Source organism: Bidens hawaiensis, unplaced genomic scaffold (assembly GCF_021521415.1).
Source record: "Bidens hawaiensis isolate Kalapana, Puna unplaced genomic scaffold, B.hawaiensis_p1.1 tig00002125_1, whole genome shotgun sequence".
Classification (NCBI taxonomy): domain Eukaryota; kingdom Viridiplantae; phylum Streptophyta; class Magnoliopsida; order Asterales; family Asteraceae; genus Bidens; species Bidens hawaiensis.
Window position 1 is genome coordinate 3,419,180 of NW_027491113.1, and position 71,460 is coordinate 3,490,639.

General features: G+C 35.3%; 1 pseudogene; it reads left to right on the plus strand.

The window, feature by feature from the left end:
* Positions 1-54,425: 54,425 nt before the first annotated feature.
* On the plus strand, positions 54,426-60,634 carry LOC143607960 (NAC domain-containing protein 86-like; annotated as a pseudogene).
* The last annotated feature ends 10,826 nt before the right edge of the window (positions 60,635-71,460 follow it).

Genomic DNA, 71,460 nt, shown 5'->3' on the forward strand with positions numbered 1-71,460 from the left:
CAACTTCTTTCATACGCCTCATTCCGTAACTCCTCAACCCCATGAATTTGAAGAAAACGACTCTTTCCCGCAGCAGATAAATCAAGATTTACGGCTCTTAAAGCCTAATACGCACGATGTTCTAACTCAACAGGCAGATGACATTCCTTTCCATAAAATAGCCGAAAGGGAGTGGTCCCGATAGGCGTTTTGAACGCAGTACGAAAGGCCCAAAGTGTGTCATCTAGCTTTTCAGCCCAGTCTCCGCGACTGTTACCAATTGTCTTATCTAAGATCCTCTTAATGCACGATTGGTATTTCCACTTGACCGCTAGTATGAGGATGGTAGGCCGTAGAAAGTCGATGGGTGACCCCATAACGTTTCAGAACCTTATCCATCTGAGCATTACAAAAGTGGGTACCCCGATCACTGATCAGAGCCTTAGGAGTACCGAATCGAGCAAAGAGTTTTTGAAGGAATCCCACTACAACCCGCGCGTCATTTCTAGGTAAGGCTTGAGCCTCCACCCATTTAGACACGTAGTCGACAGCAACGAGTATGTATCTGTTCCCTCTAGACATAGGTAACGGACCCATAAAATCAATGCCCCATATATCGAAGATCTCAACCACCTAGATGGGGTTTTGGGGCATCTCATTTCGGGATGAGATGTTTCGAGTCCTCTGACACGCATCGCATGAACGAACAAACTCATGCGCATCAGGAAAAATAGTGGGCCAATAGAATCCCGCATCAAACACGCGTTTGGCGGCATAAGTCGCACCAAAATGGCCACCAGTCGGCCACTCATGACAATGTCGAAGAATACTACGAGCTTCATCACCAAAAACACATCTTCGAATCACTTGATCCGAGCCAATACGGAATAAGTACGGATCCTCCCAAATGTAGAACTTAATATCTACAAAGAACTTCTTCTTTTGCTGATATGTCAGTCCGGGTACTAACTCACCAGATGATAGATAATTAGCAAGATCAGCAAACCATGGAAAACCCTCATCACTCGCCTTCAAATACAATAAAGTCTCACCCGGGAAATCGTCACCAATCCCCTGTTCCCGGGTCTTGTCCATGTCAGAATTTTCTAGCTGCGATAAGTGGTCGGCGGCAACATTCTCAGCCCCTCTTTTATCTTTAATTTCTATATCAAACTCCTAAAGCAAAAGGATCCAACGAAGGAGTCGAGGCTTCGCATCTTTCTTAGAGAACAAGTACCGTAGAGCCGCATGATCAGAGAAAATGATAGTCTTAGAAAGCACGAGATAGGAACAGAATTTATCGCACGCGAAAACAACTGCAAGAAGTTCCTTCTCTGTCGTGGTGTAATTCTCCTGAGCATCGTTAAGGGTCTTGCTAGCATAATAGATGGGATGAAAATGTTTCTCTCGACACTTCCCTAACACGGCCCCAACAGCTAAATCGCTCGCATCACACATGATCTCAAACGGAAGATTCCAATCGGGAGCAACAAGAATATGAGCACTCACTAACCTCTCCTTAATCAACTCAAAGGCCCTCAAACAATCCTCATTAAAATCAAACGACCTATCTTTCTCTAGAAGCTGGGTCATCGGACAGGAGATTTTTGAGAAATCTTTAATAAATCGGCGGTAGAATCCCGCATGACCTAAAAACTACGAATAGACTTCACGGAAGCGGGCGGTGGAAGTTTTGAAATGGTGTCTACCTTAGCTCTATCTACCTCAATCCCCGCACTAGAAATCTTATGACCTAAAACAATACCCTCATGAACGATAAAGTGACATTTCTCTCAATTAAGCATAAGGTTCGTCTCTTCACATCTAGCGAGCACTCGATCTAAGTTACGCAGAAAATCATCTAAGGAATTCCCAAAGACAGAAAAATCATCCATAAATACTTTCATGGAATCCTCGATTAACTCATGAAAAATGGCCACCATGCACCGCTGAAATGTGGCTGGAGCGTTACATAATCCGAATGGCATGCGCCGGTACGCAAATGTGCCAAAGGGCCATGTAAATGTGGTCTTCTCCTGATCACCCGGGGCGATAGGGATCTGGAAATAACCGGAAAAGCCATCAAGAAAACAGTAGAACTGCTGTCCTGACAAACGCTCGAGCATCTAATCGATGAATGGAAGCGGGAAGTGGTCCTTTCGTGTGGCCTCGTTAAGTCTGCGGTAGTCGATGCAAACTCGCCACCCTGTTACAGTCCGTGCCGGTATGAGCTCATTCTTTTCATTCGTGATAACTGTCATACCGCCCTTTTTAGGGACCACCTGGACTGGGCTAACCCACGCGGAGTCGGAGATCAGAAAAATCAAACCAGCATCGAGCAACTTAATAACCTCCTTCTTGAAAACCTCCTGCATGTTCGGGTTAAGCCTCCTCTGCGGCTGAACCACAGGTTTAAACTCATCCTCCATAAAGATTTTATGTGTGCAAAATGACGGGTTTATACCTTTTATATCCATAAGCTTCCATGCGATGACATGCTTATGAGATTTCAGAACAACCATCAACTTCTCCTTCTCCCCCGTCTCCAAACTCGAAGAAATGATGACAGGAAGTTGAGACCCCTCCCCTAAAAACGCATACTCGAGGTGTGATGGTAAATCTTTTAGCTCTAAAGATGGGGGGTTCTCAACAAATGGTTTTTCGATTGGAAACTCTCGCTCTTCAACCGCAAGGACATTAGAAAAGATTTGGGAACCCATGATCAGCTCGTGTCCTCCTGCCTCGAGTAATTGCAACTCCTCCTTCTCCTGCAACTCAAAATCAAATTCTGTCATTTCGAATGACTGATTCTCCACATCGATGATCTGATTGTCAGACGTGTCTCTATGGCAGACCTTCGTAAGATAGTCGCCTACATGCATCATGAAAGTGTCGATGAAGTAGAGAGTGTCATCCTGCTGCTGAGTATGCCTCATGGATTTCTGCACGTCGAATGTGACTGTGTCATTATGAACTCGAAGAGTTAATTTGCCATCGGCAACATCAATGAGAGCGCGTGCGGTGGCTAAGAATGGACGACCGAGGATGAGCGGGACGTTCGAGTCCTCATCCATATCGAGAATGACAAAGTCGACTGGAAAGATGAATTTGTCCACCTGCACCAACATGTTCTCCACAATGCCCCTTGGAAACTTCACAGATCGGTCTGCGAGCTGGATACTCATTCGGGTGGGAAGCAGCTCTCCCACGTTAAGTTTGGCAAACACATATTAGGGCATGAGATTAATGCTTGCACCGAGGTCGGCCAAAGCATTGCTAACATGAAGATTACCAATCAAGCAAGGAATGGTAAAGATTCCCGGATCTGTCATCTTCCTAGGATGCTTGTTCTGTACGGCGGCAGAACACTCCTCACTAAGAGTAACAGTCGAAAGCTCCTCAAGTTTCTTTTTATTAGTGAGCAAATCTTTAAGAAACTTGGCGTGTTTTGGCATGTTCGCGAGAGCTTCAATAAATGGAATGTTCACATGGAGCTTCTTAAGCATGTCGAGAAACCTAGAGTACTGCTCCGAATCGTTCTTCTTCACCAATCGACCGGGATATGGCGGTTTAAGCTTATAAACGCGCACCGGTTCCTATTCAACATGCTTCTCCTTCTCAACTGACACTCCGCCTGACCGTGAGGTACTTGCTGGGCTTCGCCTCTGGTTCACCGTATCAGGCGGTGTCTCTAACTCCAGCTCCTCATCAACTTCCTCCTCCTCTCTTGGTGTATCTCTAACGACCCCTCTCCCACTTCGGGTAGTCACTGCCTTGGCCTGAGAATTTTGAAATGTTTAGAATAGGTGGGACCGGGATTAGGGATGGTGTTACTTGGAAGACTCCCCGAGGGTCGTTGATCAATCTTTGCGGACAACTCACCAAACTTAGCCTTGAGATTCTAAAATACGACCTGTTGTCCCTTCATAAACGTCTCATGCTGCATAAGAGTGGATTTGGTGTTGGCATCATTTTGTAAGAGCTGATTTAACAATTGAGATTGGTTAGCTAACATCTCCTCCATCTTAGAAGTACTATTTGGTACAGGACCAGGTTCGGGGACGGGTTCTTAGAACAGATTCTGGCGTTGCTGATAACCGGTGTTACCTCAATTAGAGTTAGAATTATTGTTTCGCCACCCAGAATTGAAGGTACGGTTTTGATTAGCAAGAGATCTACCTCCTCCTGAGAATCAACGGGACAATCGGCTGTCTCGTGATTTCCACGACATATCTCACACCTACGAGCTTGCAACCTAAGCTCTCTGACTCCCTCTTCAGTGCCTCCACATCTGCCGACACACTCGTTTCCTGATCAACATGATGCGCTCCACGTGATGCTGAGATGGCTGCGGCCTTGGCATCCGAGACGGACCTTCTACTCGGTGTATGTTGATCCCCTAATGCAATGCTCTCGAACATTTCTTCATCCTCCTCTATGGTGAGTTTATCGAGCATATTTCCTCCGGTGGCGGTATTGAACCGCTGTTGGGTTTTGGGAGTAAGACCGTTATAGAATTTTTCAACCACCGCCCAATCGTTTAGGCCATGCTGAGGACAACGGCTTATAAGAGTTTGGAAACGCTCCCACGGGGAATAGTAGGACTCATCGGGGTCCATATGAAAAGAACGGATTTTCTCGCGTAGACGCCCAGCCTTCGATGGAGGAAAATACTTCCTAAGAAACTTGGATTGCAAGTCGGCCCATGTGGCGATTGAGGCGTTCGGAAGAGAGTCAAACCATGTAGCAGCACGACCAGAAAGTGAGAATGGGAATAACTTAAGATGAATGACGTCGGACAAGATATTATTAATGATAAAAGTTTCACAGATCCGCACGAATCGAGATAGGTATCCCGGAGCATCTTCGTCATCCAAGCCGTGGAACTGAGCAGAATTGGTGATTCAATTCATGACGTGAGAGGGAATTTGACAGTTTTGGGTATTAGTCGCAGCAGGTCGGACAATTGCTGATCGGGCTCCCACGATACCATCGTTGGCTCTAGCATGAACGGTTTGTCTCGGTGGTGGAATGGCGTCGCCCATATCTATTCTAGGAGTAGAGAAGCTAACATGGATGTCGGGTGAATTGCTCTCGCTATCTGTAGTCTCCTTAAGTCGCTCCTGAAACTCTCTTTCAGGCTCTTTTGATGCAGTGAATAAAGGTGGGCCTTGAGAACGAGTATTATGCATGAACTAAAACAAAATTTATTTAATTTAATTAAACTTTTTTTTAGAAAACCTAAAGGCACAAATAGCAAGTAAAGGCACCTAAAGGAAAATAACAACTAAAAAGCAAATAAACAAATAAACAGATTAGATAATCAACTTGGTTTAAAAAAAGAATTTGCCAGTGTCCCCGGCAACGGCTCCAAAAACTTAATGTGTGAAAAACGTATATAATATTAAAATCAAATTTTAGCGAATTTACCTAAAAAAAACCACACACAATCGGCAAGTGTACCGGACGCAATGTAGCTAGCAAGTAAGAACGGATATCGAACATTGGACAATATGGGTAAACTCTAATTATTAAACTTAAATGATTACTAACCTAGACTTTCTTTTGATTTTTAGAATTCTTTATATTAATTAAACTAATAAAACGTAACTAATTAAAATTAACTAAAAATAAAACTTTATAAAAATTGATTTTTAAAACAAATATGAGAAACGACTACCTAGGTAATGGAATCCCACTAGTTAAAATTAATAGTTAACGAACTTGACTTGGTTGAAAAACAATATCTTAAAAATATGACATTAAAGACCACTAAAATACGCTAGATCGCCTCCCGGCCTCACCAACGACACTTTAGAACTCTAATGACATGTGAAGCTCAATTGTTAAAGGTTTGGATCACCTCCCGGTCTCACCTCGCCTAATAATATTATGGTACCCCAAAACCCGAATCACCTCCCGGTCTCTTCGAATACAATATATATTAATATAAAGAGAGTATTTTTAATTAACTTGAACACAACTTGTATCACAATAATCTTAGGGACCTAGGATAACTCACTCCCGTGCAATTATTACCTAAACCCGCAAAAGAAAAAGATGACACAACACTAAATCACCTCCCGGTCTCTCTAGTGAAAGAACAATAAAAATCTAATAAACTTTTATAAATTACTCCTATGGTTATTTCGACCATAAACCGCAAACAAGTTGAAAACACAAAGTAGACAACCTAATCATGCGTCTAACAATCACCAAAAAACTATTAAACACAAGTGGAATAAATATTAAAATAATAAACTAGATTTAATTACTCAACAATACCATGAACAAACCAATTAAAAACTTTACCATAATACCAAATCAACCAAAAATCAATAGTAGTTCGTCAAACCATTAATCTAACATAGTATTCAACCAAAACCTAGGTAGTATAAAGGTTTTAGCTACTCATAAAAATATACGAAACAAAAGTAGTATAGAGTTCACAAAGATGATTCATAATAAAAATTAATAAAACAAACCAATTATTCTTCTTACTATGTGGCCGCCCAAATATGTATCAACTGTTAAACTTTTGGCTCTTACTGTCTCCTATTATGAGACAACAAAGTAATTGATGTCTCAAAAAGAAAACTCTTCTTCGTTGACTTCTGTTTCCACGTAGCCGGCCCCTCACGTAGCCTTCTTTCAAAGACAAAAATAATATTAGGGTTTTTTTTTATTTCCACCCCCAACTCCCTTTTATCTTCACAAAATAAATTACATTTATATATATAGTGAAAAAACTTTTTTTCCAAGCTATCGTGATGCCCCCTCCAATCAGTTGCCATACGGTAACAAACAAAACACACGATTCATACATGGCTACTAATTCCTTCCGTCACCACAGCCCAACTCTCAGTCTTTTAATTCCATATTGAGGCCCATTTGGATTTTTATTATTTCCTGTCATTATGCCATCAACGAGAATATTATTTGTGAACTTCACAATTCGAATTACTAAACTTATGAGCATTTTAATTTAAAATCCAACGTAAACAAGAAATTTAACTTAGTTTATATAATAGCATTATGGTGTTAATTAATATGTAGACGGCATCATATAAAATAAACCAATCAATGGTTATTATTTTTTGTGTTGGTTTATTGTTTTTTCCCTCAGTGTCTCTTAAAACCTTTAAACTTTAAATATGAGCCAAATAGAAATATATTCAATAAAAACCTGGCTCAAAATACTTGAAAGTGTAGGAAATATTTATATAATAACATGTTTCTTTTAGACCATATCAATTTTCCACACAGGCTCTTCAACGAATCGAAGCTTATCATCAACTCGAATATCCTCAACATGGACGATCAATGATTCATCGGATATGCACTTCTTTAGATTAGTTACGTGGAGCACATTGTGTATTCCACTTAGCTCTGAAGGTAATTCAATTCGTATGCCTCTAGACCAACTCGATCGGTGATTTTGAATGGTCTAACATATCAGGCACTCAATTTTCCTATTTTTCCGAATCTGGTCACTCCTTTTCATGGTGAGACTTTTAACAGTACGTGGTAACCTAGTTGGAATTCCAATGGTCTCCTACGATTTTCGGCATAACTCTTCTGCCGGTCTGCTTCAGCCTTTAACCCGTCTTTAATCTGGAAGACCTTGTCGGTGGTCTCCTGAACAATTTCAGGTCCTGTCTGTTTTTTTCTCCAATTTCGGCCTAACAAAGAGGGGATCGACATTTCCTCCCGTATAAAGCTTCAAACGGTGCAACTTAAATACTAGAGCGGTAGCTGTTATTATAGGAAAATTTAGCTAACGGTGAATGGGTATCCCAACTCTTGCCGAAATCAGGGACATAGGCTTCTAACATATCTTCTAACGTTTGGATGGTTCTTTCGCTTTGACCATCGGTTTGAGAGTGATAAGCGGTGCTCATGTCCAAGCGTGTGCCTTAGGATTCGTGCAGGGATAGCCAAAATCGAGAAACGTAACGACTCTCTCTGTCAGAGTTAAATGAAACAGGTACACCATGTTTGGCTACAATCTCTTTCAGATAAAGTCTAGTTAATTTCTCAAAGCTATCCTTCTCACGGATGGGGATGAAATGAGTGGATTTTGTTAATCGATCCACAATAACCCTAATGGAATCGTGGTTAATGGGGGTGGTAGGTTGTTTGGTCACAAAATCCATTGTAATATTTTCCCATTTTCATTGCAGAATCTCAGGCTGCTGTAACAATTCAGATGATTTCTGGTGTCAACTTTCACTTTTGAACATGTCAGACACTTGCAGACATAAACTGCTATATCTTCTTTCATATTTGGCCACCAATAGAATCCTTGGAGATCCTTATACATCTCGGTTGATCCTGGGTGAATCGAGTATTTGGATTTATGCGCTTTATCCAATACTAAGTTTTGCGAATTCCCATATCATGGTACCCAAACTCGGTCGATCAAGTATAGTGTACCATCAGACTTTGCTATGAATTCACACTCAAGACCTCGTAATTTCTTGGGTTTTATGTTCTGAGGTTTCAAAGCTTCTCGTTGTGCATCGCAGATTCAAGTGGTAAGACTTGTCTGAATTTTCAGTCCCAACGCACGGACACAAAGTGATTTTTCTCTTTCTTTTCTACTCAAGCCATCGGCTACAAAATTTGCTTTACTGGGGTGGTAGCGAATGTCACAATCGTAGTCATTGAGTAGCTCTACCCACCTTCGCTGTCTTGTATTAAGATCTTTTTGATCAATATATGCTGGAGACTTTTGTGGTCAGTGAAGATCGTGCATTTAGTGTCATGGTTGTAATGTCACCAGATTTTGAGAGCAAACACCATAGCTCCTAATTCCAGATCGTGGGTTGTGTAATTCTTTTCATGCACCTTGAGTTGTCGTCATGCATAGGCTATCACTTTATCTCGTTGTATAAGCACACATTCAAGCCCTAATTGTGAAGCATCACAATAAACTACTAATCCATATGTTCTTTTTGGAAGTGATAGGATTGGTGCACTGTACAACTTTTGTTTAAGTAGTTGGAAAGCTTCTTCCTGTTTCTTAGTACAATAGCATTTCTTGTCTATCTGGGTTAATTGGGTTTAAAGGTTGAGCTATGGAAGAAAAGTTTTCGATGAATCTACGGTAATAACCAGCCAATCCCAAAAATTGTCGCACTTCAGTACCTTGGTGTCTCCCAATTCTTAATTGCTTCAATCTTTGTGGGATCAACAAGGATACCGTTTTCGTTAATTACATGCCCTAGAAAAAGGAGTTCTCGAAGCCAGAAATCATATTTAGAGAATTTGGCATACAATTCTTCTTTCTTTAGCAACTCTAGGATTAGTTTCAAATGTTGCTCATGCTCTTCCCTGGTTCGTGAATAAATGAGTATATCTTCGATGTATACTATCATGAATTTATCCAAGTATGGCTTACAAGCTCTATTCATAAGGTCCATAAATACAGCAGGTGCATTCATTAGACCAAATGGCATGACCAGAAATTCATAATGGCCATATCGAGTTCTGAAAGCAGTTTTATGAACATCTTGTTAGTGCACGGTTTTGCGTCTAGAGTCTTTGTATTTATCATTAATGTTTATTTGATATTTAAATATAATATTTAATTTTTATTTTAGACTAATTCGTTATGTTTAAGTCTAGTTCGCTAGGAATGTTAGCGAACTAGGACATTATAATGTATTCCCTTCTGATTCGTTAGGGGATGTTAACGAATCAGGGGGTGGTTCGTTAAGATAACTTATTTAACGAAGGGATGCTGGTTCGCTAGGGGATGTTAGCGAACCAGATCGTCTTCTATATATAGTGAACAATGTTCACTTGTAAAGGGTAGAAGTTTTGAGAGAAATAATATTATTAAGAAAAGTTTAAAGTATTTACTCTCCCTCAAGCTTCATGTTAAATTTATTGATAATATATACACATACGTAGAACACTGAATCAAGGTTGATTATGAGATAGATCTATAATATTATAACTGACAGATCTGAGATCTGTGTTAATCGTTATTGACTGTTGGTTATTGTTCAAGTACGGGATCAAACAAGTGGTATCAGAGCTTTCGGTGCTCTTTACGCTTGATTTGGTGTACGAATTGTTATTATTATTGAGTTTTCTGTTTTTGTTTGAATTTGAATCAATTCATTGTTGATTTGATTAAATTATGAATGAATTAGATTGAGTTTGTGATGGTTAAGGTATTGATAATGTTCAATTGAGTGGAATTGGATTGAGGATTGGATTTGGTAAGGTTTATTGTGTTTTCGGTTTGAGTCCGTAAACAGGGGATTGGTTTTGGTTGAAATTGATTAGCGTATTAGGGTAATTGATTACGAGATGTGTTCGGCTAAATTCGCTCTGCGATTACGAGCATTTTGGTATATTACTTGTTAAGTTTGGTTAAGAATTGAAGGAGTATTACGAATCTGGAATCGATAAGTTTCTGGGTTTGATTTGGGTTGATCTTCATATATCTGGAAAATTGTTTTTGAATGTTTGAAGATTTGAAGATGAATGCGATTCGTTATAAGGTTTCAGACGATTCGCTATGTCATTTAATTTGATTCGCTATCAGTTCTTACCATTTGTTAATCAGGTCGCTAGCTGATTCGTGTGAGTTAATCAATTCGTGTTAAACTATATTAACCGATTCGTGTGACACGTATTTGTCTAGGAATTTGTGTTATAACAACCTTTGCCACGTGGCATAATGTGTCAGAGTTTATTACAAACGGTTGTAACAACCTAATTCGCTATAGTGTTGATTTTGTTAAGCTTAATTCGCTAAGTTTATCTAATTCGTTGAACTGATTCGTTATAATTCGTTCGATCAATTCGTTAAGTAGATTTGATCAATTCGTCCACTTGGCTTGGTCAATTCACTTGGTCAATTCGTTGCTTTGATTGGTGATTCGTTACTTGTGATACACTAATATACTTACCTTATTCGTTAAGACTTGATTCGTTAAGACTCGATTCGCTACACTATTCACAGTTCGCTCAACCTTGTTCATTGATTCGTTAAACACAGTGTGTAGTTCGCTATAACTGTACACTTGTTTATTTTCAAATATGGCTGGTATGTATGCATTGGCGTCTCAGAACATGTTGATGCAACAAATGTTACAACTCGATACTGAAATAGGTTCACATTCCAAATGTCCTAGATTAATGAAATTCAGTGATTTTGCAAAGTGGAAACCTCGATTTCGTGCTCACTTAGGATCAGTCCATCCTGATTGTTCTTACTGTTTAGATGAGGTTTACACTGTACCTATGATTGGAGATGAGACTACAGGTTTTACACCAAAGGCTATCTCACAATACTCTGTTGAAGAAAAGAAAGCATTAGAGATAGAAATAAAAGCTTATTCTACTCTAACCATGGCTTTGCCTGAAACTATCTTTAATCAAGTGGGTAGTATAAAAAGATGTGCTGCTTTATTTCAACATCTTCGCATGAGAAGTATGGGTAACACAACAGAGAGTAAAAAGGTAATTCTTAAGTTTCAGTTTCGAAACTTTAATTTATTGAAAGGTGAGACGGTTGAAGAAATGACGACAAGATTCAATCACTTGATCGCTGAGATGGACAAGATGCAGATTGAAGTTCCTGAAAGTGATAAAATTGATACTATCAAGACTATACTTCCAAGTTCTTATTCCACATTCTTGATGGTTTTGAAGGAAATAATTATTTTGCAAATGAAGATCTGACTGCTATTGAATATATTCAAAAGATTGAAGCCAGAGAATATGATCTGAAATGTCAGAAGTCTTCAAAGGATAGTCATGATCCTTCATTCTATGGTAAAAGTATGCCTCTTAGCTCAACCATATCTCCATTAACCGCTTTTCTTACTCAAGCTGCTGCAAGTGAAAATACAAATGCTTCGTTTAAAGATCCACAAGCTTGTTTCTACACTGCTGGAAATATATCTGGTAATTCTGGTTCATCTGGCACATCGGGAAATTCATCTTCTACTAAACAATTCTCATTTCAACCTAATGTAAACTTAAAGGAGGCTGAACAGAATTTCGCATTCTTGTCTGCCTTTATGTCTTCCTATGAGAATCTGGTGAGTAGTAAGATTGCTACTAGTGATTTAACCGATGAAGATTATGATCAGATTGATTCCGATGATTTGGAACTCATGGATCTAAAGTGGAATATGGCGATGATTGTTAGAAAAATGAAGAAGTTTATCCAAAGAACCGGCAAAGATCTTCCTTCATTAAGCAAGAAGCTTGGGTTTGATAAATTAAAGGTGAAGTGCTACAATTGTCAAGAATTTGGGCACTTTGCAAAGGAATGTGATAAACCTAAGAAATACTACAATGGTTCAAGAGATCAAGATCAAAATGATACTGAAAAGAAATCATCTTCTTCTGGATCACATGCTGTGTTAGCTGATGGAAGTGATTGGTCACAACGACTACTGTGCAATGATAATCAAGCTAATCTAGCTATGTTTGGTTTGTCTGAATACACACAAGATGTAAATGGAAGTGAAGTTTCTTCTGACGCCGAAACTGAGTCTGAATCTGATATTCAAAGTGAAAAGCTTCCAACTAACTTTGCATGTATGGCGAAGATCAGTGATTCTTCTTCATTTGCTTGCATGGTTAAACAAAGCGAGGTTAGTAATTCTAATTCTAACTCATCATGTGTTGATTGTGATTATAACAAGTCTAAAATTGATTCATTAAAACTTCAAAATGACAACTTGCTGAAAGAGATTGTATCATTGAAAGATACGTATAGACAATCCTTGAATTCTCAAGTTAACTCAAGAGAAAAGATTGAGGCTTTGACTATAAGTAATCATGATTTGAAAGCCGAATTATCTGTGAAAATGACAATAAATGACCAAAAGTTTCAAGAAATCTTGAAACATCGCTCTAAGATAACTGAACTTGAGAATGAGGTTCTTGAGTTGAAGAACAAGTTGGGTAAATTTCGAAATTCTTCATTTTTGTTGAATGAAATTATTAAAGTTTCTGGGAAACAAAAGGACTCTAAAAAGGGTATAGGTTTTGTAGAAATTCCTCCACCATTTCACAACGACTATAAAATGAATCCTTTTGCTAGAAAGGAAGAAGAGGTAATTTTGAAAGAATCTGTAATTTCAAAAAATGTTGAATCTATTAAATCTAAAGATGTTAAAACCCAATCTATTCCTCAAAAATCTCATGTCCAAAGCAAAAAGGTGTTTGTTGAACACAATGACGAGGTCATTATCGAGGATGTGTTTGAACCAGAGATTATACACAAGAATAAGAACATTCCCAGTTCTAATCATATTCTGTGCGAACCTCACGAATTTGAGGAAGCAGTGTATGGTTCACACAAACCTCAAGAGAAAATGGAAAATTCAAAGAAAGTGAACTCTATGAAGGCAAAGAAGTCAGTTAAACCGAAAATTTCTGATGAGGATTTAATGCGTTTCATTAATCCTTCTAGTTCTAAGCCATCTGCTGCTAGATTTTTTAAGTTAAAGGGAATGGACACAATGTTCAGTGAAAAAGATATTCCAATTAGTATCATTAAGCCTAAGCTAATTGAGAGTGTGTTTTACAATGAAACTTCCAAGGTTCGTGAAATTGAACGTGTGTATGCTCAAGCGAAAACATCAGTCTCATCTGATCCATTGACTAAGGCAAAACAATTTTTAACACAAGAAAAGAAGATTAATTTTGTGAAATCAACTAGAACAGATACACTAAAAAGCTTTTCAAACTGTTCTAATTTAGATTTTTATTTAAAGAAGAAAGCTGAATTGACTGATGAGTTTGCTAACTGCATGACTAAAAATGTGAGTCATCATCAATCATCTATTCCAATTTCTTCTAAACATCATCATGTGGACATGCGAACGTGTTTTTTATGCGGTCAACAAGATCATGTTGTGAGAAATTGTAATCAGCAAAACTTTCAAAATCTTCATCCTTTTATCAAGGACAAATCTAAGCCAATTCCAGTGGTTAAGGAGATTCTGAAACGACCTGTGTCATATGCTGATGATACTCATATTTTATTCTCTGATGTGAATCCTCGGAAGGTGTTTCATATCAATGAGACACACGGTCAAGTGAAACCAAAATTCATTCCAACTGAACCTATATGTCAAAACAGGAATTCAAACATTGTTCAGGAAGCATACTTAAAACGAAAGTCTAAGAAGCCAGTAACTTATTCACAAGTGGCTGAACAATAATTGAAAACTGTTAAAGTTAATGATCAAAGAGAAAACCAAAAGGTGCCCAAGACTGAGGCCTGGGCTACCTTTTTGAACTAATCACTTTTGTTTATGTGTAGGGTCGAGATTAGAGGCTGATAATTTCTGATATTCTGTGCTCTAATTGAACTATTTAATCATATCACAAAAATACTTGAATGTGTGTTATTAGACTTATGTGGACAATAATACCAATGACTAACTTATCGCCAGTCATAATATCGCTGAAATATAAAACTGTGATGGAAGGGCAATTTGGTCAATATGATTCTCTGCTCAAACTCAACAAAAACACAAAAAGATTGTTTATCTTTAATTGTTCGGATTTTCTTCTGTAAATACATTCTTTAATTCTTTTAAATTTTCTCAAAATACCAAAAATATTTTCGTCTTCTTTATATAATATACTTAAATAAATTTTTAAGTTAAGTTTCGGAAATCTGAAACAAGTTTAATGTATTTGGTTGTCGGAATAAAAGGGTTTCTCGATAATTTACTTAATTCGTTTATTTAATTTTCATTTATTTAATTTTTATTATTTAATTCTTTAATTTATTCATTTAATTATTTAATTTAAAATTAAATAAAAGGGTTTATTTCGTTAAACTTAATTCGTTATGTATGGTTAACGAACTAGGTGGTTCTTTAGTGAACTAGCTTCTGGTTTGCTAACCTAATTCGCTTCCGCACTCTGTAACGAATCATCCCTTCGTTATGCATATTTAACGAATCATGACACGAATCTTGTCTTGATTCGCTATCTTTAATTTAACGAATCACATTGTGATTCGCTAACATAAGGTAACGAATTGAGTTAGCGAATGGGCTAATTCGCTAACTTCAAGTTAAACGAATCGTCTGATTCGTACAAGTTGTGCCTAGGGTTTCGTTCACTGCTATATAGACAAGAAAACGAATAGTATTCCACTGTTCGCCTTCTTTCTTCATCTTTAAGAAACTATTCAAATTCTCTCTGAAATTTTTAATCTTTTCGTTTGAATACATCAAAGATCAATTTGAGTTTCTAAGGTATAAATGTTCTTGGCGATATCATTTTCGTCAAAAATGACAATGAGTTATCTGTTGAATTATGTAATTTTTGGGGTTTAAGGGTTTTGAATTTATGAAACTCATTTGAGTATAATTTATGTTTAGATTTGTATAACTTTTTTGTCATTATCATCGGATTCACTTTCCGATACCCTTGGTGAACTCTAATCATCATTTGATTTTTGTTTGCCGGGTTAATTATTGTTTGTGTTATTGATGTTTACTGATGGGTCGTTTGTTCCTTAGTACATCTAGGTTTTGAGTCTCAATCTCATACACCTAAATTCACTAGTATTATTCCGAGTTCAATGAGCTGTTTAGCGTGATGATTCGACGATAGTTATGGTTTAATTGAATCTGGGTTTAAAATGTTGACTATTGTTGTTCATGTCAATTTTGACCTTGACTTTGTGAAGTCAAAGATAAAGTCTTATTTATGACCATTCGTTAGTCTTAGCGAATTGGAACTGTTTCATGTCCAATTCATTAAGATTGTACACGAACTAGCTAAGCGAATAAGATGTTTCACGAATCAGATTATAACGAACTAGAGGTTAGGTCGTTAAACTTAAATAGTGATTCGCTAAGTTATGTTCGTTAAGTTATTTACTTGATAGCGAATCACCTGTTTCGTTATCTTTGTATAACGAATCAGTGTGATTATTAACGAATGACATTAAAAAAAATTACTTTATCAATCGTCTAACAATGTTAATAGATCAATTACACATATTTTTGGTTATATATCCTACTATCTATTCTTATATACGGTTTTTATTTATATAGTAATAATGGCTGATCAAGAACAACAGAATCAACCGCCACAAGGACAACCACAACAACAGGCTCAACAAGCTGAAATGATATTATTACCGTTCGATAAGAAGCATAACATCTGTGCTCATGTTGATCAAGATGTGAGTGATTTGAGAATGTTCGGAGCTATGCTGACTTTCCTACGCCGTTTGAAGATACATTATGCAATCACTGCTAAACCTAAGGTGTATCTTAGTATAATCAGGCAGTTTTGGAACACGGCAGAATATGTGGAGGCAGAAAACTGGGTTCGAGCTACAATTAATCAGATCACTATTACGATTGATGTTGAAGTCATTCGCCGGGTATTTCAATTTGATGATACTGATGATTACCTGAGTGAATTTGACAGGTCATTGGTTAGGGGTTTATTTACACGATTAAATTATGGGGGTGATATTCGTCGGTCTATGTTGAACAAGAATGGTTTGTGTCCACCTTACAAGTATTTGCTGCATGTCTTGCTTCACTGTATGAGTGGACGTCGCGGTGGTTTCGATGAATGCAGACTAAGCTTGCAATCGGCATTTGTAGCTTTAATCCTGAACAAGCCCTTCAACTATTCAGAACTCATCTTTGATCATCTGAAAGAGCAAGTTCAGCAAACTCTACCGTCAAAGAAGTTCTTAATGTATCCTCGCTTTATACAACTAATCATTCAGGATTTGATACCGAATTTGGTGATTGATCGATCATTGGTGAACGATGTTCTTGATATGGAACATATGAAAGCTGAAACGGTGCATCGGATGTTGATTTATCGAAAGGATAAGCCATAGGACAAACGGATGATTGGTCATATAATCAATCCGGATTATGCATGTCCTCCTAATGAGCGCTGGATCCATGATGATTCGGATTCCGAGCGTGAAGGGGGAGTAGGTGGGAACAATGATGATGGAGATGATGATGGTGACAATGGTGATGGTGATATTGGAGCTGGTGATCGAGCTCTGAAAGAACAACAAGATGCAGTTGAGGCTGCTCTAGCTACTACCTTGAAAGCTCAGCAAGAAAGAAAACGAAAGGGTAAGGCTGTAGCTACTGGTGAGCCACCAAAAAAGCCCCGTGTGTCTTCTGGGGCTGGTGTAATTATTGGAACACCACCACCTCGTCAATCAACTACTCAAAGCTCGGCGGTTCCGCTGACTACTAGCTCTCCGATGCTTACCTTGACCACGACGATGGTGTCACATGAGAGGCTCGGTTTAATTCCTCAAATGGCGTTGACCGAGATACCGAGGCCTCCTGCTGTGCTGTCGACTGTTTCTTCCACCACTTCAATGAGACCTCCTCCTCTGCCAACAACTACTCTTCCTCCTTCTCCGCCTAGTGATGTCTCTTTCATGAGAATCACTCGGCCTCAAGGACCTATTCAACCAGTTCATCCATTTGTATACAATTTATCACCTGGACGTCAAACGGAAATGTTGCTTAATCTGCTACATTTATATGAAAATCAAATGGCAACTGACCGACTTAATCAAGAACGACTCATGGAGAATCAACGAAAGATGATGAGTTATATTTCGTTCTATCAGAAGGAGATCAAGTCGTTGCGTACGATTGTTGAGTCTCAGGGGGTGAAATTAAAAGAACAAGATGAGTTAATTTTACAATTAACTTGTAAAGAAGATGCCCTCAAGAAACTCAAAAATGATGATGATGATCCTGACGAGTCTGATGCAGGAGGTGAGCCTAAACAATCACACGGTTCATCCTCTGGTGCTGGTGTTAGTGGCGCTGATGATTCGAACAAGCAGATAATTTCATATCAAGATCAAACAGCTGCCAAGCCAATAGAAATGATTGAGGCTAACACGGTGATATTTATTGATGAATTGGGGATGGTTAGAAGTATGGTGAACAAAGATGAGATACAGATTGGTGAGTTTGTGGTTAGATCTTTGACACGGGAGCAGATTTCGATTATGCTTGGGCTGAATGACGATCAGTTGACTGATTTAGAGACTGAGCCCAATGTCGAAGTGATCAATGAGGAAGAAATGGATGTTGGTCCATTATTTATGAATACAGATTTTATTTATGAGAACGAGGAGATTGAGATGGAGGATGTTACAGATGATGAGTACCCGGACTTGTATCAACACGTAAATGTTGATCAAGGTGCTCCGGTATTTCATGAAGACGTAATTAAGGAGACTGAGAATGAACTGGAGAAGATTGTGCAACGGACTGTTCCTTCACTCAAAGAAGTGACTGATGATGACATTAAAAGATGGTTCAAACGCCAGAAAGTGGGTAAGATCATCAGTGCTTATCGGTATGTAGATAAAGAAAGAAAGGATACCGCTGCTGCTTGGATTGAGGCAAATCAGATGACTACCTTCAAGACTGTTTCTAAGGTACATGGTGACATTGTCTCCTGGCTCTATGATTCAGACCTTAAGGTATGTATTGTTAAATGGGAAAAAAGTGTCCAATATTACGAGAGGATAATGAATGTTTTAACACTACCGTGTTGGGATGTACACACCCTCGCGAGACGTCCATTTATCAATCGTGGGGGTAACCGAACTGCTGAGTGGTTTCATCAACACTTACTGTTCGAGGTCAATCATGGCTTCAAATTCTTCAAGCCCCAGGTCCCAAGACGTAAACGTACTGATGAGATTGATCCAAGGACCGGCTGGAAGAAACTTGTCTTGAAAGTGAAGCCACCAAAGACAATGAAAAGGGTTCCTGTGAAGACAATGCCTCAAGATATTTATCTGTCTTTCAACCGTTGGTACTATGACAATCGTACTGGCGAGGCCGTTATTGTTCATGGTCGAAGACTACAGACTAAGCTCATCAAGATAATCAATCCGATGTGGTTGGTTAATTTATCAGAGACAGACAATGACGTGCTACACAGGAAGCAGATTTTGTTTGAACGCCAAGAAGATTACGACCTGGCTATGCAATTCCAACGTGTCGTTCGTGTATGCCATGAACATGGGATTCATAGTTGCAGAGATTGGCAGACAAAGTGTTTCAAATAAGTTAAAGACAAAGAGCTCAAGACGAGGGGGTGTCTGTTAGTGCACGGTTTTGCGTCTAGAGTCTTTGTATTTATCATTAATGTTTATTTGATATTTAAATATAATATTTAATGTTTATTTTAGACTAATTCGTTATGTTTAAGTCTAGTTCGCTAGGAATGTTAGCGAACTAGGACATTATAATGTATTCCCTTCTGATTCGTTAGGGGATGTTAACGAATCAGGGGGTGGTTTGTTAAGATAACTTATTTAACGAAGGGGATGCTGGTTCGCTAGGGGATGTTAGCGAACCAGATCGTCTTCTATATATAGTGAACAAATGTTCACTTGTAAAGGGTAGAAGTTTTGAGAGAAATAATATTATTAAGAAAAGTTTAAAGTATTTACTCTCCCTCAAGCTTCATGTTAAATTTATTGATAATATATACACATACGTAGAACACCGAATCAAGGTTGATTATGAGATAGATCTATAATATTATAACTGACAGATCTGAGATCTGTGTTAATCGTTATTGACTGTTGGTTATTGTTCAAGTACGGGATCAAACACATCTTCTTATGCAACTCGTAGCTAGTGGTATCTAGATCGCAGTTCAGTCTTTGAATAATAGGTGGATCCTTGCAACTGGTCAAACAAATAATCAATCATTGGTAGTGGGTACCGATTCTTCATGGTGAGTTTGTTCAGTTCGCGGTAATCGATACACATCCGAAAATAGCCGTCTTTCTTTTTCACGAATAAGACTGGAGCTCCCCAAGGTGAGAAACTTGGTCTTATGAATCCTTTATCGAGTAATTCCTAAAGCTGATTGGATAGCTCTTGCATTTCCTATGGTGCTAATCTGCACGGAGATCGAACTATCGGAGCGGCAGCTTGAACCAGATCGATTCTAAATTCAACCTGACGCGAAGGAGGTAATCTAGGTAAATATTCAGGGAAAACTTCTGGAAAATCTCGAACTACGAGAATATCGTCTATCTTCCATTCTTTGGCTTTTGTATCAACTACGTTAACGAGCAACGCTGGATATCCTTTGCGTAGCATATTACGGGTTTTCATGATATTGGTGAGTTTTAATTCAGAGTCACATTGATCGCCTTGGATAGCCAGAAATTTACCATTTTGGATTGGTAAACGAACTAGCTTTTCTGAGCATACTATCTCAATTCCATTCTTGGACAGCCAGTCCATTCCCACAATTACATCAAAACTACCTAATTCGACGGGTAAAAGATCGATATTGAACTTATGGTTTTCTAATAGAATATTACAATTACGTGTGACTACACTGGTTTTTATGAACTTTCCATTAGCTAATTCGATAGTGTAACATCACAAAAATATTGGATATAAAATACCAAGTTTCCAAAGTCCAAGGACAAAAACTAAAAATTCTGATTTCTTGGCCCAAACCATAATGTTATCGCGTATCGTGATAACGTGGTCTGACAGCGAGACACATGCCCCGCCACGTGTCCCCACGTGGCACTACGTCCGCCATGTGTCACCACGTGGCACTGCGTCTGCCACGTTGCACACGTGGCAAGATTACGTGGTGAGTCATCAAGGCTAATCGCGATACGCCACGGCCTATCTGTTGGACCATCACGTATCGCAATGGGTCCTAAAATCAACGTATAAAAGGGTGTCTCCAGTCCATTCTCTCATCACACAAATCAGTTTGCACTACTTTCTCTCTAGAACGTGCCGACACAAGTTGAAGATCGGTGTGCCTCGATTCGCGTTCCTAAGAAAGTGTTGATCAAGGGAAGTTTGAGAAACATAAAGGCGGCGAAGTGCTGCTCGAGTATCTAGGAAATTATAAGCCAACCAAGGTAGGGATAATGCCAAATAAAATATAATATAAAAATGCTTAGACTCTAGTTGAGGGTATACTCAATACCTCGAAAAGAAAAAAAAGTATAAAGTAAAGAAAATATAAAACAAAGAAATAAAAAAGAAAAGTTATAATATATAATTCTTTGTTTTAAAATACTAGATATTATTTATAATTTTTAAACAATAAATAAAGAAATAATGTATACGTTTCTTCAAGAAGAAGAAACCTAATATTTAGAAAAGTAAAACAAGTTAAACTAAAGGTTTAAATTTATAAAAGAAAGAAAAGTATTGTTAAAGTAAAGGTTTAAAAAGAAAGAAGAGAAAAAAAATATAATCGAGGTAAAGATTATACAAAAGAGAGTAAAGGTCTTAAGCCAGATTAAACATCTGGTAATAATAAAATGTTATACTTGTACTATAGGTTCGAGATAGCTAAAGAAAGGATAACCGGTCAGTGAAGTGAAGCTGATCCTTTGAAATAATGAATACACCCAACTTTTATAAACTTGTATTAATCGAGTCAAACAAATTGATTACATGAGATTACATATCTCTAAAACATTATAAACAAAAGTAATCGCTGGCCCTCAGGCTGTCGTGTACGAATGTTTGAATCCTTTCATATGTGGTAGATGATGGGAAAACCGCACCACACCTGGTTATAAGCCTCGGCCACTATGGGCCGTACCTAAGTTATGTTCGAGAGAGGGTAATTATGTGTATAATGATGGTAGCTAAGTAATCTGGAACGCTGCGGTGTTTGCTGAGCAGTTCGAATAGAGCTTAAGTTTATAATTGTGTTTGTTTTTAACTTGATTATTCCTAAGCCACGATGGGCCGGACCTAGGTTATGTATCGAGGGGTAATTAAGTAAATAAAATATTTTATGCGTCAGCTTATTCACCAGCATGTGTTGCTGACGTATTTTTAAACTGTTTTACAAGTAATGAAAGTTAGTCGCTTGAAGATTCGAAGTTGACATCTAGGCTATCTGATGGCTCCGATCATATTTGCTAAACTTTAAAAATATGTAATTGGTGGTTTATGAAACAAGTAAATCTTTGTAATCCTTAAACAGGTATTTTATAATCCCGTCTTTTGATTTGTAAATATTAATATTTTAATCCACACATATATTTTCGCACAAACCGTAACTCTGATTTATTTACAAAAAGAGATACCAACTGTTGGTCGCACACCCATGCCTAAGATGGGGGTGTGATAGGTTGGTATCAGAGACATCGATCTTAGCGAATTAGGTATTACTTAATAATACCTAAGTTTCGATCCAAGTGAATAAGAATTATTATTTTTACTTGTTGTATGTAAATAGGGATAAGATATGCTGATAAACCTTTTCTATCCCTCCTCAATCTAAACCACCCTTAGATGTTGTTCAAGAAAATAATGGATGGATACATGCGCAACGCAAGAAGAGCAGGATGCCCCCAACCCATTCCGAAGGAGAACATGAATGAAGACTATTATGAAGATTTCTTCAACCAAAATCATCCAATCGAACGACCCACACCGATGTACTTTCTTGGAACACAACAACCACTGATCAATCTACCAAGTGATCTGCAAATGCAAGAGTATGACCCCCCCCCCCCCAAGAACCTCAAGTTACCATCCATCAAGCATCCCGGAGTATCATCCATCCAACATTCCAACGTGTCACCCGTCTGACATTCCGATATATCATCCATCCAACATTCATCCGTCCTATGAATTTCTAGCCAACAAACAAATCAAGGTGGAACTCGAGTCCGACTCTTCCGACTGGATGTAATGCCATTCCGATCAAAGGCGATGGCACACTGGAACCTCTGCTTACAACTCTGTCTATTCTCACCCCAAAGAATCTTCTCAAAGACCGAAGATGAGAGTCATTCAACCGTACAAAAGTATGGTGGAACTGCAAAATTAATGGAAGAGGAAGACCCCGAAGAAGAGGAAGATCCGGTAAAAGAGGAAGACCCTGAGGAAGATCCAGCCAAGGAGATCACTGAAGCAATAACAACTCCAAGAGTGGAACCATCAAATTGTGACTACCCACTAGATCTAGGATGTGTACAACCATTTTTCCAAATGAATCTAAGTTATGGTTCTGCAGACCCCTATGTGCAATACATTCAAGAAGTCAAGAACAAGTTTCTGCCAAGCTTTTCACCATATCAAGGCAAAATTCATTCAATTGAAGAACAAGCATATGAGATTCGTGAGCAAGAGGCAGCAACTGAAGCCGTTTACAACTACCCGTCTTATGTTACCTCGTCACTATATCCAAAGACTCACTATGACATCGTGATGATGGGATACCGAGGCCTGCCTCCACAATACGGATGTCCAAGCGTCATTCCACAATCCCAAGAAGAACATCTCGATCGAGGACTACACGAGAATGATGAGTTAATGAAGAAGGTGGCTAAAAAAGGAAACAAAAAAGAAGATAGGAGACAAGCTTCTTCACAAGTGTAACAAAATGACGAAGATGGTGAAGAAATTCATGAAGGATTAGAAAGTTTGATCAAGTGTTTGTTGTTACGTAACTGTTATGTGTTTAAAATAATAAGGACAATAAATCGTTCTAGTATGGATAGGGAAATATATATATCAAGTAATGATATATATATAAGGTATATATATATATATATATATATATATATATATATGTATATAAATAAATGAATAAAATATGTTTTAAGAAAAGAATGTAAATATTTCAGAATGTCGAATCCAGAACGAAACAACGCGGAAGCTTCTCAACGAAAAGAAGGCGACCGTGTTCAAAACGAACAAGAACAAATACCCGAAAAATGTATGAAGCAAATCTAAGAAATGATAGCGAAATTCGTAAGAGTTGAGTTAATTAGAAAAAGTGAAACTAGGAAAACTCGTACTGAAAACTCCCGAAAATCAGTAAAATCCCATACTAAACCGTCTCATCCCGAAGAGAGTGTTCATGAGTCCAATGCTGGTGGTGATATTAATCACAAATTTAAGAAGTTAAAAATCAAAATTTGTTCATTTAAAAATTTCATGAATTTTTGACCAAAGGAATTCTATGGCGACAAAGGCGTCATTGCTACCCTAAGGTGGCTAGAAGAAATGGAGTCGATTGTGATCATAAGCAAGTGCGCCGAGCAAGAAAAGATCCAATACACGGCACAAATGTTCAAAGGTGAGGCTCTGGAGTGGTGGAACATGCTGATCATGAGCAATGGAAGACAAACGTTATATAATCTAATGTGGGTTGAATTCAAAGAGATGGTGCTGGCAAAGTTCTGCCCGATGCACGAAACTGATCAAATTCAATCTAAATTTCTCAATCATATAGTCGTAGGAACTAATCTCTGTGAGTACAGAACCAAATTTCACGAGTACTGTCGACTCGTACCCCAGCTGGTAACTCCTGAATCAACCAAAGTCACACGATATATATGGGGACTTCCGCGGGAAATCCGCGACACGGTGAGGTCTCACTTGCCTCAAACCACTGACTCCGCCATGGATTTGGCTGGTTATCCGATGAATGGTCTGATCCGTAATAAAGAGGAAGATAAAATGGTGGTGCCGTCGAGTGACCACCAGAAGACTGGAGGTGCCGATTCAAGGGCAAAGGTGTAGATCAACGCAAAACTGGATTCAGTTCCAACTACACCAAATGCAAAGTTTGCAAGAAATATCACAAGGGAAGGTGCCACTTTGCTCCATCAACCACTGTCTGTGACTCATGCCACAAGCCCGGCCACGCAACGGCCGACTGTTGGAAGAAAAAAATGACTTGCTACAACTGCAAGGAGATGGGACACCTCAGCTTCGAGTGCCTCAAAAAGAAACCCGCTGCTGGTGGTGCGGGTGGAAGTGGCCAAAAGAATGAGCAAAGAAGGGAAACACAAGAGTCTTCGTCTTTGATGCCAAGAAAGCGGCTGACATACCGGAAACCATCACTGGTACGTTCTAGGTTAACAACACGTATGCTAGAGTTCTATTCGATTCAGGTGCCAACTTAAGTTTTACAGATTATAGCTTTTGTAGTTTATTAAACGAACATTTAACGAAATTAAATAAAACTTTAAGCGTTGAGACCGCTAGTGGCGAAATCATTAAAAACTCCAAAGCCTTAGAAAACGGAAAAGTCTTGTTAGCTGGTTACATTCTGCCCATTCAATTGTTGTCCATGACTCTTGCTGGTTTTGATATAGTACTTGGTATGGACTGGTTATCCAACAAGCATGCCCGTATCATTTGTAATAGCAAAACCCTTAAACTTCGAGCCCCTGATAAACGAACCATTCGGATTGAAGGGGACAAAGACGCTGGCCAAGTTAGCATAATCTCCATGATAAGGGCTAACAAATGTTTAAATCAAGTATGCTTAGAATTCATGGCCTACGTCACCAAAGAATCCAAACCAAAGGAGATAAAGGACGTGCCTATTGTCTCCGACTTTCTTGATGTCTTTCCCGACGAACTCCCAGGAATTCCACCCAATCGAGAAGTCAAATTTAGGAATGATTTTATGCCTGGAATTGCGGCAATCTCCAAAGCTCCATAACGTTTAGCACCAACTGAGATAAAGGAATTGAAGAAGCAATTAGACGAGCTACTCGAGAAGGGATTCATTAGTCCAAGTTCATCACTATGGAGAGCGCCGATTCTCTTTTTCAAGAAGAAGGACGGATCTATACGAATGTGTATCGGCTACCGAGCCCTAAACAAAGTAACCATCAAGAACTGATATCCACTACCCCGAATCGATGATATGTTCGACCGACTGCAAGAAACAAGCTATTTCTCTAAAATCGATCTACGTTCTGGTTATCACCAACTCAAAGTCCGATCCGAAGATATTCCGAAAACCGTTTTCCGATCAAGGTATAGACATTATTAGTTCACGGTAATGCTGTTTGGTCTCACTAATGCCCCAGCCACGTTTATGGATATGATGAATAGAGTTTGAAAACCTTACATGGATAAATTTGTTATCGTATTCATCGACGACATACTTATTTATTCTTAGTCAAAGGAATATCATGTTTCGCATCTCAGAATCTTGCTTGAATTACTTAGAAACGAGAAGTTGTATGCCAAGTTCTTAAAATGCGAATATTGGCTTCACGAAGTACAATTTCTTGGTCACATCATAAACCTTAATGGAATTCAAGTGGACCCCGCGAAGATGGAAGCTATCTCAAAGTGGGAGATTCCAAATTCGCCAACCGAAATTCGAAATTTCTTAGGATTGGATGGCTATTATCGTAGGTTCATTGAAAATTTCTCACATATAGCCGTTTCTTTAACCTCGTTAACTTGTAAGAACATCAAGTATAAATGGGGAACCAATACACTATATTAGCCTTTCCAGAAGGTACCGAGGACTTTGTGGTTTTAATGACGCGTCTCATTCCGGCTTGGGATGCCTACTAATGCAACGAAAGAAAGTAATCGCTTACGCTTCTCGTCAACTCAAAGTACACAAAAAGAACTACACAACTCACGATCTAGAGTTAGGCGCCATAATCTTTTCCTTAAAGATATGGAGGCACTATCTCTATGGAGTCAAATTTATCGTGTATACCGACCACAAAAGTTTGAAACACATCTTCGAGCAAAAAGAACTCAACATGCGTCAAAGACGCTGGATGGAAACATTGAACGACTACGACTGTGAAATCGTCTATCATGAAGGTAAAACCAACGTTATGGCTGACGCCTTGAGTCGTAAGGGACATGATAAACCAAAAAGAGTTCGAGCTCTACGACTAGAAATCCAAGTAGATCTAGTCGAGTAAATCAAATCCGCCCAACTTCAAGAGATTAATGAAAACAAGATCTCTGACGAAAAACGTAACGCCACCATTGACTCACTAGTAAAGGGTGACGATGGTATACTTAGACTTGGAAACTGGAAAGATCATGATCAAAGCTCACAAGTCCATATACATGATGCACCCGGTAGTGACAAAATGTACCAAAATCTTAAGCCGAACTACTAGTGCAACGGAATGAAAAAGGACATCGCTTTACATGTTGCAAAATGTCTAATGTGTTTGAAGGTCAAGGCTGAACATCAAAAGCCCTCGGGATTGCTTCAGCAACCCTAACTCCCTGTTTGGAAGTGGGAATTGATAACCATGGACTTCATCATGAAACTCCCAGAAACTACTCGTCAACATAATGCAATTTGGGTTATCGTCGATAGATTAACAATATCCGCTCATTTCATACCCATCAATGGCACGTATTCGATGGATATATTAGCACAAATTTATCTGAACAACATCATTGCTTTGCATGGTGTGCCTATTTCTATCATTTCTGATAGAGACGGCCGATTCAAATCTCACTTTTGGAAAATTTTCCAACAAGCGCTACGAACCCAATTAAACCTTAACACTACCTATCATCCTCAAACCGATGGGCAAAGTGAAAGGACAATTCAAATGCATAAAGATATGCTCCGTGCTTGTGTGATAGACTTAGGTGGATGTTGGGATGACCATCTACCCATAATGGAATTTTTGTATAATAATAGTTATCACACGAGTATTCAAGCGGCATCGTTCGAAGCGTTATACGGCCAAAAATGTAGAACGCCGGTATGATGGTATGAAACTGGAGACAATCAATTATCTGGACCCGAGATAGTCCAAGAAACCACTTACAAGGTGTTACAAATCCGTGAACGACTTAAGACGGCGCGAGACCACAAAAAGAGTTACGCCGATGTCCGTCGTAAGACCTTAGAATTCAATATAGGAGATAAAGTCTTATTGAAAGTTTCGCCTTGGAAGGGTGTTGTTCGATTCGGTAAGAAAGGAAAACTTAGTCCACGTTTCGTAGGACCATTCGAAGTACTCGAGCGAATCGGTATTGTCGCCTACCATTTGCGACTACCCGAGAAAATGAAAGGGATGCACGATGTATTCCACGTCTCTAATCTGCGAAAATGTCTAGCCAATAAATCTTTGTCTATGCCCCTAAAAGATGCTTAAATAAACAAAAATCTTAAAAATATAGAACAACCCATAGAAATTGAAGATTCAAAAACTAAGAAACTTAAGAGACGAACTCTAAAATTAGTCAAAGTAAAGTGGAGCTCACGAAGAGGCACTGAATACACTTGGGAACTTGAATCCGAAATGAAGAGAAAGTACCCCCACTTGTTCTAAGAAGCGAATCTCATGGACAAGATTCATTCCAAGGTGGGGAGGATGTAACATCACTATAATATCGGATATAAAATACCAAGTTTCCAAAGTCCAAGGACCAAAAATGAAAATTCTGATTTCTTGGCTGATCGCGATACGCGATGGCCCAAACCATACGTCATCGTGTATCGCCATGACGTGGTCTAACAGCGAGGCACGTCCCGCCACGTGGCACTACGTCCTCCACGTGTCACCACGGGCACTACGTCTGCCACGTGGCACACGTGTCAAGGCTACATGGTGAGTCATCAAGGCTAGTCTCGATACGCGACGACCTATCTCTTGGACCATCGTGTATCGCGATGGGTCCTAAAATCAGCCTATAAAAGGGAGTCTCCAGCCCATTCTCTCATCACACAAATCAGTTTGCACAACTTTCTCTCTAGAAACACTCCCTCTCTACCTCGTAAAGCTTGCCACCGACCCTCCTCGATATTCGTGCCAAAAAACTGACGTCATACCTCGTAAAACATGCCGACGATGTTGTCTTAAAGAGTGTGCCGACCCTACGACCAGTCTCGAAGAACGTGCTAACAAGAGTTGAAGATCGGTGTGCCTCGATTCACGTGCCGAAGAAAGTGTTGATCAAGGGAAGCTCGAGAAACATAAATGCATCGAAGTGTTGCTCGAGTGTCTAGGAAAATATAAGCCAACCAAGGTAGGGATAATGCCGAATAAAATATAATAGAAAAAGGCTTAGACTCTAATCGAGGGTATACTCAATACCTCGAAAAGAAAAAAAAGTATAAAGTAAAGAAAATATAAAACAAAGAAATAAAAAAGAAAAGTTATAATATATAATTCTTTGTTGTAAAATACGACTTATTATTTATAAATTTTAAATAATAAATAAAGAAATAAAGTATATGTTTTTTCAAGAAGAAGAAACGTAGTATTTAGTAAAGTAAAACAAGTTAAACTAAAGGTTTAAACTTATAAAAGAAAGAAAAGTATTTTTAAACTAAAGGTTTTAAAAGAAAGAAGAAAAGAAAATATAATCGAGGTAAAGATTATACAAAAGAGAGTAAAGGTCTTAAGCCAGATTAAAGATCTGGTAATAATAAAATGTTATACTTGTACTATAGGTCCGAGATAGCTAAAGAAAGGATAACCGGTCAGTGAAGTGAAGCTGATCCTTTGAAATAATGAATACACCCAACTTTTATAAACTTGTATTAATCGAGTCAAACAAATTGATTACATGAGATTACGTATCTCTAAAACATTATAAACAAAACTAATCGTTGGCCCTCAGGCTGTCGTGTACGTTTGTGTGGATCCTTGTATGTGTGGTAGACAATGGGCACACCGCAACACACCTGGTTATAAGCCTCCGCCACGATGGGTCAGACCTAAGTTATGCCCGAGAGAGGTTAATCATGTGTATACTGATGGTAGTTGAGTAATCTCGAACGCTACAGAGTTTGCTGAGCTGTTCGAGCAGAGCTTAAGTTTATAATTGTGTTTATTTTTAACTTAATTATTCCTAAGAGACAATGGGCCGGACCTTAGTTACGTCTCGAGGGCTAATTAAATATATAAAATATTGTATGCGCCAGCTTATTCACCAGCATGTGTTGCTGACGTATTTTCAAATTGTTTTACAGGTAATGAAGGTTAGCCGCTTGAAAATTCAAAGTTGACATCTAGGCGATTTGATGGCTTAAATCATTTTTGTTAAACTTTAAAAATATGTAAATGGTTGTTTATGAAACAAGTAAATCTTTGAACACTTTAAACGGGTATTTTATAATCCCGTCTATTGATTTGTAAATATTAATATTTTAATCTACGCATATATTTACGCACAAACCCGTAACTCTGATTTATTTACAAAAAGAGATACCAAATGTTGGTCCCACACTCAGGCCTAAGATGGGGTGCGACAGATAGAACATTTGGTATCTAACTTATTGGTTTCTATTCCTAGAAGAGGTTTGAATTGTTTGGAAACGAAGCTTAAGTCGGCTCCGATATTAAAAAGCACACAAGTATAGTGATTGTTGACGAGAAACGTACCGGTGACCAGAGATGAGGCCTTCCGGGCCTTTTTCGCGTTCATCTCGAATGCCTTGCCTTTGGTGTTTTGACCCTTGAGTTTAGGACAATCTTTCCTATAATGTCCTATAACACCGCATTCGAAACATCCTGGGTTTGGGTTCCCGAACCGGATGGTGTGATCTTGGCGTAACAATCGTGAGTTACGTGACCGAGCCGGTTGCATCTCCAACATTCACCAGCGTGGTTCTTTCCGCACCTGTTGCATGGGAGTATCTGTCGAAAGTTTTCTCCAGGTCCTCTTGTGTTAGAAGCAAGCATCCTTCCAGTGCTATAGTTCTTCTTGAACTTTCCTCCAGAGTTTCCATTCCAATTTCACTTGAGTTCGTCGGGTTTCTGATTCACACAGGCTGGATTTCGTTCGGGTTCTATTGTGACTGCTTTCTTCCCAGTTTCCTTCAGTATTCCCATACGAACTGCATCATCAGTCAAGAATTTTTCCAGTTCTCTGGCTGGCTGGATGGTGGTTGGTTTGGAATAGGTAACCATTCCTTGAATTTCGGGAGTTAAGCCCCAGATGTACCTCTCTATTAGCGCATATTCAGGCGTAATCAGTCGGGGTACTAGTCGTGCCAATGCGATGAATCGTGAGGTATATCCGTTGATGTCGGCACCTTCCATATTTAACTGCCAGAAGTCGTATTCAATTTTCTGGAGTTCGTTTCGTGGGCAGTACTCTTTTAATAATAACTTTTTTTGTTCCTCCCAGGTTAGACGGTAAGCGGTGTCTTCTCCTAAATTTTGGATTAAGGTGTTCCACCATTCAGGTGCCTCATCACGGAATGAACAAACCCCATATTTTATTCTTTCTAGAGGGGTGCAATTACTGATTTTCATGAAGGACTCATTTTCTCGATCCATCTGATAATTTCTACCTGAGGGGTTACGGTTTTGATTTTCGATTCCAAGAGTCTCTCAGGTTTCGTTATTAGTTTCGTTTCGGCTGGTTTGACTTGGATTACGGTTAGCCTCACGTTGATCGAGTACCGTGTTCACATGTTGGGCGATTAATTGCGATAACTCTTCTTCAGAAGATGGTAAACCTGATGCTTGATTAGTAGTGGTTCGTCTTGTTTTAGGCGCCATGATTTCTTTTATCATAAAAAAATATATTTTGTTAGTTTGGTAAAACCTTTATAACTTAAAGATCAATATATCATAATTCATAATCTAAACAACCATACAGGGGGGGATCTATGACTACCAAAAGATAATACAAAATATTAGGTTTAGTACATACTACACCTTAATGTTGTCCACCCACATCTAACTAGTACAAAAGATAACAAGTCTATAATAATTACACAACAACTAACATCCAGCACAAACTATTACTCATGAGCCCAAACTAGTGGAGGCCCATTAGGTCATGAACACAAGGTCCAATAACATCGTTCTTGGACTCCAAACTTTCCACCCGTGCTTCCGTGTTCACTCCCCTATTCTCACTGGCGAACACGTAGAGACACAAGGCGTTATACGCCTGGCCATCTCCTCCTTGTATGTGCTCCAAGGTGCTGAGACGGTTTATGAGATCATGTATAATGATCTCATAAGATGCCACCCTCCCTTCGAGGGAGGTGATACGGTGGCCATCGGTGGGGCCTTGCACTATCACTGGCTCTTGTTGAGGAGGCAGTGATGGTGGTGGGGCCTCAGTCGAGGGTGGGGCTATGGTGGAGGTGTTCGCCTCATAGTCAGCCCGACAGCGCTTTCAAGAGTACACCTTATGAGGTATAGCCCTCGAACTCGTTCCGGGATGACTCAAGGCAATCACGGTTCAGAAAACGATGGGGGATGTCGATGCATCCTCAGCGCTAGACTTAGAATCTGGCAGTATCACGTGTGGTGGCGCCATCTGAAAAGCATATTAATTAAAGTTAGTAATAAATACTTAACCACAAATATATATTTTTACCTTTCAGTTTCGCAGGACGGGAAAAGAGCGTAGTTTGAATATTCGGTTATAGCTTAGAAAATTTTTAAATTTTCTAATTCTCTATAACGATTGGCTCTTATACCAACAGCTGTCACACGCTGAAAACCTTAATCAAAGCAGCAAAAGACGTTAACCACGTCATTCGGGTCGTGACAGATGCCAATAGCCAATCATAATAAAGTAAAATATTTTAGTAATAAAAGTTGACTTTTATTTAAAAAATATTTTTATTATGATCAGGGTTTTACACGTGCTACCCGCACGGTTTATTACATTCCCATTTTCTAATTATATTCAAACACACTTCCCACTCTTTTTCCATGTTTCCACGAAGTCATCACTTACCTGAAAAGTATATTAAAATAAACGTCAACAGGAATGTTGGCGAGTTAACTTTATTCGAAAATAATCCACATGTATATATATATATATATATATATATATATATATATATATATATGGTTGGTATCATTTAAGAACTCTAAAAAAGTTAAGAATTCTTAGGAACTCTAAAAAACCAAACATTTTTAAAAATCTTGTTATATATTAACATTATTTAAGAGTAGCTTTATCATATTTTATATAAAAAAATTTTGATTACATATATTAATCACAAGTTTACATATGTGTAAAATCTATGTACTAACAAATTTACATAGGTGTAAAACAAAACAAAGATATGTATAAAAACTAATTTTCAAAATTGTAATCGTAAATATAGATATAAAAAATTGATAAAACTAAAATCAAATAATATTAACATACAAAAATGTTTATAAAAAACGTTAGTTTTTAAGGGTTCCTTCAAGTTCTTAAATAATTTAACAGTTCTGTAATGATACTCATCACATATATATATATATACATAGTATGGAAATCGAAAATTCAATATAAGTCATCATAAATATCATAGTAAAAAATACTTTATTAACTTATCATGAAACATAGTAAACAAATACTTATAAATCTCACCATACAATGGTTCAGCAACCATTTTTTCATAATATATTACCATAAGCAACAATAGTATTCTTTCCTTGCCGTTCTTTTAACATGGTAATTATATCTATAAAATTTCATAATAATTGAATATGCGATAAAAACGGCATTTATCTTTTAAAAAATCGTATTGTTGTAGACGAGAAAAGAATACAACAAGTGTATGACTATCAAAATTGATAACTCAAAACATACCATACTCAAAATATTCTCACTTTTAACCCAACGCGATTGGAAGTGGGGGGCGTCACCCGAATAGATCTAGGAACATTTATGCACCCTTATTAATTCGGTTAACAGTTATTTAACCAATTGTTTACTCGTCCCACTTTTTACACGGTTTGTAAAATAAAATACTTTTTAAAAACTTCAACAAAAATCGATAAAAGAATATGCTTTTCCCCCCAAAACACAATAAAAACATTTCATTTAAAAACGAGTGGTTTTAAGAGAAACTCATTGTCGATGCTTTTCGTCCCAAAAATCGTGTGTCCTATATTAGTACACATTTGTTAATAAAACTTGGTTTGAGTTTTAATGTGTAAAAATCTTTTATTTGTTAATCTTAGTCTAATGACCACACAAGCACACATGCAAATAATTTTCTAGCAAGTTAAAAAGTAAGTATATTTCAGGTTTCATTAACTATTGTCTTAATAAATTAATTTATTAATAAATCTACTATTATAATAAACAAAAATGATGGTTCAATCACATATTCCCTAATTGGCCTAATATGTTGCCAAGTGGCACCACTATCTTTTCATCTTCAATTTTTAACTATTTTATTAAAATAAATAATTAAAACCTTCCATAATTTATCCATTTATCTAATATCAAAACACAATAATTCTAACTTGATTTTGACCATAAAATTTATTTTTTACAAAGAGAAATGTTTCCTATTAATATCCTTTTACAATATATATTTTACAAAGTTTAATATAACATTCCATTGTTTTTTTCCAATTTAATGACTTATACAAAATAATAGTCTTAATATTTTTATATCAAAAAGTGAATACTTTAAATTTTGTACTTAATAATATCTTTAATTTAAACTATAAACTACATTTAACACTTTAATTCTTATAAACCATTCATGATTTATAAAATCTCACTTTCCGACTATAATTATAACTTTTATTAAATTCCAAACAAAATAATAATAATAATAATAACAATAACAATAATTATAACAACATGCTAAAAAACATAGAAACTAATTTTTATATAATCTTACTATGATATTTTTTTTATTAAAATTGGTTTACTTCACATAAAAAATAAATGTTTAAATGTTAGGTTTTGGACAACCATCCAACAACGGTAATTTTCATTGTCGGTCATGCGGTATCACATGTTCATGTGAATCAAATCTAGATAAATACCTTTCTGGAAAAATACAAGTGAATATGACCAAAATATCTGATGGTCATTATCCAAAACATATAACGGTTTCATGTTGTTTGGGATGTTTGGTTGCTTTAAAAAAGTGAAGTTGGTTTCTATATTTAAAATAATATTTTTATGTTTTAAAATACCTTTTCAGTTTTTGTGGATTAACATTGTTTTAAACTTTTGTAGGGTATTTGAGTAAGCTTTTATATTTGCTTTTTTGAAAAGCAAATATCACTTTTGAAAAACTCTATTTTGAAGCTTTTGGAGGAGCTTTTCCAAACATTTTTTGTTTTTCAACAAACAAATAGCAAATAAGCAAGTTTTAGAAGCTCACCTAAACACCCCTTAGTATCCAGTGTTATGCATATATATATATATATATATATATATATATATATATATATTAAATGAACCCAAATATTAATTTATATTACTTTATAATATTATATATTTATTTAAACTTTGTGTATTGTTTATTTAAGTATTTGTATGAGTTGTATCAATCTTTTGTAATAAACACTATTCTTCTTAAAAATATAAATCCCTATATTAAGGGGATGTTTGGAATTCCTTATTTTAGCTACTTATAGATTGTGTTATAAGTTATAAGGTGTTTAGAAAAGTTAGGTTTTATAAGTGTATAAGGTATAAGTTACAAGTTTGTAACTTATAACTTATGTCTTAAATAAGTTATAAGGGGGTAAATAAAGATTCCCAAACACCCCCTAAATTAATATTAGTACTAAATGATTTATGCTTTTAGTAACAATTGTGTGTTATTAGTAAGAAAAGCTAATTAAATAAATTTGAACATTATATACAACGAAAGTTTTAGAGATTTTAAGTCATTTTTAGATAAAGAGGGTAACTACAACTGTTTTATATGAAGAAATTTTTAAAGATTAATGAAAATTTACCACATAATTTTCTTTTTTTTATTTTATTTTATTCAACGTTGTAATACATATTCATTCATTTAATATCAAATTAGTACAAGTATTTCACATTGTTTTGTTATTTTGATAATATTGTTTACACAACTCGTGTATACACGGGTATTTAACCTAGTAAAGTAAATATATAAATATGATAAAATATTAAAGTTTCAGTTGTTGGAAAGTTTTAAGAAAATATTTAATTATTATTTTTAATGAATTTTGTCGTTTTTACTGGTTTCCTGGGTTTTGCGTTTAAGACGAACCGGTCGACTTTCGTATAAAATATTAGTTTTAATTCTTTGAGAACACTTGTTACATATATATTATTTAAGTTTTAGGAGTTATTTTACAAAGACAAGTTATTTTTCATTTTAGTTAGTATCTTATGAACTAAATATACACATTATAACTTATAATTTACTATTATTTCCAGATTTGATCACATAATCTCATACATCACATTTCAATCAATTTAGTCTCCTAATACATAACTTATGTTTATGTTAATAATCAACTTAGAAAAATATAATACAACAAACATCAAAGTAATATCCAACATTCCAGTTCTTTATCATTATCATGATCTCTATAATAAGCCAAACTTTTACTTTTCAACTATATTCCTTATTCCTTTTCAGAATGTTCTAACATGCATGCTTAATCATGTTTGTTCATTTTAAATCAATTCAACAAAAATAGGATCATTTCTATCATTATCACATCATCAAATCATCTCATCATGTATGCACAAGTTCAAGTGTTTCATCATTAGTTAATCAACTTATAAATTTCCTAAGTGTTCAATCAACAAATTTTCCTATTATAGTAACTTTTAGTTTTTTAAATTATTCTTTCTAATCCAATCTTACAATTATGATTAAGTATGATTATTGATAATCTCATTCAACTAGTTTGACAAGTTTTCATGCATCCTATTGTTCTATTTAAATTTTGATTTTTCTATTATTCAAGTTACAAAGTTTTTATTTCTAGCAAGTGGATAACAAGTAATTCGTACCATACTCCAATAGGTACTTTGATGATGTATTCTATCCTAATTCAAGTAAATAACTTATTATCTATTAGAATCATATATGTTAAGTGTTCATATAACAATTAAAGATTCAACTACGCCTTCAACAAAGTTTCCTAATTTGGCGATTTAACAATTATCAACAAACATCTTCAAGCATTGTGTTTCAAATTAGTAGATTGTGAATCCTCTAACATACAACCTATCATCAATATCAATCAACATCAATAAATATCACTTTTTAACTTCATCAGTCATCAAAATCATCAATTTATCCAAGTAATCCATAAATCTCTAAATTGCAAAATTATGAACAAGTTCTTGCCAATTTCAACTTCAATACTAGAAATTCAATAGATTGTCTTCATATCATTAATCATATTGATCATTAACTACCCAAAATCCATTCTAACATCAAGCTCAATCACCACATTCCTCTCTTATTTCACCAAATAACCAATATCCTAACAATACTTCTAATCAATCTCATCAATCCAAATATGATCTTCAAGATGAATGTATGCATGTATGGGTGGGTTCAACACTTCCCCTCACACATGCATACATGCACACGGCTCATATAGACACACACATGCATCCATAATTTCCAATCTCTAAGATCAATCTCAACCAAGAATACCTAATCTTGTCTATTCAATCATAGAAATCAACTTATAATTATAAATTACTTGGGTTTTTGAATATCCTAGGATCATGAAATGGATAAGATGGATGTGTGTGACACTTCCTTTCCTTTAATCCTTTCTCCTTGAAGCCTAACTCCACCTTCTTCTTGATCTTACTTGAATATGTGTGTGTGATGATTTGAATTTTGAAAATATGAAAGTGTATAGGGTGTGTGTGTGCCGTGAGTTTATAGAGAGAGTGAGGAAGGAGTAGCTTCGATGAGTAAGATATTAGGGGATAATGTGGATGATCTCCAATGTTTACAACACATGATTCTAGATTAGGATGGTAATGATTGGGGATTTGAGTTAGTGAAGGATGATTGGGAGAAAGGGAGGTGGAGAGGGTGAGGTGGCATGGGGGATGGCCAAGTGTGGGGGGGGGGGGGGGGGGTTAAGGTGAAGGGTTGGGTAATATTATGTCACACCCCAACCTACGGCGGAAATGCTGGGGCGAAGTGACTGCTCACAACTTTTCAAAGGTTACTATCATGCATCATTTATATGACAATGTCTATTAATTTAATTAAGTTTTCAAATAAATCAAATACAACAAATACATAATCCATAATCATACAACAATACGACTTATATAACAAATGATCTTGATTAATTATTTTCTAACTTAAATTATTCACTAAGTCTTCATCAACCTGCATTAAGTTTCTACGATAACCTGCATATGCGTATAAAATAGAATTTTGTCAACAACACATGTTGAGTGAGCAACACACCAGATTTGTTGTACGTATAGTATATATAACAAAATACGTAGTTGCAACAAGTCATATGAGAACAACAAAATAACCAAATGAGCAAGTATTACTGAGATGTCGAGAAGTACGAAGGCTATAACGACTAGCGTATGATCATACTAGACTGAGATTATGTTGGACCTCTCCGAATGCGGAAGCATACAAAGCAAATAAGCACATAAACAAGCAAGGTATAAGTTGTTAACACATAAGACAAAGTTGCAGTTTTGAGTATATGAATATATATGAAATATAATTTACGCATATGTCCCCAAAACATGGAAACGAGTAAAAAGAGGAGAATGTGGTACTCACCTCGATTGACGAAAAAAAGTGAAAAGAGAAATATTATGAATGATGGTTCGCGGAAAACACGCGCTTCCGGAAAATGCCGACGAGAATCCTAAGTAACAAATAATTTCTGAATAAATACGGATTAAATAAAGAATCTAAAACTAGAAATAAGTTCGGGTTTAATCATCGAGTGAAATCTTACGAAGGCTATTTATTTATTATAAAAGTTTATCGTAAATAACATGACTCAATTACATAAAAAATGCTTAAATAATTATTTGTAAAACCTTTTAGTTTATATAAAGAGATTTGTTTATTTAAATCTAAAAATAAGTTTAATGTGTATATATGTGTATATATATATCATTAATAAATATTTCTTTTAAATACTTACTGCAAATACCAGAAACTAAATAATAAATCATAAGACTTATATGAAACATGATTATTTGTTTTCATAAAATACTTGTAGCTAAATCTTAATTTATTAATTAACAAGATTAAATCTAAATATATATTTAATATTAAGACCCTTTGACAATTTTAATACTAAAATACACACACACACATATATATATACACACATTTATAAATATATAGATACATATATGATTTTTAACCATGAATCGGAAAGGTGATTAGTTAACATGTCGATTTTAAGAAAATAATAATTAATTACTTGTTTCATAATATTTATAATATTTAATTAGATGAATTAACATTAATAAAATTATTAAAACAAGTTTTTAAAAATAATAGAGACAAAAACGGGGCTGGGGATTCGAACCCGCGCCGCCAGCCCCTAATATTTAACACAAACACAACCAGCCACCTGAACTAGCTGAGCAACTTGTTTATATCTCAGAAATATAAATACATATCCAGAAGGCTAAATATCTAGATAGAAACATGAACCCTAACAATTCAATCGATCAATTCGTTATGTTTTAGTTTAATCAATCATAGGGTTAATGCTAAGTGATGAACGGCGATCAGTAATACGTAATTAGTTACCTAAAACAGTTGTAAATGTAGTGTCAATCTGGACGTTGAACAGCCGGCTACGGATTTATTAAGAACAGGGTGTAGAGAGACATGATAATACAATTAATGTTGGGGGAATGTAGGCGACAAGTAGAGGATGGTTTCTGTGCGAAGAATTGAATTATTAAGATGATTATAGTGTATATTGATAATTAGGTTAGTGCTGATTTGTTTAAACGTTCAATACGTATCCATATTGATATTTTTTCCTAATACATAGAGTCGACAGACCGATTACAGTAAGAATAACGTGTAGCTTGATTTGATTTCCAAAAATAATAACGAGAAGTGAGGATCAAGAAAACCCAATTGGATCAGGTTATGAGTTAGGGTTTGGATTTGGGAATTGAATGTGGGTTATCCAAATTATGAAAATGGGTTATAACAAAATTGCAGTTTAGTACCTTGGGGTTTAAGGTGGAAACAAATTTGGGTAAGAGTTTAAGTTTGGATTGAATTTGTATTTAAATCAAAGTAGTTATATTGATATTAATTAAATATGATAAGCAATAATAATAAAGTAATATTAACTTAAATAACGCGACACGTTTATCGATAAAATTTCCCGAACGTAAAACGATTCGGGTCAATGAATAAAATATTATTTTGGATAACCGAGTTGTTACAGTCTCCCATACTTTAGGGAATTTCGTCCCGAAATTAAAGAATACCATAGCAAAACCATAAATTTTGAGGAAATGAAAACTTTTAAAAATATAATTTAAGAATTTATCATAGCACAGATCTTTGAATAGTTAAAACAACGCTACAAATGCAAATCCGATAAGGACGCTTATATATAGGATGTAAGCGGCGTATCCACCATGTCCTTATCATTTCTACATTTGTACCATTATTCTAACTACTCTCAATTCTATATTATGACACACAACTTTACGCTTTATGATTTCCATGCGAGGACTTCGTGGACTATAATTCATGTTATCATCGAATGGTCAACATGATTCGTCTCATCGTGCGGATTTACAAAACATTTGAGTAAAACATAACTTTGAGAAAACAAAAAAAAAAGTTTAAGGAGTTTTAATTTAGAACACTAGGAAGTCACCAATGTATAAAATAATTTCTAAAGTTGTAGTGGATTTTAATAAAGCAAAGAAATTTTAAGACGACTTTTAAACGTAAAGATATAAGTATTTAAAGTTGAAGAAGGGGTAGCTATAAATAGTTAAGGTTAATGAAGATAAAGAAATAAGATGGAAGTAGGCTTCAATAAACAATCTAGTTAACCAAAAAAAACTTTATTTATTAGATAAATAGTTCAAATACGGAAATAATTAAAGGCCATAAAGAGGTGTTACAATACGTAATTAAGAAAGTGACAAAATAAGGTAAGATAGATAAAGACAACTGCAAAGGTCTTCATGATCGTTAGGTAGCTTAATTGGCGTGACTTAAGGCACCATAAGGAGTTGTAGGAGTAAGAGCAGTTGAGGTAGATTGATTCGGTGTTGCTTGGAAAACTGGAAATTGAACGGTTAGCAAGAGAGTTGTTTGGTGGAAATATGTCCGGTAAACTTGAGCTTGCGGTTGCGGGGTTTGATAGTGTTGGGTTAAGTAAGGTTGACCTTGACTGATGGGAGGAGCTTGAGGTACATGAGGTTGATGGGTTTGAGCCGGGTAAGCATGGGTTAAATAGTCGGGTGCAGTTATAGTTTGGGCTTGATGGGCATGGATAAGTTGAGGGCACATATTACGAAGATGACTTGGGTCCTTACAACGGTAGCAGGCACGGGTATTAGGAACATCAGGTTGAGCATGAGAGGTAGGTTTTTGCGGAACAACTTGTTCAGTAGACGGGACACGACAGGTGTTAACAAGATGGCCATATCGATTACATTGGGTGCATCGACGGCATAGGTATTTAACTGAGTGATGATGAAAAGGACCGAGGTAAGGTTTCTTATTTGAGGAGACTCGCGGGTGGTTAGGATTTGTTTCAGCAAGGTTCTTACGTTTCTTGTTGTGGGGATAAGTGGGGGTAGATGGTTCGTAGTCACCAGCAGAGGAATTAGTGGGAAAAGTTGGATCGGTTGTATGGAGGTTCCGAATTTGGGTTACTATTCTAGGGATCGCAGCAGTTAACTCTTTGGTGATATAGGCAACCATACAGTGGTCATGATAATCAGACGATTGATGTCGAGGATAACGTTGGTATCTTGAATGAGAAATTCTATAGGGACCAAAAATGAGGGTTTATAAGATGAAGGTTAAATTGAGGAAGTCAATAGATTAATAAAATGGTTAAGTATATAGATAACTTATGATAACGTTTCCTTGAGAAGTAAAGAGATTTGCGTCATAAGGATTAAATGTGAAAGATTATAAAATGAGGGGGGGGGGTACATAGCGTAAATAGTTGTTAAATGATGTAATCAATATGATTAATGTGTGATGACTACATGCGGAGTTAAGTCAGTTTAAAATTTAGATTATTAAGTTCACAATAAACTAACGAAATATAAACTGTGGATGTTGGCCTCCCATGAGCTCATGGCAATTTGAATGACCCAACGCACTAACGAAAAACAACTAAGTTGGACAGCCCATGAGCGTTACATGGCAATTTGATTGTCCCATAATTAACGAATTAACAATGCAATGAAGTTTGTCGGCCCAATGAGCGTTACACGATGTTTTAACCGACCAAACTAAATAACGAACTATCGAAATAAATATGGGTAGTCGGAGTATCTTGTGAACAGCCACATTTGATTACACCAACAAAAATACGAAAACAAGTTGAGAAATGGATAGTATGAGTGCCCATGGGTTCCATGGATTTTTCACCCAACTAACCATTTAAATAACGGAACACAATAATCGGTAAAATCGAGTTTAACCACTAACCACCGTGAATTCGGTTTAAAATCAACCTAACGTGTCGGTCATATGGCATTTATGGGTCTCGCTCGGGTCCATAAGGTTGAGTACTTTGGTCAGGTAATCACCCAGGTAAGGAATAGCGTCTTACCTTTGGTTCTTGGAATCGTTTTGCTAGTGCCCAACTCACAGTTTCTCTTCCCCTTTCATTTATCATTAAGACATAACGTATAACCTAGCCTTAAGGTTTACAAGTGAAAACAACAGGTGGGAATTCTTAAGGAATTTTCCGAAAATAAAAGCAATCTAATTTTTGAAAAGTTTTCTTTGAATGCTAAGGTATAACCTCGGAGTTTGTATGTGTGTGCATAACAATACAATAGATAATAAATAAATAATTATCTAAGAAAGTTGTAAACAATTTAATTTGAACACATAAAGGTAAACAGATAAGCACGTATAGGGTTCCTAAACATGTGTCTAAGGCAATTTCTAATGACCTATCTTAAACATTCGGCTCTGATACCAATCTGTCACACCCCAATCTACCGGGGCGAACTGATTGCTCACAGCTTTTCAAAGGTTACTATCATGCATCATTTTTATGACAATATCTATTAATTTAATTAAGTTGTCAAATAAATCAAACACAACAAATACGTAATCCATAATCATACAACAATATAACTTATATCACAAATTATCTTGATTAATTATTTTCTAACTTAAATTCTTCACTAAGTTTTTATCAACCTGCATTAAGTTTCTATGATAACCTGCATATGCGTATAAAATAGAATTTTGTCAACAACACATGTTGAGTGAGAAACACACCAGATTTGTTGTACAGATAGTATATATAACAAAATACGTAGCTGCAAAAAGTCATATGAGAATAACAAAATACCCAAATGAGCAAGTATAACTAAGATGTCGAGAAGCACAAAGGCTATAGCGACTGGCATATGATCATACTAGACTGAGATTATGTTGGACCTCTCCGAATGCGGAAGTATACAAAGCAAATAAACACATAAACAAGCAAGGTATAAGTTGTTAACACATAAGACAAAGTTACAGTTTTGAGTATAAGTATATATAAGAAATATAATTTACACATATGTCCCCAAAACGTTGGAAACGAGTAAAAAGAGTGGAATGTGGTATTCACCTCGATTGACGAACAAAAGTGAAAAGGGAAATATTAGGAATGTTGGTTCACGGAAAACACGCGCTACGGGAAAATACCGAAGAGAATCCTAAATAAATACGGATTAAATAAAGAATCAAAAACTAAAGAGAAGTTCGGGTTTAATGATCGAGTGAAATCTTACAAAGGCTACTTATTTATTATAAAAGCTTTATCGTAAATAACATGACTCAATTACATAACAAAACTTAAATAATTATTTATAAAACTTATTAGTTTATATAAATAAATTTTTTATTTAAATCTAAAAATACGTTTAATGTGTGTGTGTGTGTGTATATGTATATATCATTAATAAAGATTTCTTTTAAATACTAGAAAGTAAATAATAAATCATAAGACTTAGGGGCTGTTTGGTAGCCTCTGAATGGCCATTAGAAGGCTACCTCTTAATAGTTTATAACATCTTAATTGTTAAGAGGTAACCTTAAGTCTGAATGGTTAAGAGGCTACCTCTTACCTCTTAACGGTTACCTCTTAACCATTCAGACTTATGTCTACCTCTTAACAATTAAAAGGTTATAAAATATTAAGAGGTAGTCTCTTAATGGTCATTCAGAAGCTACCAAAAAGTCCCTTATATGAAACATGATTTTTTTTTCATAAAATACTTGTAGCTAAATCTTAATATATTAATTAACAAGATTAAATCTAAACATATATTTTATATTAAGACCCTTTTAACAATTTTAATACTAAAATACATATACTTATATATATATACATTTATAAATATATAGATCATATATGATTTTTAACCATGAATCAGAAACGTGATTACTTAACATGTCGATTTTAAGAAAATAATAATCAATTACATGTTTCATAATATTTATAATATTTAATTAAATTAATTAACATTAATAAAATTATTAAAACAAGTTTTTAAAAATAATAGAGATAAAAACGGGGCTGTGGGATTCGAATCCGCGCCCCCAACGCCCAATCTTTAACAAAAACACAACTAGCCACCTGAACTGGCTGAACAACTTGTTTATATCTCAGAAATATAAATACATATCCAGAAGGCTAAATATCTAGATAGAAACATGAACCCTAACAATTCAATCGATCAATTCGTTATGTTTTAGTTTAATCAATCATAGGGTTAATGCTAAGTGATGAACGGCGATCAGTAATACATAATTAGTTACCTGAAACAATTGTAAATGTAGGGTCAATCTGGACGATGAACAGCCGGCTACGGATTTATTAAGAACAGGGTGTAGAGAGACATGATAATACAATTAATGTTGGGGTGAATGTAGACGACAGGTAGAGGATGGTTTTTGTGCGAAGAATTGAATTATTAAGATGATTATAGTGTATATTGATAATTAGGTTAGTTCCGATTTGTTTAAAAGTTCAATACGTATCCATATTGATATTGTTTCCTAATACATAGAGTCGACATACCGATTACAGTAAGAATAACTTGTAGCTTGATTTGATTTCCAAAAATAATGACGAGAATTGAGGATCAAGAAAACCCAATTGGATCGGGTTATGAATTAGGCTTTGGATTTGGGAATTGAATGTGGGTTATCCAGATTATGAAAATGGGTTATAACAAAATTGCAGTTTAGTTCCTTGGGGTTTAAGGTGGAAACAAACTTGGGTAAGAGTTTAAGTTTGGGTTGAATTTGTATATAAATCAAAGTAGTTATATTGATATTAATTAAATATGATAAGCAATAATAATAAAGTAATATTAACTTGAATAACACGATACGTTTATCAATAAAATTTCCCGAACGTAGAACGAGTCGGGTCAATGAATAAATTATTATTATGGATAACCGAGTTGTTACATATTAGAACTAGTTTGGTGAACTTATTTAACATATTGCGAGTTTTTGGAAAATCAATCGGATACCCTTTTTAGTAATTTTTTTCAGACTTTGAAAGAAATCAAATTCCTAAAAATATAGACTATAGAAACTATTTTTCTGAAAATAGTTAACAGTTTGTGTCGGGTCCTTTCGGTGTTCTGTACTGGCTTTCGTTTACTTATTCTTAAGTTTTTGCTATTCGAGTCTTCTAAAATTATGTTTATTCATTATCTCTTATGTTTTAACATATATTTTAAATTTCCGGGGCCATTTAATCATATTAATGATTTATTTATTTTTTTGGCTCGTTGCCCGAGGTTATTCCACATCATGCTCGTTATGTGGCGAAAATTGAACTCTTTTTTTACTTTGCAAGATTTTGAATCTTAATAAGAAAAGATTTTATTCATATACTGATAGTTTATTGCTAATTATGATTAAATTAGCGATAATTTTTTTCAAGTGTTACATAATCCGTGTAATCTTGTATCAAGATATCGACTTTATGTTCCCTCTGGCTTTGATTTCAAACATAGTGAAAATATCATGCAAAATCGTTAAAGAAAACGTTAGCTTTACCTGGGTTCATACCTTAAAATTGAACTCGAATTAAGAAGGATGAAGATAATGTGGCTAGCAGTTACATATAAGGATTTCCATCGTTGAATCTTCAACAAATAAAACTAGTACAGAAAAAGTTTATTTTAAAATTGTTAAATGGGGTTTACATAACGGTTTCAAAACCGTTTTAAACGTCTCGCTGCAAAATGTATTTAAAACAATTTAGAGCCGGTGCAAAATGGTATATAAAAACAACGCTTCAAAACCGGTGTAAAATGGTACATAAGAACAATGCTTTAAAAACCGTTGTAAAATGGTATTAAAAAATAACGCTTCAATAACAAAAAACAACACTTCTTTATAGGAAAAAATATTGAAAAGACCATTGTAAATGATATTAAAAAAAATATATCAAAAACAACTTTTCTACACATTTGGCTTTTTTTTAAATTAAATTATGTTTGCAGTAACCAACACATTATAGTAACCAAAATCCAATTTATACACATAAATCATCTCACAATTATATAAAACTGGTCTGACCTATAAATAAAATCTAAAAAAATATATATACAATGTTATTTCTATTTCTCTACATTTATTCAAAATGTTTCCTCGACAACATCTTTAAAATCTTTAAAATCTTCACAATCGCATATGCATATTCTTCAACAGTTTGAGCAAGAAACCCTATTTCCTTCCATTCTTCTAGTAACACTATGTCCATTTTTGGTCCAGCTAAAGATAAAAACAACACATATAATTCCACAAAACTTAAAAAGATTAGAATATCTAACAAAATAAGGAAATCAACTCTATAATATATGTTAAAATGGAGCATTTAGCCGTTTACATGAGACTACAACTTTATTAAAATAGGTTTTGGTTCAAGCATTCCATCAAACAGTTATATATGAGAAAAAAACATTAAACAAGTTTTAAGGTACATTATGAAGTAAAATAATATATGAAATTTACAACACATAATAAATTCAAATTGTCTATAACACAATTTAGTTTGTGTGAAAGTTACTTTGTGTGGCTCAATAAGTCATATTGAATTGGATTAGAAAAAAAAATAGTTTTAACGTTGTTTGAAACAGACAGTGTTGATTACTAGCATCTCCTTTACATGGTGTAACAATATATAATCCTTATTTAAGTTATTTATCAAACACTTGGTGTGCATTATGTTTTCCTTTGATATTTTGCTTCTTTCATTATCAAATAACTCAAAAAACAATATATCACTTTCTTTTTTAAATATTAATTATCCAAACAAATAAAACTTCAAAATGCGAAAGGACGAGACACATACCTATAGTGAATTATTGCAGAAAAAGCTTCTTCGTTTAATCAATAAATTTATGTATAGCGAATGAAGGCAATCACGGAATGGATATGTAACTACATAACTAAATCATAGACATAAGCACAAAATAAACAAATCCTTATTGAAATTACATGAAGAAAACTTAGATCAACTTAACAAAATCAAGCCTCATAAACCCTAACTAAAAATTATAAATAGAATCAACGAACTATACCTCATAATCTCATATTAAACAAATTCCGTAGACGCATATGCAACTTGAAGAGTGGATTGAGAGAGAGAGAGAGAGAGAGAGAGGGGGGGGGGTATTTAAGAAAGTCAAATTTAAAAAGTTAAAGAGTGAAGATAAGGTTTTTGACTTTTTTCAAAGAAGGGAAATAAAGCATTATATTGGTGGGAGAGAACCTTGAAATCTTAAATGAATATAGTTTTCAATAAACAACGCTACTTACAATAAGTTCATAAATAACACTATTTTTCTCTTTTTTACAACGGTATTCAGTGGTGGGAGGGAACCTCAAAACTTTAAACAACGCTACCATTCAATAAACAACACTACTTTACAATAATTAGTTCAATAAACAATGCTAGTTTTGTTCTTATCTACAACTGCAGGAGGGAACCTCAAAACTTTAAACAACTCTAGTTTTCAATAAATAACACTATTTTTCAATAAGTACAATAAACAACGCTACTTTTCTTCTTATTTACAACGGTATCACTTGTGGAGGAAACCTAAAAATTTAAAACAACGCTAGTTATCAATAAACAACGCTACTTTTCAATAAGTTCAATAAACAACGTTAGTTCCTTCTTATTTACAACGGGTTAGAAAATTGTTCTTTTGAAAATGATGGATTACATCTTATTCAATGGTTGATCATTATACCGTTGTAAAATATTTTTATGATTGTTAATAGATGTTTCCGTAGTAGTGTGAGCTCCTCTATCAAATGGTATTAAGATAATAATAAAAAACCAATTACTCGCATTATTCACACGGTCTCTCTCTAACTTATTTAACAAGTTTGAATGAAATGGAGAAAATGATGACGGAGGCTAGTTATTAGGGTTTCCTTATTGAGTTTTGTCATTAATAAAATACAAACTCAAGCTTTCATATATGTATCATTCACCTAAGTAAACACTTAAATTTCCTTTAATAAAGTTTTTAGGACGTTACAAGTCTACACTCATTACAAAAGGTACAAGCTAGACAAGAACGGGTACAACTTTTTATTTCTTTCGTGAATTCTCAAGGAGATACCCTTGGATCGATCCTAATTTCCAATGCTTCCAAAAAACCTTAACTTCACTTATAACTTTGCTAAGTAACTGTTTTTCCTTTCGATTGACGACTGCTGCGGTTTCATCAACGTAATATAATATGTTATGCACCTTTATTACTTCCAATGGTAAGTTGCTTTACAAACAGATTACATATGCGTATATTATTTGAAAAATGAAACTTCAAACTCATTGACAATATTTTATTTCTCGTGTAATTATGGTGAGTAACAAGATGAGTGTGTATTCTGTCCATTACCTCTCGAGTTGCTATGTAACATAAAACCATAAATTTGTATATATCCTTCTAGAGTTCAAAGAAAATACTTTTGGTGAGAATATCATTCGCATGTCGTTTAATAGGTAAGAATGTCATGAATTTTGGTTTGGTTGTTTATGTTGAACGCTCAAGAACATGCAGCTCGTGACGTTGGCCATCCATAGTCACGTCAAAACACGACATAACTAGATCTAATGTATTGTGTGCATTATGATTAGTTTTAAAGAGATGATTGAAACTCTCACACCTAGATGTTTTTAAATAGATGATTGAAAATCTCACACCTAGATGTTTTCTTCGTTAAACAACATATAGGATATCTTAGAAATATCCAAAAATCCACTTAGCTCAGATGACATACATTTTAGATAACCATTCATGGTCTTGCAATCCATACTTCATGATCAATCGATGCCATAGTTTTCAAATGTATCCGGTTCATTATAAACATTCTAAACAAGATTGTGAATCGATTGCCAATACTTTGTATTATTAAAAAGATGTATGCCAAATTGACTGGCAATGTTGTAAAAGTATGTTTACAAGGCCAAGTATTCCCCGAGTACTCGCTACAAGGTATGTCTCCGATGCGAGTTTCTTTTAACTCCGCCCAGTTACTAAGAATCGATCAAAGGTGGTTAACTTTAGCCAGAATCACATCTAGTCGGTGAATCTAAGTCGATTTTGACTTTAAAAAATAAACCATAATTTGTATTTCTATAATATTAAAGAATATATATCATTTTTAAATTAATCATTAGCAATATTTATAACAATTTATTATTTAAAAATATTTTCCTCATATTTATATTGATATTCATCTGTTTTGTTATATATATTATAAACTTATGATATTTGACATATTTATAAACTTTAAAAAGTAACTTTCTTCATATTAACCATGTCTGAGTCCTCTTCGAACACACACAACTCCCCAGTCGGCCGCTTAGGGTCCGCCTAGCGACTTTTGCAACCTTGATGTCAATCTATAAACAGTAACAAATTGATTATACAAGTGCTAGATAATAAACAATTGAAACATTCAGTATATACACACATGTATATCATGATTATACAATAATGTTTACTTTTTTTTTTCAGAGAAAACTAATTTTATAGATATACATGCTTGATAACCTTTCTATGTGGCATGCTCGAATAGTAATAAAAAGATCAATAACATGCACAAACTAGTTTTAAAAGTTATAAAACTTAAGAATACTAAACTAAATTCTTCAACGGACAAGCGTACCTATCGTGTGTATAGGATAGTTCATGTAACATATCGGATATCATGGATACATTGGCTGTTGATATAAAGTTATCTATCATTATATAACCTTAGTAATTTTTATCAAGTTTTATTTAATTGTTAAGGAGGAAAAGAAGAAAATAAATTACCAAAGCTAAGAGGTTTATTTACAACATACGAGCGTTTACAATATATGACTCAATACGTCAATTAAAAAAAAAACAATAACTAATTTTCAGATCCTTTTATTATGACCCTTCCCACCGGAGCTCACATGTTTTACTGATTACTAATTTACCATGTTGTCTATTATTGGTTAGTTTTTCAAGACTCATGTTAACAAACATTATAACCTAGAGATAGACTGGATCAAATCTAGCTAGCCCAACATTACTGAAAGAATGACCTAATCCACACAACACAACAAAACAAACACTAATCACATGCAATCATACACAACATAACAAACCATCAAATTCAACCTACATAAATAAATCAAACATCCATCATAGCAATCAACCAATAATCATCTCGTCTAAACAACTACTAAGGCTTTAAGCATGACATGACAAACAAAATCAAAGGAAATATGAAAGACATTATATATTTGCATTTCAAAGAAAGTGAAAACAAAAAAAATAAGAACCCGGGAATGTACCAATAGCGTATCTAGAGCTCAGATATTCGATCCTCGGCCTCCTCGACTGATATAATGATTTTCAAAATATGGTTTTTAGTTGTATTCATCTTAGTCACACCCTAACATGGCGGAATATGCCTAGGCGTAACATTAATTGTATAGTAATTCAAAAAACACTAATATAAAACTATAAGGGTATGTTTGGTTGAAGGTAATAGAATGAAGGGTGAATGGAATGTAGTGGACAAGTAAATGTAATTGATCGTTACATTCATTTGTCTTGTTTGGTTAACCTATGGGATTAAAATCAGTTATTACCTTATGTTGTTTGGTATCCAAAAAAAAGTTGTAAGAATGAAATAGAAATAAAAAAAACACCCTTATCTCAAAATAATATTTTTTTAACAAAATAAAAAAAAAAACTTTCAATGGCGACGGTGGTGGTAGCTCCGGCGAAAAAAATGGTGGTGGTGGCGGCCACGGTGGTGGTGGCAGTCAGGTGCAGTGGTGGTGGCGGTGACGACCAAGCGGCGACGGTGACAATGGTTGTGGGGATTACAGTGACAATAGTGATGATGGTAGCGCTGGTGGTAAGGTGGTGATGGCGGCGACAACGACGACGGTGTCGATGGTGGTCAGGTGGTTGTGGCGGCTATGGTAGTGGTGGTGGTGGTTGTTTTTGTTAGGTGTTGTTGAAAAAGTAAGGTGAATGAAGAATGAAATAAATAAAAGAATGAGGTGGGAAGGAATGGTTTGATGAAATGAAATTTCATATGTAATGGATGATTTTATTCCATTGAGCAACAAAACACCACTTTTTTTCATTCCTATGCAATGAATCATTTTGCCCACTGTCATTAATTCTTGCATACCAAACGCTACCTAAAGTGACAATAATTATTATTTTATTAATAAAACTTAAGTATATATTTACAATAGATAGATCAAATAAATCATACATATATTTCTTTTATTTATATAATCTAAAGCCCAACTAAATAGTCTTCTCAAACTTTCAAATCTTCAACTAACAAACCTCTAACATGTGTAAAAATATAGTTTTGTCAACAAAAAGTTAGTGAGCGATACTTAACTTTTTATGTATTAATATGAAATAAAAACAAATCGTGTGTGAATATGACAACTCCCTTGATTAATATGTAACAATTACCAAATAGAAATAGACGTGGACCCGTTCTAATTAGCATGAAGCTAAAATACTGAGGTATTGTATGCATAATAGATAAGGCCAAACCACCGGACAATAAAATAGAAAAGTAAGCATATAGCATAACATCATAAACATATAATACTGAATGGTAGTTGTGGAAATATATGTGTAAATAGTTGAGGGTTGATATAAGATACACGTGTTACCCTTAAAGTAAAAGAGAACAAAGAGTGATGAATTACTCACTTTGAAATTTGCTTAGGCGAGCAAAGATAGTAAATAAGAAGAATGAGATAAGCGAGCTAACAATCCAAACTTTAATGCAAAAACCCTAACACAAAAATTATGAAATTAAATTGATGGAAATAGTATTAAATAATTATTTCACAAAGGGTTTATTAAAATTTATGTTTTTTAAATGTAAAACTCAAGAGTCGTGTTTAAACGTGTGTTCGGTCCGAATGTCGATATGAGATCGAATTCAGAGCCGACATGACCAAAATATAAGAAATAATATAAGATGAAAAGAATAGTTAGATTTAAAATTAGTCAGAACAGTAATTAATCAAAAATTTCCAAATAAAAGTAAGATAAACCCTAAAACAAATTTAACCTAATTGGATGATGAAATCGCTCAATTCATCAAAATTGAATGAGGGCTTTTAACACAGGGATGATTTATATCATAAAACATATACAAACTTACACGGAAATCGGATTGAAACTAGGAGAATCGAAGAACTTGAAGATGGACGGATTTGGGAGCAATGGACTTGAAGGGTTACAAAAGTCAAAGTAGCAAGAACTTGATATTGAAGCAGCAATGGACAGATTTGGGAGTAGTAGTCGATGAGAAGCAGATGAATAAGGTCTAGGGGTGTTGATTTATATAGGGTTGTGTTTATAACTTGTTAATCTATGAGATTTTTCATATAACTCATTTCGGGAAAGATAAAATAATGATTAGGTTAAAAGTATCAACTTAGGGGACAAGTTAACGAATTACCAATGGGAAATCGCCCACATACATTTTCTGGAGGTTCATTTCGAATCACAATTCGTTTGGAATCGATTTGGTGAACAAATTCAAATTTATCAATTTTACAACCGATAAACGGGTCTATGGCGCATCGCGACGGAGAACCCCTTGACCATAGCGTAGCGTGGCGGACAAAAAAAGTTCCGGAAGACTTCACTCGTCGCGTATCGCGAAAAGGAGGGAAAACATCATTTTTGAAATATTACATTTACACCCCTGGATTTTGATTAAATGCGATAATTACATAGAATGCATGAAATTGGGTTTGCAAAAATATTTAAACAAAATAAACAAACACAATTCAATATGATTAATGTAAACGAACATGAAATTGCAATCTCACATTAACCAATAAAAATCCCAAAACTTAAACATGTCAGGTTTTCAGGTATCGGAATTGACGAATGATACAATCTTCCACAATAGCTTAAAAACTTAAACGTTTTCATTCTAGCACCATGATGGCAAAGGGTTTAAACAGAGGCCGCCAGTGTTTTTTGAACAATGCACAACCCGTATAGGCCTTTAAAATAAACCAAGAATGATCTCATTTAAAAAATTACAACGCACGACCCGTATAGGCCTGTAAAATAAACCAATAATGATCTCATTTAAAATATTACTAAGGAATTTAGCTTTACATGATAAAACAATAACAAAGCAAATACGAATGACATGATAGATACACATTTTAATGAAAGTGAACAAACTTATTAAGAACCCGAGAATGTACCATAAACGTATCCAAGCTCAGATCTTTGATCCTTGGCCTTCTTGACTGATAATGATCTTTAAAGTCCAGGTCTATAGTCGTATTCATCTTCGACAGTCACCTAAGAAATTAATATGTTTACCCCTCACACCATGATGACAAAGGATTTAAACAGAGGCCATAATGTTTTTTAAACAACACACGATCTGTGCAGGCCTGCTAGTGTACGGGCAATGTCGGTCCATTCTGGCCCACATATTGGCTTTATACCAAGAAACCACTGTTTAGGGCATTGACCATGCATTTGAAGTGTGCACGGGCAATACAGGTAGGGGTGCTCAGTAATTGACTCAGACTTAAGGAACTCAAAATTATGATTGGAATCAAATTCATCGTAAGGTCCAAATTTTGTTTTTGAAATTCAAATTCTATTTTGTTCAAATTCTATTTAGCAATCCCCATACATACATACATACATACATACATGCATGCATACATACAATTAATAGTACAATCCCTTGTAATGTAATAAAAGTGAACAAGAGAACATCGACCCAAGAAGAAAGATCAACAAAAGAAAGAAAGAATCATGGTGATTAGAAAAAACAAATTTATTAAAAGATAAAGCAGTGTACCCCACCCAACCCTAGTTGCTTTTTCTTATAATCTCTTTTTGTTCTCTTATCAAATACCTCCATTCATTCCATCCTTCATCTCTTTCATTTCTCCCTGGTGCTCCTCTCCTCTCCCTTGCAATTCTTTCCCTCAGGTCTCTCTCTCTCTCTATTCTCTATATATATATATATATCAATCTGTATATATATGTCAGTGCATGTATGAATGAATATACACATATATATTGTGTATGTATGTGTTTGTGTTGTATATACCCTTGATATAGCATTGTGTAGACGTGCTGTTAAAATGATTTGAAAGCTAATCATATTTAACTTCTTATGCAGTCTTCATCCCACGCTAAAGGCGGTGCTTTTCTCATATCATAACATATCGTTTTCAGTTTGGGTTATAACTATAATAAATCCAACTACCAAACATTGAGATCAATGGCACCAGTTTCATTGCCTCCAGGATTCCGTTTTCACCCTACAGATGAGGAACTCGTTGCGTACTATCTCAAAAGGAAAATTAATGGTCATGAAATTGAGCTTGAAGTTATTCCCGAGGTTGATCTTTAAAAGTGTGAACCGTGGGATTTACCAGGTATGTTTGTTTTTTAATACATGTCTATATATCTTCATGACATAGTAATTGAATTACAATCTGTAATTAATTTTAAGCTACTAATCAATTTGACATAAATCAAGTGTTTTACGTATTAAAGAACTAATTTACAAGGAATTTTCTTTTACTTTAGGTTTATTCATATATAAGATATTTTATATAAATTTGACAAATAAAAAAAACAAGAATTTTAGAGCATTAATCAAACCAATGATACTAATCTTCTGTGTGATATATTTAGTAGATTGTGTTCATAAGAAAACAAGAGTACATATATGGCTTAAAGGTAAAATAAGGGTAGCCCAGCCTCTTTTAAGTTCCTATTAGAACACAAAAATTCGCAATTTGATCACAAAAGATGGAAGTCAAAAAGAAAGACAAGAGAACTTGACCACATTTAACTTGTTCATTTAAAGATAAATATGATCACCATCTTTTGTTTCTTTATTATTTCTTTTCCCCTAGTTAATTGTGTATTTCTTATAACCTATGTGTTATAAATAAATAAATAAACTTTTTTTTTCTTGAACTTTGAGGCAACAAACTTTAATAGCTTAAATTCACACATTTATATATAGATGGATTTAAAACTTTTGTGATGCGAGGTTGTTACATTTTGTTAGGGAAATCATTATTTCCAAGCAAAGACTTGGAATGGTACTTTTTTAGTCCAAGAGATCGTAAATACCCGAACGGATCAAGAACAAACCGTGCCACAAAAGGCGGGTATTGGAAGGCAACAGGGAAGGACCGAAAAGTGAACTCGCAATCGCAAGCCATGGGAATGAAGAAAACCCTAGTTTACTATAGAGGGAGGGCACCCCATGGTTCTCGTACCGATTGGGTCATGCACGAGTATCGTCTTGATGAGAGTGCGAAACCGCATCTGGCTTACAGGTTTCACTCATATGCGATGTTTACTAATGAATTTAGTTTTAAATCTTATTAACGTGACAATCAATCCTTTTATTACTAAAAGTTGCAGGATGCGTATTCACTTGTCACGTGTTTAAAAAGAGCTTGAACCCTCCAAAGATAACTGCAACCGGAGATCAATACGTAATCACCTGTAGTGATCACTTATCATCTGCGAAACCTTATTATGAGGGAGGAAGAGGAGGTGAAGACATGGAGAAGTTTAATAATCAAACACCACCAAGGGCATCAAGTTCCTTAACTATGCTTCATGGATCACATAATCTAAGTGAAGCAAATGATGTCAAATGGATGCAATACTTATCAGAAGATGCATTCACCTTCAACAATTCGTCCTTTTCAACATGTGGCAGTCTTCCTTATCCTCCCTGGAAGGTACAACCATCTGCTATATTGTTATCTACACACCAGGCATCAAATCTAATCTAACTATATTATACTAGTAAAAGAAATAACGAGGATAATGTGAAAATCTCACACTCTCTTCTCATTCATCTTATCTCTTAATATGTTATGGGGCAAAACCATTTTGATAGATGGGGTATAATTTCCTTTCTATTTCTCTAATCTCATCCCATTCATCCTAACTATTCATGGGTCATGGGTCGAAATATTTTTGGTAAATAGGTTATAATTTTCTTTCTATTTATCTAATTTCTCATCTTATTTATCTTACATATCCATGCGTCATGAGTCAAAACAATTTTGACAAATGAGTTATAGTTTTCCTTCTAATTCTCTAAGCTCTCATCTCATTTATCATAGTTATCCATGGGCAATGTGTCAAAACAATTTCGGCAAATGTTGTATATGAAGAGGTTTTGTCAACTTTGTAAATTTGATATTATAAACTTCTTATTGTTTGTATTATATATTTTACTAGTTTTAGAATTAGAACTCACGGGATACTTAAAAAAATACAATTAAATTATAGAAATTAAATAATTAAATTTTAGAAAAGGACCCATATTTTATTAAATTAAATGGTTTTATAAGTTGATATTATATTTTCTAATAGAATTTTCATACGAATATGTGGTGTATTCTTACGCAATTATAAATTAGTATAATTGAGAAGTTTGGTGTCACAAAGTTTTAGATAAGACATTGAGTATTTATATAACTAGTTTCAAGAGTTATTCAAATTGTTGTGTTGGTTTGATGGTTGATACAAAGCTTTCTAAATCTTGTCTCAATTATATGTCCAAGTTCAAGTCTCTCTTTGAGTGGTAGCTTTCACCTTTTTTTTATTTTTGGCTTTTTTAAGTTATCCATCTATACATGTATTGATTAGGTTTTTAATTTTTGTTTTATTTGTTTATTTTTTTAAATATGACCAAAATTATTTTTTATGTTTAGTTTTCGTACACGTAATGAATCTAATTGATACCAGTGGAATTCACATCCAGTTGTCGCCGTAACGCCAATGTTTTTGTCTTAATATTGGTAACTTGACGTAACTATTTTTTAGGTTTAGTTCTGAAACATAACAAACGTAGATGGTACCGACCAAATGCAACGACTATGTTTTATCGACCGGATAAACATTGTTTTAAATATGTATAAATTTTGTATCATATGTTATAAGAGTATCACTACCATACTAGGTGTTTAATAATTTGTGTTTTGAGGTTAATGTATGTATAGGTACGAACCTAGCTGATACCAACATAATTCGTGTCCGCCGCCGCAACGCGACGGGTTGCAATCTTGTTTCTTTATAATTACGAAAAAGATGCATCTAATAATTTTATAATATGTACATATATTTTTTACTGGAATTGCGAATTCTTTTCACTATGAATGACATAAAAAAGAACACCATATATTTAATTGGTATGAATAAAACACGCTTTTTTTATTACAGTTTCAAAAGAGTGGATGAAAACTCTATGGATCCATGTAGGTTGAATCAAAATATATGAGATTAAAATCGCTAATCATTCATAATTTCTACATGCCTTTATCATTTAAACCTATAAATATCGTTTATTGAATTTGACCACATTCATCTCCCGCACTCAAAAGCGTGTATACATTGATTTAATAAAAAAAGATCTAATTTCATTAAAAATATAATTATTTTGATTATGTCAACATAAATACCTCCATATTTTTAATTCCTATAATTTAAGTAATTAATTATGTGATTAAATGATTGATTCACATATTTTGATTGTACCGTCATAGATATGTTTTCATTAAAAATATAAGAATATTTTGAGCGAGAAATTTAGGTTATTAATAAATATCCAAGTGACACGTGTCTCAAATTATTTTTTTTATTAGAATAGGTATATTTTCTCTTTTACTTTTAATTTTTTTCGTTTCTTTTAAATAACATACCTTATTTATTTTTATTATTTGAAAAAATTCATGTAATACAAGGGTTTAAAAGCTAACATGTATTTAAAAATGTCTCTAAATCCATGTTCGATCTATGTGAACATTTATCAAATTCTCAACGTTTTACTTCTTAAAGCATTACGTAAATTTAAAACTTTCTATTCATAAAAAAAAGTCGGTATATATTAACATGACTTTTCTACCATCTTATAATTGTAGAAAACAATTTATTGTACCCTTGCAAATAATTATAAATGTTGGTATTATGTTTCATAAATTTAGTTTGTGACAACGTTCGTTGTGGTAAGGACTTGGGATTTGTTGAACCATAAAATATAACTAATCACAGTATAATAATGGTATCATTAGCATCATTAACTGAATTTTAATCTGTCTTCCCTTCATGCATGCATACTAAACAATAAAATACGCGTTAATTACTATTCTTTATCAGGTTGATATAGCTATGGAATGTGCAAGGTTGCAGCATAGGTTATCTCTACCACCATTAAAGGCTCAAGATGTTCATCATGACGCTGTGACAAATTACGTCGAGTTAAAGAACATACCGCAATCAAGCACTGGACCACCAATTGGTTCTCAGCAGGACATACCGCATGAAATCCTCTCAATTGGTTCTCAAGATTTTATCAATCAGGATGCATGGGGTGGGAGTTATGCTGAAATTAATAATGACTTTACCTTTATGCCAAACAATGACATGAATCAAATGCAAGGAAGTGGATCTTTTAGATTCGTGGGAGATGATCTAAATACAAGGTCTATTGAGATTGATGATGCCGATGGACAAATGAAAACAGATCCGATAGTGGAGAATTTGAGATGGGTCGGAATGTCGAACAAAGATCTTGAAATGGTATGTACTTTTTCTATTATCAATTTGTAAACCATCAAGATCATCCAATCAACATTTAACAAGTCTGTGGCTGAATATACCAAAATATTTTTCAAACGATATTTCTATGAAAATATATACTGTATAATAATTGATGTTTTCAATTTAACTATTTACAGAAACTAGACAACATTATACATAATTGTATGAAAGATTCAATAGTGAGATAGGTAAACGGAACATTTCAAGTTTATATTAAGAACTTAAACATTGTAAAATAATTAATAATATCTTCATTGACATTTGTCTCATTTTAGATCGATGTCCCATTGAATTTTTTTTAGTATACGTTGTAGAAAATTAACAATGTTTTTATGGTTTAATAAATTACGTGAGTAAATAAACGCATGATATAAATTAAAGATATATACAATAACTCTATTTGAAAGTTTGTCCTCAAATATATTTGCTTATGTCTACAGGCCTTTTTTGATGATCACATGAGTGTTCCGTTGGAAAAGATATCATGTTTTGGAAATGAAAAACATGGGGTTCAAGGTACAACTGGTTAAGCTTTAGTTAATGACGCTCTACACTTTTAGTTACCATGCTAGCAACAAGAAAATATATGAATGGGACGCCAAATATATAGATTAGTTATGATTCCACTTATAATCCATAAATTTATTCAAATACTAACAAAAACAGACAAGTGTAGAATAGTTTCTTCTACTGATCACCTTACTAATTCTACAACAATCCTACAAGCCCTAAATTAATCAAAATACTTACTTGAAAAGGTTTCAATCTTTCAAACGTGTGATGATATATGATTTTATTTTAAGGAACGAATTTTATCATAAAGAGTTTCGTTATGTCGGTTTGATAGATTTGTTTTTTCTTCTAGTGTGATGGATAATTAGTCTCCTAGCCTACTGTATTGATGTTAAACCAAAGAGTTTTGAGAAGAGGGTATTGAATATTACAAATAGTTGACTCATAAATCATTTAAACAAAAATATTTTCATATATACAAGTTCTGGCCATATTAAATAATATCAAATTACATACAAAGACCAAGACGTAAAGTTCACATAAATATTATATATTTGTCACTCAAAACAAGTTAAATGTTGAAAGGCCATATAATTATTTCCAACACCACAACACAAACAATTTCAGGAGAAAACAGCCACAAAAACACCGACCACTTCGAATTATTCAACCTTAGCAATGATTTCCTAGATGTCGAAGGTGACTTGGATGATTATTCGACCACTCAAATTGTCGAGATGTACCAAAAAACCGAAGTGAGTCATGGGTTATTGGTTTCAACGAGACAAGTCTCCAACACATTCTTTCACCAAATTGTACCATCAGAAACAGTTAGGGTCCAACTGAACCCTGGAAAAACGATAACATGTGAAACGCAACTTGCCAAGAGGCTCGGATTTGAGAAGTTCAAAGCATTCATGAGTTCAAAGCGGTTAGAGACCACAAGCCCCATTGTGAACCTGGTTTCCCTATTGCTTATATGTTGCATCTATCTTGGAAGTAAATCAATACCAGATGATGGTAATTGTGCCGTTTACCGTGATGGTGACGGCAAAAACAAAAATATTGAGAAGAACAATGCGGAAGAATATAAAGGAAAATGGAGTGTTTCAAATTTGGTTATCGAAAAGGTGATATGGCCATGTGTGACCTTAGCTTTAGCCTTTTCAACTATTTGTGAGCATCATAATTCTTTGCCAAACTTTTCTTGATTTAATTTGTTTGATTTGAATCATTTATGTACTCAAATTATTTCTAACTAAAAATGACTATATGCGAGAAATTGCAACACTCAAATCTACAGTTTGTAGAGTAACTGTACTAATAATCTATTTGTAGAGGTAGGGTATTAAACCCACCACCTAGCCAAGTATAGCACCCAAACCCAGCCTTATTAGAACGCTGGGTGGGTCAGACGACGGATATAAATCCCATACGCCAGGCGTAGTACAAGGCGCCAAAGTTATATCTCAATATAACATGCATTCCCTGACACCTAGGGAATAGTGGCGCAAAAGTCCCATAAACATGGGACAAAAAGATATAAATTACATAGGGATAAACACCCAACCAATAGAGTTTGGACAACACATAAAGGACGGTACAAATAGTACAACACGTACCTGTCAAATGGCCATGATGTCCACCAACTTCCACCAACCTCCATAATCACACGGGTGGAAAATATTATTGGTGGAAAAACCTGACAAGGTAGTGGACCATACTCTCTCTCCTCCGGCTATAAATACCAATGGACCTCCAAATGGTAAAGGATTTACATTCTCATACTATCACTATCAATACATTATATTTCGTACTACCAAGTACTGATTCTCAAGCCGGAGGGTGGTTACGAGAGAATCCCCCCCCCCTCATTCCTCGTAACGAGCTCACGGTGTTCTGTTTTGCAGGATACACTCATCTGCGCCAAGAAGGTTTTATAACCCATCGTGAGGAATACTTACCTAAACCCCTCGGACTAACGTGTTAGACCGTGAGGGGTGGATTTGTGTTTCTTCACCATTATATGAGCGATTGATGATTTTACCCTAGCTTATTCATACAACAATAACATCGATCTGGTGTTCATATCAGTTGTTCATGTAACAGGAAAATGTAGCATACATTGACTAAGACTACAAAATAGACCGAGGGCTTTAATAACGACATACGTATTCTCTAAAAACATGTGAAGGTGTCCCTTGTTGATAATACTCCATCGGAAAACATGGTGCATGTAATGTAGTTATAGAACAGTTACTAGCAGAATTTATAGAAAGATCACCGACATGAGTACCAGTGACACATTGTAGATACAGTTCGGTGGCAGTTACCCTAGTGACGGATCAACAACGGACTCGATTGAGATAGTTAAAGAAGCATTGTAAAACAAAAAAAATATACGAATTTTATAAAAAGTATATGCAAAAGATAATTATGATTAACCAAAAAGGTAAAAATCTAGCAAAGTAGCGGGAGGGTATTTAGGTGTTGACGGTCTTGCTTGGCTAAGCTTATTTAACTCTAAAAGTGCTTTCGGCAAAAGTGTTATTTAATTATGACTTTGTCAAAATTAGTTTTTAATAAAAGTGTTTGGATTAAATTTTGTAGTTGAAAAAACAAAATATATGTAAAATAACCAAAAAAGACAATCTTATATATTTACTAGTTTTATAGATAAAGGAATTTTGGGTATATTTGTAATTTGGTGATTCAAAAGCAAAACAAAATGTTTGAATTTCTTACTTCTTAAAAGCATCATTTTAACACGTACCAAAAAGAAAAGCTAGAAGTGCTCTTATGATACTCAAATATGATTGTTTGTTAATTTGTTTTTTTAAAAAGCAAATGGGCAACTTTGAAAAGCCCAACCAAACACGCCCTATACCGAACCATATTGTGTGCATCATTGCGTCTCATGAGTCGGGCCACCTAGCTTGTCTATTTTCATAACTTGAACCTTTAATTTATGTCACGTGCTTGTGTGCATCCTTTTCTTTTAAGGTGGTAATCCACAAATATAGAGTAAAAATAAATAGTTAGGCTTTCTAAATAATAATCAGGGTTAGATTAAAATAGGATGTAAGATTTTAGTAGGAAATATAAGAAGGATTTAAGTTTACTGATTTTAGATTTGAATAGTTGAAATTAGTTTGGGGAAAATCAAGTATGAAATAAGGGGATTTGACATAAAAGGAATAACACCATATCTACATGCAATACACATGTCAATTTCCTCTATCATTTTAAAACGTCCATAAATCTTTTATGCAGCATTTGTTTTCCAAAAAAAATCAACATCATAACAAGCGTTTTATTATCTTTAGACACAATTACGCAGTTAGTCCGTAACGTTTTCCTAAAGCAACAAGATTGGGTACTAAGGTTTTAAAGTTACAGATATGAGTACTAAAGTTTAATTTTATAACAATGTTATGTACTAACTTTAATTTCCGTTAAATTTTAACATAAATTAGCGACATGTGCAAAAAGGTTAAAGGCATTATTTTCATTACACCTCAACACTCAGATTGTCATACTTATAAGAACGTGAAATCGTCATATACTATCTTACAGTGAGTGAAAGGAAGTTTATATAAAACTCTAATATGTATTCTAACATAAGATTTCAAAACAACAATAAAAGAATGTCACAAGAGTTAAAACAATGACGTTTCAGCTTTGAAAGTTAAAACAATTATGTCAAACACATAATTGTTTTCTAATAAAAACTCTTTCTAAATAATATATATATATGGGGTTATAATTTTGCAGTAAAAATACCTTAGGAAAATGGTAATTTAGATATTTAATTTGACTTGTATCTACTATTATAATAAACAAAAACCTATTTGTGCTACTTGGCATCTAGTTTTACCATGGTTGTGACACTTGGCAAGTTTTATCTCAGTCATTAACACTTTTGTTCTTTATTTAAAAAAAGAATAATTAAAATTGTTAAATATGTTTCTCCTATTATTATGAGTTAAGTAATTAGTAATTAGTAATAAATGTCAATAATAAATGTGTGTTGTTGTAAATTGTAATTTTTAAATTTTAAGACTTCAAGAATTAGAGTATCTCCATGGACTTGTAAGAGTGCATATTATTTTTTCATGTATAAGAAAATTAATTATCTATTTACTAATTATTATCATTGTTATTATTATTTAAATAACAAAATAAAAGAACTTTAGCTTAAAGAATAAGTACTCGGCTTTTATCATTTCAACAATTCTGTATTCTTTATAAGTAATCATTAACATAATAAATTAAAATGTGGTGGTGTCAAATCTAATTAGACCATCTTGTGTTACTTGACACATTTTAAAGTGTTTTTTTTTTAAAACAAAACTATATTAATCCCATATTAAGGAAAAAATTAATAAGGAAACCAACTTTTAGGCCACTGGGAATACTCTAACTCCTCTTAACTCCATATAAGCATAACATCACTTATTTTTCTCTCTTTCCCTCCATCTCACCCAAAGTAAATGATTTAATTCTTTTAACTCCATCTCACTTCTATTAATTGTTAATTTAATATATTCTTCTTTGCAATTTAACCCGTTAAAAGCATATAATCCATGATCCCTTTTTAACAAATTTAGGGGATGGATCTTGCGAGAAGTGGTATTACAGCGAGAAATGCGAGAAGTGAATGTATAACTCCATTAATCCCTAATTTCACTCCATTTCATATGATGTTACATACATATATGTAGGTTGATTGTATTTATGTCTTAATTACACATTCAAACCTACCTACAAACATATAAATGTGCCGAGTCACGTTCAAACCTATGTACCTACACACATACAAACATACATACGCATATACAAACATACGTACCTACACACATACATATGCACCTACACAACGCACCTACACATAAGAAATGGAGTAAAATTAGGGATTAATTGAGTTAAACATTCACTTCTCGCACTTCTCGCTGTAAAAAAAACTTCTGAAATGATCCAATACCTATAAAGCTATATATATATAAATGTATGTATATATGTATGTATGTATGTATGTATACACACGCCATGTAGTTTAATATGTAATTTATTATACTGTAAACTGCATATTTATATAAACAGTTTAACACATTATTTGTGTTTTACATTGTGTCGTCATTGAAATTTATTATTCTGACCCGTGTTGCACACAGAATCCTAACCTAGTTAGAAATAAGAAAAAAACTATTTTAAAATTTTAAGCTATGAGTAAGTTAAGCGTGTACATTATGTTGGTTCGATTTTGAATAAAACTTATATTGAAACTTAGACAATATTAAGTATATTCGGAATTTTATAATACATTATATCTAAAATAAAAAAAATATATTATTGATGGGTTGGTTAATATTACACGATTCAATGAGTTAAAAGTACATGGTTTAATCTTGTTTCATAAACGAATATGGGGTACTTTGATATGTTTTTGTGGTTTGTAGGTGTTGTGGATATAATGCACAAAGATGGGACTTAAGCACGTTGATGAACCGTGAAAATGAAGTAAAGTTGGTCCCAACCGTACCCTACATTCACTTGGGCGTACCCTACAACCAACGTATCACAAAAATGGAGTTCGAACCGTATTTTGAGCCAAAACAGAAGAACATGACCATAGTCTACGCCCAGGACCGTACCCTACGGCTGACCAGCCGTACCCTACGTTCCCCGCAGATTCAAAAACATGAAAATCAGTTATTGACCAAGTTTTAATGAAGTTTAATGTCCTATTGATGGCAACCTTTGACCAGATGATTTGGGGATTATTATAGGCCGATTTTCATCACTTTCAAATGATCTTTCATTATTTTTTCATCAAGAACCAAGAGGAGAATAAAGAAGGAGGTATATCATCATCAATGTTAATCATCAATTGAAAATTTCATCGTTTCCAATAGTTATAACTATGGTCTAGGGTTTTTGTTTGCATCTTATACTCTTAGTTTGTGTTTATTGGATTTAAACTTCTTGTGTTTCATCATTTTTGTTGAACAATTAGGGTTTATGTGGTATTTTTGTGTTTAAAGAACAAAGTTATTATTGTTGAATATATTGCCAGTTGTCCATTTTGGTGTTTACATAATCATATACTAGCAATTGGTTTACAGATTTTATGTTGTATAACTTGATTCTTACTAAGATAAATTCCTAGCGCGTGTTCCTTTCCCAGTTATAAATCGATAGGTTAATACGATCATAATCCCTTGTTTTGCAATTATCCTTTGTTACACTTATTGTAACATCCTACTTTTGATAATAATAAATAAAATATTTCGTTTATTCAATGGTGTGTTATTATTTACTTAAATTAAATAAAAATAATAGAGTGTGGGTTTGGACAATAAAAGATGGAATAAGGGATATTGATGGGCCTTAGGTCCATGGGCTTTAGGGGTATTTAAACAACCTTAAACCTCCCATAAACCCAAATACCCTCATTTTCCTTCTTCCAACCTCCCTACACACTTAAAAACACCGACAAACACTCTTTTACATCCCGGATTCAGATATGGGCTAAAGAGATGAAGATTTCGTGATTCAAGCATCATCGAACAACAAGAAAACCACCTAGATCACATGTTTACTCAGTTCCGAACCAAACCGGATGTAGCATCCTGCTTTTGATCATATTAAATAAAAAGGAATTTTGTTTACTTACGGGTGTGTTTATATTTAGTCAACATTAAATAAAATATTAGAGTGTGGGCTTGGACCTTAATAGATCGAATAAGAGATGGCGATGGGCCTTAGGTCCATGGGCTTAAGGGTATATAAACCCCTTAAACCTTCCTAAACCATAAGCTCTCATTCTAACTCAAAAACACACACAAACACCCTCTTTCATCTTGGACCAAGATCCTGAGGAAAAGAACCGAGCTTGTGGGTGTTATAGTGTCGTGACAAGCTAGACACACATCAATATAAGATCGTGTTCACGAAGCCGATTCGTTGAAGGTATGTTTGTGACATCCGTCAATTTTGGGTTCTATTTGTATTCATTTATGTATTCGTTTATCACGTAAACCAACCCGATTTATATCCCGAAACTCATGATATATAAAATATTGGATTTTTATGTTACCAAAACATTCCCATTTGTACAATTTGAAAAACCTCTTTTACGGATTCGAAAACGCATTTAAAACGAGCGAAATACATCAAAAACAAACTTCTGGACGCAAAACGAACCACGCTAGACGAGCTGGACCAGCCCCCCCCCCCTGGGGACGCCGCGCCATGCGGCCAGGGCATGGGAGGCCGTCGCACGGCTCCTAGCCAAGTCTGCACATAATTTCGTGTTTTCTTGTTGTTTTGTGCTTTGCTTGTTTGTTTAACCAACCTATTTGCATGTAAACATAAAAGAGAACCTTGCAAAGAAGCTTTGACCCTTACCCTATATATACACACCCATCTTCTTCATTTTACTCTTGCTACATCTTTAAATTCTCTCTAAATTCTCCATAGATCCAAGATTGTTCATTTATGTGTTCTTGAAGGTTTGACTTCCAAATGTCAAACCACGTTTAATCTTTCATTCTATTTAGCTTATGTAGTCTTATTAATACTTGTTTATGGTGGTACAACATATATATAATACACACCCCTTGTTACCTTTGGTAGTTACTTCTCCGACTCCGGTTGGTTAAGTTTCGGACCTCGTAAGGCAAAGATTCATGGAAGACTTCGTGTTCTTGATATATACACACACATAACTTGTTTGCACATATTAATCTTGTTTAACTTATGCTCTTTTTAGTTTTGTTTGTCATATTTATGAAGTTCCATGGTGGGGGTTTGTAGAGACTAATCTCGGTACAACCGTAAATAGTCCAAATCGTGAACTGTCACACCCGGCCCTAAACGGCGGAAACAGCCGGGCGCTCGCGAGTGGGGGGGATTGATACTTAAGCACGGGCCATTGCAAACATTCAAGATAAGATTTTCATTGCGCATGAAACAAATACATTACATTGTTTAAAAATTACATAAAATCATCCAAGTATAAAAACTGTTGAAGATTTCCACGCCATATCCCCTTGCGCGGCGAGAACAACCACGCGCATCGAAGGGATAGAACTAAAATCTTCCAAAAAGCTAGTTTTAGATGTTCAGCGTGAGGTGCTCTAAGTGTGACTCCATGCGTTACCTAGTTATCTCCTGAAAGACACGTAAAACATTTGAATCAGTATAAACTGAGTGAGTTCACAAGTTTTAGTAACTTGATAAATCGTATTGCATCATAATCTTGATAAAAATCATTCTAAAACATAATTCTGATAGCATCATTGTAACACATGCTTGGTAAAACATAGTTCTATCAACATATTCTGATAGAATCGTTCCGCGGGTTACGCGCGAACATTTCTGGGAACTGTGCTCGTCTGTGTAAGTGGCGCTGCCACTACGAGCGAAATAAGTAATACCGTCCCGCGGGTTGCGCGTGGACATATCTGAAAAGCCGTGCTCGTCTGTGTAAGTGGCGCTGCCACTACGAGCGAATAATACTGTAATACCGTCCCGCGGGTTTACGCGCGGACGTTGTGCCGGAAAACAAGGCGCTCGTCTGCGTAAGAGGAGCGACCTCTACGAACGGGCTCAAAACCCATAGTACTGCCCCATGACCATACTAGGCACTCGTCTGCGTAAGAGGTGCGACCCCTACGAGTGGGCGGATCAAACCAGCAGTCCCTACCCTTAGAGTTCCAATGGTAAAGTGATCACTTACTCGAGTTCTGGCGCACATACATCGTAAATCATAGATAAACCGTTTGCATTGCTCATCATGAAACATAATTTAAACATATAATCGCTTGCATAGCTTGTAAGTATACCATGATAAATCGTAATTTAAGTACGTGTCCCTCGCCCCGAAAACAGTTTAAAAACAGTGGAAAATAGTGATAATAGGGGCTGTGAGACTCACCTGTGGTTCTTGTTAAGGGATTAATCGAGATTCGGGTTTTCTTGGTGTTGGCCTTTGAATTGAAGGTCTAGAATACGATTAAATAACAAGAAGTATATAAGAAATAGGAGGATATAAGGTTTGGAAAGTAGATCTCAAGTTTATAATCTCGGCTTACCTAGTAACTGGAACGGAATTGAAAATAACGGATGCTTGGGAGATGTTTAGTGCAAGTTTGCAGTTCTTAAGAGAGAAGTTTGAAGTGTGTTTGGGTGATAATTTAGGTTACATATTTATAGGCAAACTCAAGGGAACACAATCCCTTGCTTTAGGGGATTGTAATCTTTTCATATCTAGGTGTAATGATGATAAAGTATGGAAATTATTATTGTTTATTGTTTATTTAAAAGTGGAGTAGTGGATAAAAGATTTTGATTTGATTTGGTCAGGACATGCAGGCCTGTGGTTGGTGGGAGTAGGGTGGCTGACAGTTGACTTTTCATGTTACAGTATGCTTTTTCAGGTACTTTTGTCAGTGTACAGTAAAAAGTGGAAAATCTCTGAAAACACGCTACTGTTTCCTTTTGGGCGGGAGTAATCTCCTTACGTCTGGAGAATAGACTAAGTGTTCTGTGCGTATCACTTTGTGCGCATAGCTTTCTGCGTGAAGGACATTTCTTTGCTGCGGGTAGGTGCGTAACCTTCTCGCAGTTAGGGACATTGAGTTTCATTTGTAGATTCTCCAGGTGGTCTTGGTATTTCAACATAGTGATCAGTCATGTTGAAGTCAATTCCATCTTGGAGCTTCAGACAAACTAGCTCTCAATGTTCCCGCCATGCGGGGAGGTTAGTTCCCTTCCGCACGCGCATAAACGATTTAGGATGCACCCGCCTTAGCATCATGCGGGATGGTCAACCCATTAGACAACATAACGTTAAGGTACATGAAAACATAAAGCCAAAACATTCGCGCATGGCGCATATAACATATGCCCACGCTGGTTCTTAACATGGTGCGCTCGCGCAGGGCGCACATAATATGCCCGCGCTGACTAACATGGCGCGCTCGCGCAGGGCGCACATAACAAATGCACGCGCTGATTAACATGGCGCGCTCGCGCAGGGCGCACATAACAAATGCACGCGCTGATTCTAATATGGCGCGCTCGCGCAAGGCGCATATGACATAATTACCTAATATTTAGGTTGATTACTTGGTTTAAGGGATTGGGAATTTACCGGGTGTCACATTCTCCCCCTGTTAAGCGAATTTTCGTCCCGAAATTTAGGAGACGTTGCTGGCAGAAGCCATGCTCTGAAAGAGGTGTGGGTATTTCTTGCGTATTTGATCTTCTCTTTCCCAAGTGAATTCAGGCCCACGCCTCGAGTTCCATTGAACCTTTACTAACTTGATTCTGCTTCTGCGTAACTTTTGTTCTTTCCAATCGGTTACTGCTATAGGTTCTTCTACGAAGTGCAGTTGTTTGTCGATGTGAATCTCTTCCAACGGCAAAATCATCGTTTCGTCAGATAAGCACTTTTTGAGGTTGGACACATGAAACGTATCATGAACTCCACTGAGTTCGGCGGGTAAACGGAGTTTATAAGCAACCGGACCGATCCTTTCCAGGATCTCAAATGGTCCAATGTAGCGCGGATTCAACTTTCCCTCGCTTGCCGAAACGGGGACTCCTTTCCATGGAGAGACTTTCAAAAGTACTCTATCCCCTACTTGAAACTCCAACGGTTTCCTTCGCACATCTGCGTAGCTCTTCTGTCTGTCGCGCGCTGTCTTAAGGCGATCCCGTATCTGAAAAATCTTGTCTGTTGTTTCTTGGATCAATTCTGGACCAGTCATTTGCTTGTCACCCCACTTCAGCCCAGCACAGTGGGGATCTACACTTGTGCCCATACAAAGCTTCAAACGGCGCAGCCTTGAGGCTTGTGTGATAACTGTTGTTGTAAGAAAATTCAACCAATGGGAGATGAGTATCCCAGCTACCTCCGAAATCGATTGCGCACGCGGTAGCATATCTTCCAATGTCTGGATTGTTCGCTCGCTTTGTCCATCTGTTTGGGGATGATATGCCGTACTCATGTCAAGACGAGTACCTAAAGCCCCTTGTAACGATCTCCAAAATCTTGAGGTGAACCGACTATCTCTATCGGAAATGATGGACACCGGGACTCCATGTTTTGAAACTACTTCTCGAATATACAATCGGGCTAACTTTTCCATCTTATCAGTTTCCTTGATCGGCAGGAAGTGTGCTGATTTAGTTAGCCGATCTACAATAACCCAGATCGTGTCGTAACCCCCAGGTGTCCCTTGGCAGTTTGGTGATGAAGTCCATAGAGATTTGTTCCCACTTCCACATGGGAATTCTGGCTGTTGAAGCAACCCTGATGGTTTCTGGTATTCAGCCTTTACCTTCGAACACGTCAGGCACTTACTGACATACGTCGCGATGGCGCCTTTAAGATTGGGCCACCAATACAGCGTTTTAACATCTTGGTACATCTTGTCTGCGCCAGGATGTACGGAATACCGTGTCTTGTGAGCTTCGTTTAATACTTGCTCGCGCAATCCTCCCTTGAGAGGGACCCATATGCGGTTAGCGAAATATAGATTGCCGTTCTCTTTAAGTTCCAAACTCTTAATCATACCCCCAAGGCATTCGTTTTTAACAAACTCTGGTTTCAAGGCTTCTTGCTGAGCGTCTCGGATGCGGGTAGAGAGATCTGTGTGAATGGTCAACCTTAGAGCCTTGACTCGTAGCGTTTTTATTCGCTCCTTCCTACTTAGCGCGTCTGCTACCACATTCGCCTTTCCAGGGTGGTACTTAATTTCACAATCATAATCATTCAACAACTCCACCCATCTTCGTTGCCTCATGTTTAAATCCTTTTGATCAAATATATGTTGAAGGCTCTTGTGATCCGTAAAGATATACACTTTGTACCATAGAGGTAATGGCGCCAAATCTTTAGCGCGAAGACAACCGCTCCAAGTTCCAGATCATGCGTTGTGTAGTTCTTTTCATTGGTCTTGAGTTGGCGCGAGGCATACGCTATGACCTTTGTCTCGCTGCATAAGGACACATCCGAGTCCCTGATGTGAAGCGTCGCAGTAAACGACGATGTCATCCGTCCCCCTCG